This window comes from Salvia hispanica, chromosome 3 (genome assembly GCF_029641045.1).
Source record: "Salvia hispanica isolate PSC_SH4W2 chromosome 3, Shi_PSC_v1, whole genome shotgun sequence".
Taxonomy (NCBI): Eukaryota; Viridiplantae; Streptophyta; class Magnoliopsida; order Lamiales; family Lamiaceae; genus Salvia; species Salvia hispanica.
In genome coordinates this window covers 22,500,323-22,570,914 of record NC_142694.1, presented here as the reverse complement: position 1 = coordinate 22,570,914, position 70,592 = coordinate 22,500,323, and the positions used below count along the sequence as shown (strand labels likewise).

General features: G+C 38.0%; 6 protein-coding genes and 2 pseudogenes across 8 annotated transcripts; 2 read left to right on the top strand and 6 right to left on the bottom strand.

The window, feature by feature from the left end:
• Nucleotides 1–11,676: 11,676 nt before the first annotated feature.
• LOC125213173 (G-type lectin S-receptor-like serine/threonine-protein kinase At4g27290) lies at nt 11,677–14,822 on the bottom strand. The gene is made up of 7 exons (XM_048113566.2): nt 13,431–14,822; nt 13,234–13,365; nt 13,033–13,169; nt 12,748–12,958; nt 12,438–12,675; nt 12,214–12,364; nt 11,677–12,140 (listed from the first exon to the last, which is right to left on the bottom strand). The coding sequence occupies exons 1-7, from the start codon at nt 14,695–14,697 to the stop codon at nt 11,835–11,837; spliced, it is 2,442 nt and encodes an 813-aa protein (XP_047969523.1). The 5' UTR covers nt 14,698–14,822; the 3' UTR covers nt 11,677–11,834.
• Nucleotides 14,823–15,901: 1,079 nt separating this feature from the next.
• Nucleotides 15,902–17,755, bottom strand: LOC125209537 (peptide-N4-(N-acetyl-beta-glucosaminyl)asparagine amidase A pseudogene; annotated as a pseudogene).
• Nucleotides 17,756–17,815: 60 nt separating this feature from the next.
• On the bottom strand, nt 17,816–21,377 carry LOC125213176 (uncharacterized; annotated as a pseudogene). The gene is made up of 8 exons (XR_016136393.1): nt 20,911–21,377; nt 20,231–20,365; nt 19,807–19,995; nt 19,487–19,548; nt 18,957–19,114; nt 18,693–18,841; nt 18,390–18,533; nt 17,816–18,079 (listed from the first exon to the last, which is right to left on the bottom strand). The product of XR_016136393.1 is annotated as an uncharacterized LOC125213176 (transcript).
• Nucleotides 21,378–30,713: 9,336 nt separating this feature from the next.
• On the top strand, nt 30,714–32,253 carry LOC125214229 (multiprotein-bridging factor 1b-like). The gene is made up of 4 exons (XM_048115164.2): nt 30,714–30,937; nt 31,706–31,789; nt 31,863–31,945; nt 32,027–32,253. Exons 1-4 carry the CDS (start codon nt 30,805–30,807, stop codon nt 32,144–32,146), a joined length of 420 nt encoding a protein of 139 aa, XP_047971121.1. The 5' UTR covers nt 30,714–30,804; the 3' UTR covers nt 32,147–32,253.
• Nucleotides 32,254–34,894: 2,641 nt separating this feature from the next.
• Nucleotides 34,895–38,707, top strand: LOC125214228 (uncharacterized). Of its 2 annotated transcripts, none has more exons than XM_048115162.2 (8): nt 34,895–35,050; nt 35,850–35,966; nt 36,061–36,254; nt 36,354–36,459; nt 36,614–36,761; nt 37,077–37,216; nt 37,933–38,099; nt 38,186–38,707. In XM_048115162.2, exons 1-8 carry the CDS (start codon nt 34,987–34,989, stop codon nt 38,480–38,482), a joined length of 1,233 nt encoding a protein of 410 aa, XP_047971119.2. In that variant the 5' UTR covers nt 34,895–34,986; the 3' UTR covers nt 38,483–38,707. The 2 variants fall into 2 exon arrangements, with proteins under 2 accessions (XP_047971119.2, XP_047971120.1); XM_048115163.2 differs by having other exon boundaries at nt 34,914–35,050; nt 35,834–35,966.
• A 3,725-nt stretch (nt 38,708–42,432) lies between these two features.
• Nucleotides 42,433–48,393, bottom strand: LOC125214248 (gamma-glutamyl hydrolase 2-like). The gene is made up of 10 exons (XM_048115183.2): nt 47,871–48,393; nt 47,212–47,298; nt 46,621–46,710; nt 46,109–46,203; nt 45,524–45,584; nt 44,826–44,915; nt 44,649–44,711; nt 44,060–44,148; nt 43,807–43,899; nt 42,433–42,696 (listed from the first exon to the last, which is right to left on the bottom strand). Exons 1-10 carry the CDS (start codon nt 48,237–48,239, stop codon nt 42,663–42,665), a joined length of 1,071 nt encoding a protein of 356 aa, XP_047971140.1. The 5' UTR covers nt 48,240–48,393; the 3' UTR covers nt 42,433–42,662.
• A 5,772-nt stretch (nt 48,394–54,165) lies between these two features.
• LOC125214249 (gamma-glutamyl hydrolase 2-like) lies at nt 54,166–58,360 on the bottom strand. The gene is made up of 10 exons (XM_048115184.2): nt 57,830–58,360; nt 57,250–57,336; nt 56,415–56,504; nt 56,166–56,260; nt 56,005–56,065; nt 55,346–55,435; nt 55,156–55,218; nt 54,910–54,998; nt 54,471–54,563; nt 54,166–54,388 (listed from the first exon to the last, which is right to left on the bottom strand). The coding sequence occupies exons 1-10, from the start codon at nt 58,160–58,162 to the stop codon at nt 54,355–54,357; spliced, it is 1,035 nt and encodes a 344-aa protein (XP_047971141.1). The 5' UTR covers nt 58,163–58,360; the 3' UTR covers nt 54,166–54,354.
• An 8,247-nt stretch (nt 58,361–66,607) lies between these two features.
• Nucleotides 66,608–69,734, bottom strand: LOC125209065 (uncharacterized). The gene is made up of 5 exons (XM_048108657.2): nt 69,447–69,734; nt 68,041–68,952; nt 67,484–67,684; nt 67,045–67,240; nt 66,608–66,939 (listed from the first exon to the last, which is right to left on the bottom strand). Exons 1-5 carry the CDS (start codon nt 69,552–69,554, stop codon nt 66,758–66,760), a joined length of 1,599 nt encoding a protein of 532 aa, XP_047964614.1. The 5' UTR covers nt 69,555–69,734; the 3' UTR covers nt 66,608–66,757.
• Nucleotides 69,735–70,592: the final 858 nt, after the last annotated feature.

The following is a 70,592-nucleotide window of genomic DNA, read 5'->3' as shown; positions in this document are numbered from 1 at the left end:
AAACCATCCCTCTTTGATTGTCTAGATAGTTATCGAGATTATGTAACAATACTTACTCCCTTTGTCCCTTAAATTTTGTCATATTTTTTCATTTTCGTCCGTCCCACAAAATTTGTCACATTTCACTTTTTACGATTTTTGATAGTGGCCTCCATATTCAACTAACTCATTTCAACTCACATTTATTATAAAATTAATATTATATAAAAGTAGGACTCACTCTCTACTAACTTTTTCAACTCACTTTCCATTATATTTCTTAAAACCCGTATCCGGTCAAAGTGTGACAAAATTTAAGGGATGGAGGGTGAAAGTCCAGTGTTATCGATGTGTGTAGTTAAAGTGTTGGTCAAGTTTCTCAGATTCAGAGAATCTGCTAGATCACAAGGTCTAGGAACTCAAAGAATCCTCGAAATCCTCGGTCGTTGGACACACAATCTTTTTCTGTTTCAAAAACCCTCAACCCAAGAGACTAAGAACTAGCATAAGGAAGTAGGGATCGAATCCCACAAAGATGGAAGCGTAAGAAAGCATTTAAGAGATTTTAGAAAAGGGGTTGGCTGCTGTCCCGCAATTTTGGGTTGAGAGATTCCACTAGACTGAAATTGAAATTAACTACCAGCTAGATCTACGAAACTAAAGACTCGCATACATGCGTCATACCCAAAACTTCGCACAACTCAATAGGATAGCAACAATGATTCCTCGACCTAACAGACAGAGATTACCTAACTAGCTAAACATAAATCAAACATGCGGTGGGGACCATCTCCCAAAATTGCAAAGGTACGAATGAAAAAGCTGCAAATAACTAACTACGAATTCAACTAACATCCATCTTCATATCTTCAACCGATTCAAGCATAAACATGAATAAAATAGAGCAACAACCCAGATTAAAACAGAACACGGTGACTCGAACGTCGGAAAACACGATTCACTTGAAAATGCTCAGATCTACGATTGCTAGACGAAGTAAACTAAAAAAAACAATAAACAGAACCTAACAACCATGCAGAATTTAACAGATCTAAACATCGGACGCTTCATCCGCTCCGAATCCAAGCAGTCCACAACAAACCACAGCAAATTCCATCTTTGATCACTCCGATCTAACCAAATTCCTCCGATCAACTACAATCCATCATAATTCAACTCCAACAAAATAGATCAAGTGCAAAAAGCATCCATAGCAAGTAAATTAACACAATCTTCGTCGAAGACGAAATCAATATCGGTATGCAGGAGATGGGTAAGTGGCTGAGCAATCTTCGCGAAGTCCCTTATGAATCTTCTATAAAACCGGCATGCCCTAGGAATCCCCTGAATTCTTTCTGATTCGTCGGGTAAGGTAACTTCGAAATCACATCGACTTTTGTTTTGTCCACCTGTATGCCCCTCTCCGAGACTACATGGCCTAGGATGATTCCCTCTGGCACCATGAAGTGACATTTCTCAAAGTTCAGAACCAAATTCTTTTCCTGACATCTTCTCAACTCGAGGTCTGGGTTGGCTAAACAGGAATCAAAAGATTTCCCATACACGGTGAAGTCGTACATGAAGATCTCAATGCATATCTCCAGTAGATCCGAGAAGATACTCATCATACAATGTTGAAAAGTGCCTGGCGCATTGCACAGACCGAATGACATTCTTCTGTAGTCGTACGTACCAAATGGGCACGTGAACGTAGTCTTCTCCTAGTCTTCGGGATCTACATAGATCTGGAAGTATCCATTATATCCGTTAAGAAAACAAAAATACTGTTTTCCAGCCAGCCTCTCTAGCATCTAATCAATGAAAGGCAATGGGAAATGATCCTTACTAATAACTTCATTCATCTTCCGATAGTCGATACACATTCTCCATCCTGTCACCAGCCGAGTGGGCACCAATTCATTTTTATCATTCTTGACCACTTGTATCCCTGACTTCTTGGGCACCATGTGGACCGGACTGACCCATTCACTATCTGGGATGGAGTGAATAATGCCTAGAGACAGCAGATTAAAAACTTTCTTAAGAACTTCCTCCCTCGTGATCGGATTCAGCTTACGTTGTGGATCCCTATGGGCCTTTGCACCTTCTTCCAATCTGATGTGGTACATGCAAAGATCAGAGATAATTCCTAATAAGTCTGAGAGAGTCCATCCTATGGCTTTCTTGTTCCTTCTGATCACCTCCAGTAGTTCCCTTTCCTGCTCCTCGGTCAAGTTGCTGTTGACGATGACTGGGAACGTCTCATTTTATTCCAGATATGCATACATGAGGCCTGGCGGGAGCGTTTTCAATTCATTCTTAGGTGTACTTTACTACTTGCTTCCTGGGGCAAGGGATTTTTCTCTGTCGCATCAGTCGTCATTCCCTTCTCGGACACAGAAGAATTTTCCACACTAGCCACATGGGCCAATCCCCTCGACCTGGCTGATTCCGGATTCCTACAAAACTCTGAAATAGCATCGGCTAGCTCTTCGTCTGCTAACTCCCTTGTGTGCATTGCCTCGCACCATCCTGCTACCTCTTTGACAATAGAGTGGCTCAACTCTGAATTATCAATCTGCTCCTGCATTAACTCAGTCTCAAGATATTCCTGGACCAGGGGGTTAATAACATCGATAGCATGCAAATTTTCAACATCTAACGGTTTTTTCATAGCTTCATCAATGCTAAATGTATATTTCTCCCCATGATAATCCAGGCATATGGTTCCATCAAAAACATCAATTATTGTCTTAGCGGTGCGTAGAAATGGTCTACCTAAAAGCACGCCGCTAGACTCAACAGATTCATTCTCACTCATTTTAATCACATGAAAATCAGCCGGGTACAAGAAATCATGTACTTTAACTATTACATTCTCCAGCACACCTTCGGGGCAAATGCATGTCCTATCAGCCAATTGGATTACCACCTTCGTGTCAACCATTTTAACTCCTATCAACTTCTTATATGGAAAGCGGTAAAACATTTATCGACGCCCCTAGGTCACACATAGCATGTTCAATTTTTATGTCACCCAGAGAAATGGGTAAAGTGAACATACCTGGGTCAGTGCATTTTGAAGGCATTCTCCTCTTCTGTATCACTGCTGACACGTTCTCTCCAATCACTATCTTTTCATTGGGCTTAGTCTTTCCAGCAATGAATTCCTTGATGAACTTGCTAAAGGTAGGCAGCTTCAGAACCTGCAGCAATGGCAGGTTGATTTCCAACTTGCCAAAAATCTCCATGAAGTTCTCAGTATCATCCTTCTTCTTCTTAGCTTCCCCTCGGTAAGGGAATGACTTCATTCGTTTTAATGCACTGTGGAACCTCCAGCTGAAGGCTCACCAGTTTCCTTCCTTACCTCTTCAATCTCCACCTCTGGTTCTGGGTCTAGGAAAAATGGATCAGCCGCTAGGGGTAGCGGTCTTTCCAGATCACTTTCCTGAAGACCATCCTCGACTCTAATGTTCCTTATCTCCGTACTCCTTCGGTCAGGAACTAAACTCTCCCTCTCCTGGCTTACCACGGGGGGTACATCTTTATCATCCTTCATTACTGGACCTTCATAGCCACGTCCTGATCTCAGAGTAATCTGACTGATATTTGCTCGGTCGGTGGTTTCACCGAGGTTGGTATCCTTCCTTCATTCCCTCGCATTTCGCCCAGGGAGGTTGCGATTTGGGACAATTGTTTTGCCATCATTTCTGTAACCGCTTTGTGTTCCAGCTGGGAATCCTAAAGTTTATGCATCACATCATTGTTGGATTGCATGTTGTTCTACATATGCTGTTGAGAACTGACTAGGTCATGCACCATATCATCGAGATTCCTCTGGGGTAAATAGTTGGGTTGACTGGAACTCGATCCCTGACCATGGTTCAGTCCGCTCCCCTGATTCAGGTGGAAGTTCCCTTGACCTCCTGTGTTGATTTCCTGACCCTTGATTTCCTTGGTGGTTGAGCTGGAAGTGCTGATAATTCCCGGCGGTGTTTCTCTGGTGTGGCGGCACATAAGAGCTCCCTTGGTTGTTCTGGTTCCTATTACCCCAATTAGATTGGTCCCCTTGAGTTCGTTAGCCCCAGTTATTCTGCCCCTCTTGACTCTTCCCTGACCAGTTCGAGTTGTGATACGGCCCTTCTTGATTCCGGTTGGACCAATTCTGTTGGTTCTCAGCTGGACCAGGATTTTGAGGTTGAGGTTGTTGGTTCCCGCCAGTCCATCTGAAGCAGGGGTTGTCCCTCCATGGGGCATCTTTAATATTCCATAGGTTCCAACCTGTATTCTAGTTATTCTTATTCCAATTTCCCATAGCGTTCGCCTGGGCTTGGTATTCTCCATCACCCGACGGACCATAATAGAGTTGGAGTTGATTTTCTTCTTGACCTGGAAACTTCTCATTCTCCTTTGAAACAAGAGGGATTCCTCTTTTCAGTCGCGCTGAGAAGTGCCCTTTCCAATCGATCTATTCTGTCACCCACTCCTTCTCCTTCCTGCTCTTGCACTGCATTTTCGGAGCTTCTTCTAACAAGATTACGCGGGTTATCATAGGCCTTCTATGCATCGATCAATCTCCCCAGGGTTTCTCTTGCTTCACTTGCTTTATTCTTGGTGAAATTTCCTCCACTCGAGGAATTCATCAGATCCTTGGACTCAGGATTGGCTCCCTCATAAAACAGGCAATAGGTTTCAACCTCCATCATTCTGTGGTTGGGGCAAACATCGAGCAATCCCTTGAATCGAGACCAATACTGACTCAAAGACTCATCGTAGTCTTGTTTGCACTCCAAAATCTCCTTCTTAAGGGCATTGATTTTGTTTGAAGGGAAGAAGTAATCTAGGAATTCCAACTTAAAATCCTTCCAGGTACGAATTGAATCCTGTGGCAACCTTAACAGCCATGTGTTGGCTTCTCCCTTCAAGGCGAACGGGATCGCGCGCAGGCGATAGTCTTCCTCCGTCGCATCATTTGGCCTTTTCTGGATGCTGCACAACTTGCTGAATTCGTTCAGGAACTCGTATGGACACTCATTCCTTCACCCTGTAAAAGTAGGTAGAACGCCTAGCACATTCGTCTTTATGTCAATGGACCTCTGACGCTGATTTGAAACAATAGCCGGCTCGTCATCTAGATGTGCAGTGAGCGAACCGATCTCGGGATTAGGATCAACTAGGTTTGCCATGTCACCGACTGCTTCCTCCTCTGTTTCTGAGTACTCTGTTTCTGATGATGACTTAGGGTCTTCTCTGCCTGACGAATTCCAATCTTCGTCACTGTCTGAACCAAACAGAAATGGATTTCATGTCATTAGCCCCGATCTGGTGGTGACCGTAGATGTTGTCTCCTAAATTCGCCACCTGAACTGAACGTTCCCTTACCCAGATGAGTTACTCCAGTTTCCAAACCGTGAGCCTCTGCTCATAAACTGAAAAGGAAAGAAAAACGAAAAATCAAAACCATATATGCCAAAATCTCTAAACACAATCACAAATTATGCCATCCATCCCCGACAACGGCGCCATTTGAAAGTCCAGTTTTATCGATGTGTGTACTTAAAGTGTTGGTCAAGTTTCTCAGATTCAGAGTATCCGCTAGATCACAAGGTCTAGGAACTCAGAGAATCCTCAAAATCCTCGGTTGTTGAACACACAATCTTTTTCTGTTTCAAAAACCCTCAACCCAAGAGACTAAGAACTAGCATAAGGATGTAGGGTTCGAATCCCACAGAGATGAAAGCGTAAGAAAGCATTTAAGAGATTTTGGAAAAGGGGTTGGCTGCTGCCACGCAATTTTGGGTTGAGAAATTGACCAGTAGACTGAAATTGAAATTAACTACCATCTAGATCTAGGAAACGAAAGACTCACATACATGCGTCATACCCATAACTTCGCACAACTCAACAGGATAGCAACAATGATTCCTTGACCTAGCAGACAGATTACGTAATCTAGCTAAACAGAAATCAAACATGCGGTGGGGACCATCTCCCAAAATAGCAAAGGTACGAAGGAAAAAGCTGCAAATAACTAACTACGAATTCAACTAACATCCATCTTCATATCTTCAACCGATTCAAGCATAAACACGAATAAAACAGGGCAACAACCCAGATTAAAACAGAACACGATGACTCGAACGTCGGAAAACACGATTCACTAGAAAATGCTCAGATCTACAATTACTAGACGAAGTAAACTAAAAAAAAACAGTAAACAGAACCCAACAACCATGCAGAATTTAACAGATCTAAACATTGGACGCTTCATCCGCTCCGGATCCAAGCAGTCCACAACAAACAACAACAAATTCCATCTCTGATCACTCCGATCTAACCAAATTCCTCCGATCAACTACAATCCATCACAATTCAACTCCAACAAAATAGATCAAGTGCAAAAAGCATCCATAGCAAGTAAATTAACACAAAACTTGAAATTAACCATCAAAACTCAGAATCAAACACCATCATGACAGAAAATAGAAATTCCATAGATAGATAAGCAAGTTTTAGCAAAATAAACTAGCGCCGAGCTTCGAACAGCGAAGACTCGGAAGAATCCAGGACATAAAAACAAATTGAAAGCAGTAAATTGTTTCTTCGCCCTACGCAAGGACGGTGGAACACAACGATCACTCAAAAACGAACCCCGCACCCCATGAATTTCCGATCACCCCAAGTATGTGTAGAAGTGTGTGAAAGTGAGCTAAGAGCTGAATGATGATGTCTCATGTGTGTTGCGTGCTCTCTATTTATAGATGTGGAGGTGATCTTCTAGAATCTTCGTTTGAATTCTCTTCTTTGCCCTCCATCTAGCGATCTCCTCCGTCTAGCGATTTTCTCCTTTTCTGCTCACTTTCTCGCCAAATTCCTTCACCATGAAATTATCTTCCTTTCTTGCTGGACCTGACGATTTCTTCTACACATCTGGCTTAAAAACTGTGACAGACCCAGAAATTCGTTGAATTTAACCCCATAACCGATGCATGAAATTAGCCTTATCAGAGGGAGTAATTCTTGGTATTATAGTCTCTATGGATACGATCTCTTTACTTAATACTCCCTCTCTATCACTCTAAATGAACCATTTTCTATTTCGGGATGTCTCAGTCTAAATGATATATTTCTAAAAATAGAAACATCATCCTTTATATTTTTTCCCCTCTCTTACTTTATTTTCTCCATTTAAGTATAAAATCTTATATTGAAATATAAATGCTCAATTTAAAGTGGGATTAGGAGAAATATATACTATATTATCTCCATACACGTTCGTATCTAAATAAACGTGGGTCAATGAACCATCAAACTTTAGCCATGAATTTTCATTGATTTTCCACGTATATATAGTTACAGTACAAATTGTAGATGTCCAAAAAATATGATGAAATTTTAATTATTTAGTATTTCTGACTTCTAAGCTAATACTTCCTCCATCCCAATTAAATTGAGTTGTATTCTTTTTTGGAATTTTATAATTAAATTAAATCATTTTTTTTTTTGACAAAAAATAAAATATCCAATCAGTCTTAATTTATTCCATCACCTACTTTACTCTTTCTTTATCTTTCCTATATTATTCATCTCTCATATTTTTCATCACAATTTCTTAATCTCTATGCCCAAAAATTTTGACTCAACTTAGTTGGGATAAAGAGAGTATCAATTTAAAAGTTGCTATTTTCTGTCCCATAAAAATATGGGCAATATAATTCATATAACATAGAAATTAAAACAAATTGGTAAAGTAAGAGAGATAAGAAGAATGGTAATGTTAGTTTACAGGGGAACGGATGCTGTGCTTCCAAACGACGCCGTATAAGAGCTTTTTACAATTCAACTAAATGAACTAATAGAAGTGCTGCTACATTTTTTATTCTGCACAGCAATTTTACTCTCTTTCCCTACTTTCTTTTTTCTTTTCTATACGTCATTAATGAGATTGAATAATTAGGGTTCAACTTTCTGCTCAAAACTTCTTTCTCCCTTCTTTATTTCTATATTCTGCAACGTACATAAGAAATCACTTCTCCATCTCTGTATTCTCTCTATAAAACAACTATAGTCCTCATCTAAAAACTTAAATAATATTACCTTTGATCATTCTCTATCAAAAAAGTATTTTTATTAGCTCCCATGGATTTTTTTTTGTCTGATTATACAGTTGGACGAGAAAATCAGATGCCAAACTTTCAGCCAAATAACACCTATCATTCAATTGCTCTACGAAAACACTTGAGAGAATGGATACGTTTGGGATTTATTTATAAAATAAAATAGTTGCTGTTCAATCAAAATTTAAAATTTGATCTTAGTAACCTCAGAAATTTGATCTTAGTAACTTCAGTTTTACTTCGTATCTTGCTTGATATGTATAAGAAGATCTTAGCATCTAACGAGTTTTGTTTATCTGCTTCCTACTTTGATCTCATTTCTATTAGCAAAAATGATTGGACAAAAATAATCCAAATTATATACTTGTTTAAAAACATGAATACTCCATATGAAAAATTACATTTGAGGCATGATCAGGTGTTTTGAAGAAAAATACATTTGTAGTAGAAAAATTAAACACCTGGACTTATCGGAAAGAGCGAGCTTTTGAAGAAAAAAGAAAAATATGGAGAGTACAGATTAAAGAAGATGAGATGTTTAGCGGTGGAAGAGATAAGATGAAGGTAATTATTCAATCTCATTAATGACGTATAGAAAAGAAAAAAGAAAGTAGGGAAAGAGAGTAAAATTGCTGTGCAGAATAAAAAATGTAGCAGCACTTCTATTAGTTCATTTAGTTGAATTGTAAAAAGCTCTTATACGGCGTCGTTTGGAAGCACAGCATCCTCTGCTGTGTTCTCACCACAGCAGAGGATCCGTTCCCTAGTGGACAGTGAGACCTTTATTATTAGTAGTGTTTGACGGTGGTATAAGTTATATGCGTATAGGTAATAATTGAGATAACTTTCCAAAAGTGGAATGCTCATATTTTTGTGAGGTGGACAAAAATAGAAAGTGCGCATATTTTTATGGACGAAAGGGGTATATATTTTTTTAATTATATTTCTAATTGATGTATTTTTCGATGAAATTCAAAGTTTGTGTAACTTTTAAAACATTATAAATTCGTCCGGTAAACGTATGTAAAACTGGCAGTCAAATGACATAGACATGTCGATCACTATAAGAATGAAGTGTGAGTAATGAGTATTACCTCCATCCACAAAATATAGTCTAATTTTACAATTTTGGGTCATTCATCAAAATTAGACTAATTCTAAATCTGGAAAGTTTCAAACAAATACTAATCATACATATCATTCTAAATGTGGAACCCACAATATTCCACTAACTTTACTTCCACCACCTTTTTCCCTCCCTCCTCGCTCTTACTTTATCAATTGCACATTAAAACTCGTGTCATTTACAATATTTTCTATCTTTTGTGGACGAAGATAGTACTCTCTCCGTCTCATAAAAATATGTGCAATTTCCATTTTCATCTATCCCACAAAAATATGTGTATTCCATATTTGGAAAGTTATTCCAATTTATTATCCCTATACATCAACTTATTTATAAATTATACCAACTTTAAATTCTAGTACTAATAATGTGGTTCTCATATCCACTAATACTCCATCCGTTCCTTGTTAATAGAGGCTTTTCTTTTCGACACGGAATTTAAGAATCGTGTGTTAAGTGGGTAGTGAATAAAGTAAGACGAGATACGCCCCGGCAGTGCTCTCAGATTGGCGTGTCGTCCCCAAAGATAAAACGGCTTCGTCTTGTTCGTTGCAGCACCGCAAACATAACAAGCTCCGGCGAACTGGATGATGGCAAGAGCATAGCTTCAATGGAAGACTATGCAGAGAGAGGGAGAGAGCTATGCAAATGATATGCTTGATGTACTTGTGTATAGGGAATGCAATGGATGCATGCCTATTTATAGACCAAGTCCACTCATGGGCATTGATGAAGTCAAATGCCATTATGTGTGTCATGATGGCTTGACTGTAACCGCCGGGGGTTACTAGTCATTACGGAAGATAGATGGGACTGATGCATCTGAACACACTACACGATGGGGTTCATCGTGAACCTTTTGGTCACACGATGCGTCGGGGTCCATCGGAGACCTTTTGTCACCCGCTATGCGTCGGGGTCCGTCGTGGACCTCTTGGGACCCGCTATATATCGGGGTCCGTCGTGGACCTTTTAGCAACCGTTGTGCACTTGGGTCCACTATAATTATTACACGTAATAATTCATCTTATTAAATCAATGTTTAATAAGGTTCTCTCCACCAATGTGAGATAATTAACTCTTTTAATTAATCCATTGGTTTTATCTCATAGCTTCTTTATAGATCACCACTGTGACAAACTTTAATTCATAATTTCTCACTCACCGGGAATCGATTTAGCGAAAATGAATATACCACGGAAATCTACTCCAAAAGTAGATCGTCGCTATTGCATTTAATTTTACAAAATTAAATGTCTCGTCACATTTATATTGGTCAAAGTCCATTGACCAAACACGATTCCAACATCAACTTCATAATTCAACTTTCCAGCAATATACCCATTTCAGATTTTTGGAAATTGAAGGTAAATCTACCTATTGGAATAAAATGTGAGGACAAATTAGTTTCCACATTAGTACATATCTTTTGCAACAATTTAATCATTCTATATTATTTGAATAAGGCAATGCCTTTGATATATATAAAGTCAAAGTCATAGCTGAACAACATCTTTGACTTATATCCTAACAAGTACTGTACTAGTAAATTAACAGATTTCAGACATAATGGAGTAGCTCTGAAGGCACAAATTTAGAACTCAATGATGAAAGCTCCTTTGTCACGTAACGGATCATAGATGGTTAAATTTATAGACCTAATTAGACGTAAATACAGACGAATTTGGATTTCTCTACTCTTCATTTTAGGTCAAAGCGGGTCATTCATGTTGAACAGAAGAAGCTTAAATGGAATTATTCAGACTTCGTTATACAATGATGAAGGAAGATCAATTCCCACATTATTCTTGGAATAAAAGTGAATACTAAAAGCAAAAACATCATGTAAAACAACGAAAAATCACAAAATGTTAGAGAACGTACCATGCATGTGCCGAGGTCAAGTGGTGGCTCAGCCTTAGGATATAAAAACGAGCGATGTTGATGTGGAGCATGATCCTGCTTGAAAGAGGGACCACACACGCAGCTGGAGAGACTTGGTCATAGGAGATGAAAGGAAGATGATTTGATTTTGTTACGATCACAAGTAATAGAGGATCATTGAAATAATAATGAGTTGAATAGGAAGGGGGAACAGATGTGAAAAGAAGAAGAGGAAACTAACACCCAACCGATTCGACACATAGTTAGTTACGGTGGAATTTACAACTTAATGGAGGGTGAAGGAAGAGCAGCTGAAAGCTCAAGGAAATGGATAGATAGGATCTATTCAAGCTTACATGAATTTGAGAATCCGGTGATTCTCTGTTGAGCGTATCATATCTTACATTGTCATTATTCATCGCAGCTCATCTTCGCAGTTTCTCCCATCATTCAGGAAAAATGATGCATCCGAGCGTGAGTTTATCCTCTTTCACTGCTACCAACTATGGAAATTTCATTCACGAAATGCACCGACAAATTGAGAAACCACAGGCTTATGTCACAATGATATCAATATTATGTGATATGCAAATCAATACTATATTTATTATACAAAACCGAAACTGAAGGTTTGTTCATCATTCTTAAAACATTCTTCCCTGTATTTTTCTCTCTTTTAGTTACGGAACACCAAATAATTAAAACACTATACACAACAGTTTTGACTCCTATCTACCTTGTGTCCAAGTGATTGTAAGTTGATTATGCGAAGCTGTCGGATTAGAGCTGTTGGAGCTGTCATCAATACAAATGTCCCTCTCCGTGAAGAAACCTGGCTGTTTCGCCTGTGGTAGCGCCACTTCATTCCCCAGCATGAACACCACAGACGACATGTTTGGCCTGTCGTCTGGGCTATTCTGCACGCACAGCAGCCCCACATGGATTGCACGTTCCACTTGTCCCAAGTCGAACGCCTCATCCAGACAAGGATCGACAAGTTTTCTCAAACTATCTTCCTTGTAAAGACTCCACGCCTGCACACAGTTTCAGTTGCTTCAGATGATCAATCACTTAAAAGAACAAGAAAAAGTGAAGAGTTCTGCTTACATGTCCAAGAAGATTGAGATTGTGGTCTTTAAGGAGGAATCCTCTGTTTCTGTGGCCGCTAACAAGCTCCAGCACCAGAACACCAAAACTGAAAACATCAGATTTGACTGAAAATAGCCCGTCTATAGCATATTCCGGAGACATGTAGCCGCTGCCACATTGTATGTCACATTAGGATACCTATTTTTAGCAAAGTCAGATTTATTTAAACTTGATTTTCTTACTATGTCCCAACAACTCTGCGCGTTCGAGCTTCTGTTTGGTTTCCTCCGAAGCTCCTAGCTAATCCAAAGTCAGATATCTTGGGAATCATATCAGCATCAAGCAATATGTTGCTAGCTTTGAGGTCGCGGTGGATGATTCTCAGCCTCGAATCTTGATGAAGATAGAGTAGCCCTTTCGCAATTCCGTTGATGATATCGAATCGCTTTTGCCAGTCAAGGAGCCTACTCTTTTCCTTGTCTGTCCAAATACAGACTATTAGAAGAGAGCCAAAGTGAGTTTAAAGTTTATAGTTTGGAAAAAGGGTGTCACCAAATAACGTTAAGTCGAGGCTATGATTAGGCATGTATTCGTAGATCAACATGTATTCCTCTCCTTGAGCACAAAATCCCAGAGTCCTCACTAGATTACGATGCTGGAGTTTGGCTATCAGCATCACTTCATTTCTCAGCTCGTTCACTCCTTGGCTCGACGTCTTTGACAAGCGTTTCACAGCAATTTCTTGCCCGTCTTCCAGCACGCCCTGCACACCATTTTGAAAATGTGAAATGCAATACAAATAAATGTGAAATTGCAAAGAAATTGAAGTATCTTTACCCTATAGACAGGTCCAAATCCGCCCTCACCCAGCTTGTTCGTGTTTGAAAAATTATCAGTAGCTTTCAAAACCGTAGGCAAACTGAAGAATGGCAGCTCCCCTTCTTTCGCATGAGTTGCACTGAACAGCCCTACAACTGCACAACATCAATGTCATATTCAAGCACAATGTTAGCCATATAATTGAACATTTCATTACACCTTCTTGACTCATGCTCGAATTCTTCTTCGCCCTCCGGCCATAAACATAAGCGAGGACTAGGCACACAAAAACCACCGACGTAATACTTGCTATAATTATAGTTCTTGTTCTCCCTCTGTTACTTGCCACATCTTCAATCAAGAAAACCAAACATCATAATCAATCTAATCATCATCATCACAAGTTTCGTACTTACCTACAGACTCTGAAGCAGCCATTCTGATATAAAGATCCTGGCCGGCCGAAGCCATAGCTCTGATGTCGATCAAGTCGCCATGGTAGTACAAACAGCCACTCCCGTCTCCACTGATATTCAGCTGCGTATACGCCATACACGAACAGTCCCTCGCGCAATCTGCTTGACATTCCGCAAGGCTCCTCCTGTCCACATTATAGGTAGTGTTCCGAGCATCAGGCAGCTTGATTGCAGAATACTTCAAAAACTTATCCCCACCACAGCTCAACGCAGTCCTCCTCACGCACCCATCCGACCAGTCCGTTCGCCCCCAGCTCTCCGGATCCCTCGGCACGAACCTGTCGAGGCATCCACATGACGGGGAGGTACCTGCGTTGCAGCTTCCGTGCGGACCACACCTCGCGTAATTGTCACAGTGGTCCACAGGCAAGTTGGTGTAAGATGACCACGAATTTGTCCGATTGTTCCACGTGGAGCGCACTCCTTCGCCATTGGGATTCAGCCTCGATATTGATAAAACAGAGTCCCCGATTATGCCCTCCGTGTAGCGCACCTCGTTGGGGAAAATCTGCAGCGACAAGGTGTAGGTCGGGTCGTTGCTCGTGTCGGGAGCCCCGCTCCACCACAGCCCGTTCCACGGTCCGATCCTGTACTGAATATCATCACCCTTCTTAATCACCATCTGCGGGTATCCGGTGGGCTCAACGTGCGATGAATACTCGCCTTTTGCTGGATCGTCGTCGCTTTTCCATGACGAACTGTAGGTCTCGACGCCGGTGAGATAGTTCCACCCCAGCCGGATTCCGGCCAATAACGTGTCGCAGGGGTAATCGAAGCTCTGCCAGAGGAAGTTATCATCAACGCCTGCATCTTGGACGATCAGGTTCCCGGAGTCGAGCAATCGCGCGGTTGGATTTGTGGCTGGAGTGATAAACGCCGACGACCAGACGGTGCCGTTAGTTCTATTAAGAATAGCAAGGACACCAGGCGCCATCACCGTTAAAACGCCGGATCTGTCTGTGAGCGGAGACTCTCTGTTAGCGACCCACACATATGTTGGAACGGATATTTGGCTGTACCAGATTCCGACGTAGCGATTGGTAGAATTGTTGAGGTTGAAGAAACCGAGCTCGAATACTCCGTTTGCAGAAACGAGTGTTTCTCCATCTCTGATTCTTGCAGAGGTGGCTATGGTGTCGGTAGCAGTTGCAGTAGAGCGGATTAGCAGAAAATAGATGAGTAAAATTTGGTTTCGGAAATCGTCCATGCCTACAGCTGATGTTGTTTTAATCTTTGTGGAATTTGGTATCAACGGAGTATCATATTCATAATTCCAGTCAAAACTGATCGAAATCGAGTCGTCGTTCAAAGTGACGGTGGCGGCCGACTCAAATGTAATGTAACTGTGGCTCTTCGCGCTGTATCAACGATTGTCAAACTTCCTCATTTATTATTACAAATTTTCATCCTTTACATATGCTTGTATTGCGCTACTATTTCCAATCATGTCAACTTAATTTCTTCCGAACTATATCCAATTTTAGTTTTTCTTCAAATTTCATCCACATTAAATTTACTTAATCATGTATCCCCTATCTCCCATTCAAAATAAAATTTTTTCCTTGTTGAGTTATGTCATTAAAAATGAAACGTTTCAAAAAATGGAAATATTATTATTATACTTTTTTCCTTCTCTTACGTTATTCACTCTTCATTTACTCACAAAACAAACTATATAAAATCTCGTGCCAAAAAACAAACGTTTCATATTTAATACTCCGGAGGGATTATAATATTACTATATTTATGTCTAAAAAAATATTAAATTTAATTTGTTATAATTATACTGAACAAAGATATTAGATATTACTATGCAAATTCCTTCATGTGGAAAGGATGTGTCATAAAATATACTCCTTCGGTTCCTTTTAATAGAGATTTTTTTTATCTACACTGAGATTAAGAATAGTGTGTTAAGTAGATAGTGAATAAAGTAAGAAATAATAAATATGAGAAATAGAGAAAATAAAATAAAAGAGATGATTACTTTTTGGCAAAAATATAAATAACTCATTCTTGCAACTTTTTCTTTCCGGGACCAACTGCCATGCCCATGCGGGCAAAAAATATAAATAAGTCAACTAATATGGAACAGAATTAGTATATTATTATAACGATGTTACTTCATCATTTCTTTGCATTTACAGCATTGTACACTGAACGTTACATAATTATACACAAATTATCACAATAACACTTCTACTTATCATATATAGGGAAATATTTAATTGTCTAATATACAATTATCACAATAATACTCCTACTTACTATATCTAAGGAAATGTTTAATCATCTAATATAACCACAACGAATTTAATTTTTTTCAAAAATCATAACCAATCATGCAACACTAGGTTTATTATATTTGATCCACTTGAATACGAGGAATTCCTCTGCAAAACTTGGTTTATTTTATTTATCAAAATATTTAGATGTGTTTGCAGATGGAACTCTCCCTATCATGTAAAATAGTGTAGTTGGCGCTTCTGATCGTCCTAAAATAGCAATAATCATCACCATGATATCTATAATCTTGTTCAGTCTTTCCGAAACCACGCAATGATTTATTCTCCACCACTAAATATCCACCCGCACTCTGCGAATTCTTCAACCTCCCAAACCTACTCCCAAACTCCGACCTCTCCCGCCATTTCTCATCCAAAACCAACTTCACATTACCCTTGAAACTGCTCTCATTCGCCTCCGAGTAGAGGCGCACGCCCATCTTCGACCGCGAAGAACTGCCGGAGAAAACCTCCCCGGATGCCGTCACCGCCTTCACATCCCCCCTCACTTTGATCACCTGTTCCAACACCTGGAAACCCCCACCCTTTCTCAACTCCATTTTATTCTTGTACCTCAGCTCCTGCCTCGAATCCGTCGTGATCACGCCGTAAGACGACTCCACCCGGCCACTCGCCGCCACCGATCTGCTGAATTTCGCACTAAACTTTCCCTCGGAACCAGAAACCCTAGATTTCACTGAGGACGACAGCGGTGAAGAGGACGAGTCAGTGTGTTCCAGCACCTCCCCGCTCGTCCTCTCCCACTCGCTGTCTAGCCATAGATGCAGATTCGCGTCCACAAACCAAACGTTTAAGCCGTTGGTGATGCTGAATCCGAACGAGTGAGGCTTCGAGTCAAGCAATTTCCCGAGAAAGGGAGTGATCTCGACGTCATAAGTCGGTAGATTGAAGGAACCGATTGCGGAAACTGGTCTCCAAAAAAATGGATTGACGCCGCCGGTGTAGATCACAGTGAAAGGCCACACCGCCCCCACCACAGCGTCATCGATCCGCACGACAACCTCGCGGAATGGGCCGTTTCCGGGAATGCCCATGAGGTTGTTAACGGAGATGTATTCGTTCGGGAAGTTTGAATACCAAAACTCATCATTTTCGTGGAAGGAAACATAAACCTCCATCACCGCTCTATAAGCGTTGTTTGGGATTGTTAGCTCTTTTCCTTGTACATCTGTCGAGTTCTGGATCTCGAACCATGCCCCACCGTTGTTCAATGGCGTAGCTCTAGAAATGGGGAGTATCAAATCCGCCGGAGATCCGCCGACATCTCCAGCGGTGGGGTAGAAATGGAAGGTGAGGTTAACATGGTAAATTCCAGTATATGTTGAATCAACGATGTTTCCCATATAAACCGACAAATTATGTTCCTTGAGGAACAAAGAGCGATACCTCGTGACGTCTTTCTTAACGGTCCAGACAATGCCAGCGGGGGTAGGCTCCGCGGTGCAGCTTCGGAGGAGCTCGACGCCACCGAGCCAGATGCCAAAGATTCTGTCGAACTGCCGCCCTCTGCAAGTGGCGGTCCATTCGAGAACAACTTTCCCCAAGTGTCGGCATTTTGGAGTGTAATTCACAAGAATGGGTGGTTTGGAGTAGGTGTTGGCGAATTCTTGATTATGGAGGATAGAGTGAGAGCATGGTTCAGTATTGGGGAGAGGGATTGGCCTTGTGACTTCAAAGTACGTGGTGAGAACCTCAGCGGCAGCATCGGAGGAGGAGTGGGAGCGGAAGGCGGCGGTCTTGTGGAGGTTTGCGGCAGAGGGTGGCGGCTGGAGGAGGAGTGAGAGGGACAAGAGGAGAATCAAGGGTGCCATTTTTCACTCCAATTGTAGCTCACAGTCTACTAATTATTCAAATCTGAATTTCGTAATTATGGTAGCAAATATTTGGAGTTTAATTCGTTAATTTGACTATAATGTATTTGGCCAAACTTCAAAGGAATGTACGAAATCACTGGATTATTTGGCGTTTTACCATAATTATTCAAATTAGTGTCACGCAAAAATTCTTAATCAATCCGTGTAAAAAAAGATGCTATATGATTAGACAAATTTTAAGCATTCTATAAAATTGGAAGAAATTGCTTGATACAAAAGTAGATTAGTGAAGAAATCGATTAAGAACAGATATTTGGCCAGAGTCTCCATTCAAGAAGAAAACTTCCAACGGAACATAAGAAGACGAAGATGTTGTTGCGGAACTGAACCTGTAAGTTGGTTGAAGTATTTTACTGCCTTTAGGGCATGGAATGGTTAGAAGCCGATGACCGGTTCTCATCTGCCACACCTACAAAGAGAAAGTAAGGAACTTCCCATCATTGTATGTTAATCCAAAATAATTACGCAATCAATAAATGCAATAAACTGATACTAGATATACGTTGAAAAAATCCTTAGGTTAGAGAGAATTCAAGACGATGGCAGAGTATGTTGTTGTATTGTTTCATGTTCATGTGTATTACGCAGTTGCTTAGAGGTAAATGCAAGAAACCATCAATTCGTAGTTGAGATAAAAGGTTCATCATCACTAACTGTATCATTTATATCTACAAGGAAAGTCGGGGGACAGAAGGAGATTAGAAAGGTGAGAAATATACCTCAACTATTCCTTTCCGTGGTGCATGGATTGCTAGACAGAGACAATAATCACTTTTTGTATGCTCATAAGAAGCAGGACGTGAGGCAGCTTTTTCTTTACTGGCAAGCATCTCTACAAATAAACAGCTTGCATCACGATATCCCTGGAGAGTAAATTAAAGTTCGATGTATTACATGGTGGTCAAGTATAAAGAGCTTGAAACTGGAAATGGAAATGATAGTCTAGAATTTCAGTTCTCTAAAGCCTGGAATATGGCAGATCTACTGGAAAACGGAATAAGCCAATGTAAACTGTCAGGTACCTTCCATAATCGCACAACAACAAGAGCCTTAGTGTCCAAGAGTAAAATACGCCCCAGTGAATCCGTAATTGCAGCCAAAGAACCACTAGGTGACAGTGTAAGCTTCTCGCCCTTCCTTGGGTGATCCTTCAGACAAGTCAGAGGAGAGGCTGTACCAAAGTGACATTGTCAGAATATATATCCAGCAATCATCTTAGATACCCAGAAACGTAAGTCAAGTTAGTGATTCAGATAGTGGCCAAAATTTACAGGCAATTTTCTCACCTCTGGCAAATGGTTGAGACTTAGGTTTTGGTTTTTTTGAGTTGTTTGGTTCACTATGCCAAATCAATTTCGCGAGTGAAGATATTGTTGAAAATGTGGCAGGCACAACTTTTGACAAGATAGCTCCCACTAGCGATCTGCTCTTGTCAACCGAAAGCCTTCAGCAAAGTAAAATCAACTATGAAAACTATGAACTAAAATCAAGGCAATTTCAACCATTAGGTCGAAAGATGAAAAAAATTAGAATGAATATTTCAAATGAAAGAAATTATGTTATACCCCCTCCATCCCAAGTTAGCTGAGTCATATTCCATTTGAGTTGTCCCAAGTTAGTTGAGTCATTTCTCTTTATAGCAAAAAAAATTTCTAATCACTCTTACTTTATTCTCTCTTCTCTCGCCTACTTTATTCTTCTATTTTATTCTACTTCATTTAACCTACTAAACACAAATTTTCAAATTTCATGCTCGAAAGAAACGTCTCAACTAACGTGGGACGGAGGGACTACTACAATTCAAAACCTAACTAACCTAAACGCTGATATGACAGCATCATCTCCAATGGTGACTGCACAGTAGTAGCGCTGACTTGACTGCCAATAAAATCAGCTGAATTCAAATACCAGAATGAATTCAGAAACATCCCAGAATGTCACGAATAGTATAAAAATCCACAACATTGTGGAAGAAGAACTTCAACCTGGGGAAAGTAGACATTCAAGGAAGAAGCAGAAAACAAGGGACTGGAACTTTTGTTTTCATATGTACTATACATCGAAAGCATAGAATGATATTCGGTGATCAACAGTCTTAATCTATATATTGAGTCTGATGTTTGACTAGGTAACTACCTGGATTTCCATCAATGGCGGGGGCATGACACCAGTTATAGCAGCATCAGCACATACTCCATACTTGCTAACATTCCATAGTTGATACGGAAGGCTTCTAACTGGGTTCCCAGAATTATCCTGAAGCATATTGAAATCCCGATCCCAGCCCTGTGAGCCTGATTCTTGAAACCACTGCTGCAGCAGACTCTGTATTTCATAAAAGCTGAGTAAATAATACAACTTGAACGTATGTTATCTTAGAGTAAAGAGGAGAAAGAAATCGGGATAGTCCCCAGTCTGCAAAGAACAATCTGGCAAACGCTCCGAAAAGGAGAAAATCAGGGAAATCAGATACCAAGCATGGTTCAGAGTATGCGCATGACAAAAATCGTTAACAAAATATTCAATGAGAAAAGTAAAAATAACAACAAATTACAAGTACCTTAATATCAGATCCATCAAAACGAGCAACTACACCAGGCATTACAATGCAAACCTCCTCTGATGATGTATCTTGTGTCAGGTCTTGCTTAATCCCACGGACCCTTATCTTAAGAATCTTTGCCGCGTTCACGATCTGCAAACACCAATAGCCAAAAAATCAAGCAGTTTAAGCTTGGCCCTAGATAGCCATTCATTTCCTAATAAACAGATTACAATGTATATACATCAAGCAGGGCTTTAAAAATTGACAAATCTCAATGATCAAAGTGGTCGTGCAGACAACTAACCGTAAACAACAAAATAACAGCCAAAATCATACTCACTCCAGAGATGACCCACCTTTCTTTTAGTTTGTCCCACCCAAGATGACTCATTCCTATAGAAATCTCTTTATCTCAACTTTATCCCCCCTCCCTTACTTTGTTCTCTATACCTAACCCACAAAATAAAATTGCATAAAATCTCGTGCCGCACAACACTAAACAGCAAACAATGAGATGCAACACAAGTGTGCACTAATTTGACTATGCAGCTACTATATTCCAACAAATCTCAGAAATACATAAACTAGCTCAAACATCGGCCAAAATCGTCGAAAAACGAATAGCTCATCCAATTATCTAAACCGCAAAATAATCAATTCGGTAACTAAGACCAAGTAGAGTCTGTGAATGGCACCTGTCTGTGGATGAGACGACCGTGGATCGAGAAAATCAAAAGATTACCACAAGAGGTGCCGACGGCGAGAACTCTGATGTCGTGGTCGAAGACGAGCCACTCAACGGCGGAGATGTACTCGGCCTCGATCGGGGAGAGCTCTGGTATGATCTTTGAGGCCCGATTTGGGTGGGTATCGGAGCCGCCGTTGATCGATTGAGACCACATTGAGGATGAAGATCGATGAGCGGTTGGCGAGCGCGATCGAATTGGTGTCGAGAGCAACAAGGAGATTGGGGTTTTCCACCAGCCATCCTTGCTTTCCTGCGCCGACAGCTGACAAATCGACGCTAGCTATACTTCCAAGCTCTGTCGTGTGATTGCGGCGTGACATTGCCGGACTTGGATCCTCTGCTGTTCAATTTAACACAGCACACCATACTGTGAAGTCTTGGCATTAAAACATTTTCGTTCTCTTTTTTTCCCTTCTTTAATTTTTTTAGTCTTCAAACCTTTAACCAATCCTATTGTTTTAATCTCTTTCTATTAGCATAGCTTAACATGTATTGTTATCTGACGTATTCTAGTATAATATGTTTATTTTTTATTATATATACATTTTATATTTTTATCTAAAATTTTATCACATTAGATGTTATATTTATGTAAAAACTTAAAATATTAAACAAAAACAAAAAATATATAATATGATATGATAATTAAATTGGGTAAGCCTTTTACTTTATAAATCAAACTAAATTTAAAGTATTTTGAATTTTTATATATAATATTATACTAATAACTAAAAACTTAATTAAACTAAAGAAAAAGGAAAAGAAAATTGCAGACGGTTCATTCACAAGATTATGCGTTTCAACCATAACACCATTTGCTGTGTTTTTCTTCCACCATAGGCATCCCGACATTGTCGGAAATTGACGTCGATATTTTTTTGACAACAACTCACGCAAAAAATTAAATTAAATTAAATAATATCAGTTCGTGTTATTCTATAAATTAATTTTTATATTTGAAAATAAATATTGGTCGTTTTTTAGTAGGGCTAATAATTTTTGACGCAACACGATAATCTGACACGAATCGACACATAATTATTGAGTTTGGTGCAAAGCTTATTGAGTCTATGAATCCGTTAAAAACCCGATAATATCAGACTGGGTTCGGGTTGGATGTGATAACTCATTAAAAAATACTCCCTCCATCTCATTTAAGATGACACACTTTCCTTTTTAGTTTGTCTCAAATAAGAATGATACATTTTGAAGCTGGCTCCTTTCGTGCGCTCTCTTTTCTCTCTCTGCTATATCGTTGTGGAATGCTCAAGTTGGATCATCAACCTGATCAAGCCAGCTTATTTCTGCCTGCTACCTGCAAAAGTGCGGGTGAGTGGATCCGGTAAAAGCTCAGGCTGATCAACTCGACTAACTCCGACTAGAGTGAGGTGAAGGGAAGAGCGGAAAGGAACGTGTTCAAAAACCTTAACCCATTAATACTATTAACTAGTATATGGAATTAAGGATCAATCCCACAGAGATGAGGCGTTGGACATTTGTTTGCATGACAACTTGGGTTGCTTGGCTGCTGTCATGCTTTCTAGAAGGGTGAGTTAAGTTTAACTACTTGACTTGGAAAGATAAACTAAATTGAACAACTTAACTAGACTACTTGATCGGTTGGACTGACATTTCTATAAATAGACAAACAGAATAAACGAGGACTGTCAGTCCCCTGCAAAAAGCACTGTAAAGTAAAAAATTTCTAACAACTTTATCTTCTTCAACAAATCAACATAGAAAACAATACAGAGAACAGATCTGGAAAGCTAAAGAAGACGAAACATCAGAAAACACATAAAACATAATCTATTCCTAAGATCTAAGCTACGACCACGTAAAAACAAGAACTACACCAAACTCATGCAAGAAACGAAACAGAAACTACTAGATCTAGAAATATTAACACGACTAAAACATAAAACAGCAGATCTAAACAAATCAAAACAGGACAAGACACTTCTAAGCTAAGACACAAAATATAAAAGCGAAAATGAACACAGATCTAAAACATCATGCATAAAACAGGACACAAAGATGGAAAATGAAAACATAACTTCGGATTTAACTAAAACAGAACATTAAAGAGTCGATTACATCAAAAGAAAATAGGAAACGAACACGGAAAGCAGTAAATTGTTTCATCACCCCTTCTCGAGGTGGAATACATACCCGAAACTGAAATCTTGCAGCAAATTTGTAATGCCCCAAAGCCCACCTTAGACGGAAAAGTGAATTTCGGTGCTATAAATCGCTAGAATTAGGATTTTCGGCGAATAATTTGAAATAATTAACAAAATAAATTTTGACAATTTGATAAATTATGGAATAATGAAATACTAGTCTTAAATAAGTGTAAGAAAAGATATGCGAGCAAAGAATTGAGTTTTAAAGAGTTTTAGTACATTCTTGAGAAAAATCTTCGATTAGAGATTTCGATGATATAACAGTCCAAAAATTCGTAAATTTAAATTAGTTAAATGCTATAGAAGTCTAGAATTAAATTAGAAGCATTACTGCAACACCCCAAAAATGGCCCTAGACGGGATTTTCTATACGATTTTCCGGCGTGTCCAATCGTATTATCGAGACATTACTAAGGTATGGCTCATATTCTAGCCTGTTCTTATGAAATGAAAGTTGATAAATACATTGGTATATAAGGCAGGTTTCAATTTCATAGATTAGAGGAATAAATAAATTCTTGAAATAGTTTATAAGCATGCAATTTCAGGATGATATTAAGCATGCTTGAATTAATAGATTTAAGCTATAAAAACTCTAAATGGTGTTGTATGTCTTAGCCGATAGTTTGTATGGATAAGGGTTAAGAGTTTTGAATTTTACTAAATAAATTCGAATAAGTGATTAGGAGATTATCTAATGATTAATTATGATTTTGTTAGATTATAACAGTCCTTTGGTATATTTTAGCAAAATTTATTGGAATATTGAAATTGTAGGGTTCTTATGATTAATGGTTGAATATGGTAATGCATATTGAATAAATGTGATCATAAGAACGAATTAATCGTAGTAATGAGAGTATGAGACTTAAATTAATGACTGAAGCATAATCTAAGATTTCGTAAAATGATTCACTTGAAGGGGAAATTAAATTTATATAGCAAGTGAATTATTAAATGGTTTGATCATTAAAATATGAACTAGAACAAGTAAGTATGTTAGTGCAAATTATTGGTAATTATTTTAAATGAGATTAGCAATTTCAATACAGTAATTGTATGAATGTGTGCTATCTGTGACTAGTAACGTAAAGGGTTACAGTGGGTTTATTGAATTTATTTGGATAAAAAAATAACATGACAATACTTATAATGAAAAATGTATCTGATTCTGTATTTGATGTTACCCCGGTGTGGGTTATTGTCACCCTAGTGTGGGTTATCGACACCCTATATGGGTTATTGTCACCCCGGTGAGGGTTATCGGCACCTTATATGGGTTATTGTCACCCCTATGTGGGTTATTGACATCCTCGTGTGGGTTATCGTTAGTAGATTGTTTAAGTATTTATGATTTAAGATCGAGTAATATGGTTGTTGACGATAAATGTGATCGTTCATGATATTGAAGTTATTGATGTTAGAAACTACTATTGATGTTGCTATGAATATTTGTCAATATTACAAAAAAAATTTGAGGCTCTATGTTGTAACATATAAATATAAATTAAAGAAAATAACGGATCGAACTGTGATTATTAAATATTTATGAAAATCTGTATGGGGTATTACAAAACTAACATCAAAACCAAACTACCAGCTGACTATAACAGGACCAAGCGTGTGTGTGCGAGAATTCAAGAACAAGGAAGGAAATGAGCTCTGGTTTCAGCCCTAGAAGAGAGCTGAGACCCTTAACTACTCTAAGAAAGCTGTTGAGAACCCTCGTAAACTACTAAGCGAAAAAATAAAATGGGGGAACTCCCTTTTCTTCGTGTGTTGGACTTCCTTTATATAGGGAGGCGTAGGGCTCTGATCCCTAGGGTACCACCTCTCTGAAATGTCAATGTTGCCCTTCACACATGTAGGTGGGGTCTCTTGCTTTCTCTTCCAATGCAAAACTCTAGCTGGCTCTGACTCGATTTATTTAAACACGAGAATTACTCGCAAGTGTACGGGGTTAGTGTAGCAATAAACAAGTAAGAGTATCGTATCCACGTAGACAAATTGTGCAACTTAATTACCACAAACCGATTTTAACTACTATCTAGAGAATCCGGAAAGGTTGGTTTTGATTTTGAAAAACAAATAAACAAAAGCAAGGTAAAAGCACGCAACAAAGAGAAGTTCCAAATAAGAGGACACGGTAGAGCCTTGGATCCAACTACAATGACACGATGCGAACAATTCAACAACTTCGATTACCCAATTAAAGTCTCTAGGATTACTAGGAAAACCGCTAGTCTAGGCTAAGCCCTCTCTCGAGTGCACTCAACCAGTTGATTAATCATTAATATTGAAGTCTCCTTCTAATACTTCACAATTAACTCCTTAAAACAAAAGGCTCAAGCCCTCACTCTAGAATTCCTTCTCTCGAATGCAAATTATCTGGGTGTTGTTCATTCTTTTATCAATCCTAATTAGGTATCTCTCGATTACTCAAAACTAGGTCAACAAACCCAATTGGTAGCTAAACAATTGAATTGAAAAAGCACAAGAATGAGACAAAGAAATCACAAGAGCAAAGGTAATCAAAAGTCCTTGAATTAATCAAAAGCGTTCATTATAGTTTTCACCAAAACTCTACAAAAGATTTAGCTACTCATATTCAATGCAAATTCACAAGAGAAATTCATAGAAAGTGAATTGAACATAGGAAAACTAATAAAGATACTCCCAAAGGTGAATTCAATGGACAAATCGTCTTCGTCTTCAAACTTGTTGATGAATTAAAATCTTCGTCACTTCAATTTGCTCTCAAAATGTGGAAACCGCTTCTAGGCATGTGGAAAGTGTGCTGAAGTCGAACCCTAGGTCCTATTTATACCCGGGGCAAAAAATAGAATAAAATCAACGCCTAAGCATATCGCCCGGCCGGGCGAATTTAAGTGAAGAAACGCCCGACCGGGCGTTTTTCTTGAATCTCGACTTTATACAAAATGCCCGGGGACAGTGGGAATGCCCGGCCTGGAGGCGCAAGTGCCCGGTCTTCTATGTAGAAACGCCCGACTGGCGGTAGTGAAACGCCCAACCTTCGGTTTTGGTACCATTTTCGTCCGTTTTCACCTGTTGTGACTACAAAAACTCGACAAACTCATCAAAACACTAAAATAGGGGATCATAGATGAAAACTCAAGTAATGTGCTATAAAACACTCAACTATGCACTTTCAAACATCCAAAACACAAGCTAAACTACGAGTTTATCAGGCTCCGTTAGAATTTGACTTGATCTGCTCAATGCAGCAGATTTCTCCTTCTTTTCTTGATTTGTGCTTCCGCCCAACTGATTTGTTCCATATTCCAAAAATGGTGGATTTCACACACACCTGGCTCAAATGGTTGTTAGTTCATGGATTTGGATGCAGTTTTACTATGGAACACATGCATGAAACGAGTCTCATCACATTTCTATTTCTGCAAACTTTCTCTCTCCAATTAATACATTCAACTATTTTTTTTCTCTCTCCAATTAAATATTCAACTCTCTTCCTCTCTTCATTTAATACTTAAAATCACATTTTCTCTCTCCAATTAAACACATTAACCTATCACTCCTTAAATTCCATGTCGACTAAGAAATGCTTCATCTTAGCCGGGACGGAGGGAGTAATATTATTATTTTTATTATTATTTAAAAAATAGTAAATGTCAATTTTGATCATATGACCAAAATACAAATTTGGTTCAAAACATTCACATTTTGAAAAACAGGTTCATATCAAATGAAATCCTTGTTGAAGTGGTCCTTTTTGCATAGTTCCGTCTAAAACTATGGTCAACGCTAACTGCACAAAAAAGAGTAAATGTCAATTTTGGTCCAAAACATTCATTTTCTGAAAAATAAGTCCATAACAAATGAAAATGTCGCCGAAGTAATCCTTTTTTGACGACTCCGTCAAAAAACTAACGGTCAACGCTAACTGCATAGTGGCATGACCGTTATTTTTTGACAGAATCGTTAAAAGAGGACCACTCCGACAAGGATTTTATTTGTTATGGACTTGTTTTTTTAAAAAAAGTGAATGTTTTGGACCAAATTCATATTTTGATCATATGTTTAGGATCAAATCGACATTTACTCTTTAATTTTAACTTTTATTTACTAATTTCTAGTAAAGCAGGTTTAAATTGTATTAAACAGATTTTTATCATGTAAATTAGGTTTAAAAATAAGGTTTAATCGTGTAATATTATGTTATAATAGTATAATATTAAGTTCGAGTCGTTATCATGTCGTTACGGGTTCGTATTGGGTTAGTGTTTGAAAGTAGTAGGTCAGGTTCTTGTTCCGATTTACAGTTTCCTTAACAGGCCGGGTTCGAAGGGTAGTTATCAGGTTCACCCAATAACGACCCAAACTGCACGATTTGCCACCTCTATTTTCTGTTTTCATTATACTCCCTCCGTCCCCCAAAATTGACAAAGTTGCATATTGCACGGGTTTTAATGTTGAATTGGGGACAGAGGGAATATGGCACGGCCAAAAATGGAAAAACTAGTCTATTTTGGGAAGCTGGGTGTATTATCCAATCACACTTTTCATTCTATTTTGTTACACTTAACTATTTCACCTAAATTCACATGTCATTTAGGAATATGGTCACTTACGTAAATACTCCCTTTGTCCATGATTAAATGTCTCATAGCTGATCGGCACAAATTTTAAAAAATTGTTTGACTTTATAAAGTAAAGTGGGTAGAATAAATTAGTGGAATGTGAGACCTGCTTTTATATATTAGTTTTATAATAAAATGTGACTGGAATGAGTTGTGGAATTTATGATCCACTTACCAAATATAGTAAAAGAGAAATGAAACATTTATTGGCGGACGGAAGAAAAGAAAAATGAGACATTTAATGGCTTATGGATGAAGTAGAATTTAGGGAATACTCCATCCGTCTTATGGAAGATGATCTATTCCTTGAGCAACAGGAGATTTTATATAATTTTAGTTTGTTTGTTAAGTAGAAAAAATAAAGTAAGAGGGAGAGAATAAAGTAGAGATAAATATTTTTGGTGATAAGTCATCTCAGTTGAGACAAACTAAAAACAAAAGTGAGTCAACTTTAATGTAACGAAGGAAGTACTACATTTCAATGTTACTAGTATTTTTTTAGAGTGGACTACAAATATGATTCTAGGACTTTAGCATTTGCATGTATGTAGTTGCTTTAAAATTATCATTTGTGATTTTTGACAATGTCGGATTTGGGGATGTCCAGGGGAGTTGACTGACCCTTCCCCCCGCCAATAGTACCATTGGAGTTAGGGCTCTAACCTGCCATCAACCACTGCAACGGCTCCGATTCGACCGCCATAGTCACAACTAGTCTGTTTCCTAACAAAGAAAACGAAGAGCGCTGGAGTTGTGAACTGTGAAGTGTAAAAAAGAAGTGTTGTGTAGCCATTGGTCCTTTTCCCTCTGTTCGCTAATAAGAGTTCTATTTGATTTCGGCACGAGTTTTAAGAAATGTAAAGAGAAGTGGGTTGGATAAGTTAGTGAAACATAAATCTCACTTAGTTTAATAATAAAATGTGAGTGTGGGGACTACTTACTATTCATGGTAAACATGAAATAAGACCCAATGAAAACGGACGAAAATGACAAAATAAGACTCTTAATATTTTACCCCCTCCGTCCCTGAAAATTTGTCACTTATTTCCATTTTCGTTCGTCCCTAAAATTTTATCACCTTTCACTTTTACTATTTTTAGTAGTATACCTCACATTCCACTAACTCATTCTTACTCACATTAATTAAAGTATTGTTAGAGGCGAATGAGTCTCACCTCAAAAGACTTTTAAAATTAGAAAATGCATAGGGACAGACTAAAAAGGAAAGAGTGCATATTCTTATGGACGGGGGGAGTATAAAATTTATACTCCCTCTGTCCCAACTAAGTTGAGTTGTATTCCTTTTTGGGATGTCCCATCTAAGTTAAGTCATTTCCTTTTTTTTACAAAAAAAACAAAAAACACCCAATCACTGTTACTTTATTCCATCACCTACTTTACACTCTCTTTATCTTTCCTTCTTTATTCCCCACACCTGCTTTCAACACTACTTTCTGTTCCATGTTAATAGAGTCATTTTTCTATTTTAGGAAGTTCCAAATTAATTGAGTCATCTCTATTTTTGGCAAACAGTAACTCCACCTTTTACTTTATTCTCTCTTCATCTCTCTTACTTTACTCTCACTTACTTTTTCACAATCCATTTAACACACTATTCTTAAACTCTGTGCCGAAAAGAAATGTCTCTATTAAAAAGGAATAGAAGGAGTATTTATTAATTTCCGTGACCAATAATTTTGACTTAACTTAATTGGGATAGAAGGAGTATATAAAAATAGTATTCAAAAGTTATTAATTTTTTCAACCTACTTTGTATTATTACGATTGTTAAAATTTGTACTAGATCAAATGGTGATAAATTATAAGGGTCGGAGGGAGCAGCTTGTAGTTTTACTCATTAGTCGGCCCATTTACCATTATTTTTCTGTTTCTAGATTCTCTATAAGTTAAGCTTGCATATGCATGCATAACATATTTAATTATTTATTCCCCAAATTCCAATTCTACTTTGCATTGGTGGTATAATTTTTAGGCGTGACATTCCGGTTTTAAATTTTTGAATCTGGCCATTATTTTATCAGGCATTTATATTATCTTACAATCATATTTATTGATATTATTTTATATTTAATTGCATTAATTTCCTCATTTTGCTATTTGATGGTTAGTTGAACGATATCTAAGTGGTAAGTACATAGCAAGAAGGAAATAGTTGCTCCTATGTGTAATGAAATGATTTTATGTTGTTTCAAGATATTTATGCCCATACTATTCAACCGACGAGTGCAATAAAGAATTGTTCTACTTAAAATATAATGTGGAGTAGTATATCTTTTTAACAATAATTATTTAAAATATATTTTTACTATTAATTTTTACTATATCCGAATCCTCGAATTCAAATTTTTGGATCCGTGACTGATTCTTGAACTTTGATATATGTATGTTTTTTGTTCTTTTGCAATTTTTTTACTTCCTTCGTCTTATAGAAATAGGTATTTAGGGTTGGTACGAGTTTTAATATATAAATTGATAAAATAAAATAGAAGGAAAAAAAATAGTTGAAATTGTGTATTTGATGATAAGACCCATAAATGACAGTAAAATAAAAGAGAAAAAGAAAAAAAATTATAAAAGAATATAGACTATTTTTGTAAGACTAATAAAAGAAAAATATGATATACTTCTGTATAACGGAAAGAGTATTTTTTATTGAAATGCTTCAAATGATGAAAGAATTTATATTTTATCAACTCATCTATGTTTGAACATTGATTTCTCAATCGATATTTTTATATTTCTTAAAGTCATTCATTCCTAAACGTCTTTCATAATAGAAAAATATGGAAGAAAGGATGCCGCTAGTCTTTTAATAATACAAATAAAATAAAAGAGAAAAAAAAGAATAGACGAGAAGGTTCTGGATACTACGTGCATCGCAAGTAAAATTTTATCTATAAGTACTTGGGAGTTGATTCATTTGAGAGCAATACAGATAAAATTAGTTTACTCAGACGATCCTTCTAGACCATCATCAACGTTCATCATATTTTGTACTTCTCTCCCTATCCAAAAATGGCAGGAATTATTCAAGATTGGGAGCCTGTGGTGCTTCGCAAGAAGGCTCCTACCTCCGCCGCCCGCAAGGATGAGAAAGCCGTCAACGCCGCTCGCCGTCTCGGAGCCGAAATCGAAACTGTCAGGAAAGGTGCGCCTTTTTCTTTTCCTATGTTTAATTCATTTCTTGGCTTTAGCTTATCTGTATTCGTTGATGCGTGTGTTTCTGTTTTTTTTTTTTAATTGAGATAGAAGGTGTTGTTCATATCTCATTTTCTCTCTCTGATCTAGTACCAGTCTCGAATAAGATGAATCATCTCTTAGTCGCCCCGAGATTTTAGAAGTAAAAAGAGTTATTTGACAAAAAATGTGGCTTATGTATTAATTGAGAAAGTCGTCTTGGTCGAGAATTTTTTATCGAACCAATTCTCTAATCGCTATACAATACTCCCTCCATCCTGTTTTAATAGTCCCATTGACTTTTCTGCCATCTTTTTGTAAAAATGATAAAAAAATAGTTAAAGAGGAGAAATGGTAAATTAAGAGAGAATAATATAGAGAAGATATATTATTGTCTTTCTTACTTTATCATTTCTCCACTTTAACTATTTTTTATCATTTTTATAAAACGATGGCAAGTGGGACGGGACGGAGGGAGTACTAAATACTCCATCTATCTTAAACAATTCATGATTATGTCCTTAAATACTGTCCCTACTGATGGCAAGGTAATTAAAAATGAAATCAAGGAAATGTAAATATGTGAAAAAAGTTAAACCCATTGGCCACTGAATGGTGAAAGGCTATGTTGTGATTATGTTTAAAGCAAGTAAATGGATTGTGTTGATTGGATATCTGAGTCAAGTAAAAATATCCTTAAAATATGGATGTTGATTATAACTGAAATTTGATGCTTCAGCTGCTGCGGGAACAAACAAGGCTGCCAAAAGCACTGTAACACTCAACACCAGGAAGTTGGATGAGGACACAGAGAATCTAGCTCGTGAGTTCAAATTGCCATTCTGCTCTAGAATTTTAATGGAATTGACTAAAGATTTGTTTGTTGACTGGTGCAGATGAGAAGGTTCCGAGCGAGTTGAAAAGGGCTATCATGCAGGGTCGAATGCAGAAGAAGCTAACACAAGCTCAATTGGGTCAGGTTAGTTTCCGATTCCACTAATTAATTCACCAAATTTTGTTACTAATAACCCAAACTAATTCGTTTTTTGGGATTGTGCAGATGATCAATGAAAAGCCTCAAGTAATTCAAGAGTACGAGTCGGGTAAAGCAATTCCCAACCAGCAGATCATAGCTAAGCTGGAGAGAGCACTCGGAGTCAAATTGCGTGGCAAGAAATAAATTTATTTGTTTATCAATTAATCAACCAACTACCTATCTTATGGTTTGTATGTATGAATATTATGCTAATTGCGTTCATGATAATCTTCAAACCTTCTCTTGGTAAACTATGCCATCAATCGGAACCCAAATTTTTGAACTATTTTCCAGATATGGCAAATAAGTTAGTGCTATGTTGGGGATTCTGGAATTACAAGAGATAACAGTCCGTCGTAATACAACCAAAAGAAATACAGAAGAATAGAATTGCAACAAAATAACAACTGTTGAAATTGAAACAATAAACCGTGAAAAAGTTGTTTCGCCAAGTCGAAGAGTTCTCTTTTTGCAAGATGAGATGTGCTTCGGTAGTGCTTTCGGATTAGCGTTTTGTCCCCAAAGATAAAATGACCATGGTAAAGTAGCACCGCTCTCAACATAGTCCCGTGAACTGGATGGAGGAAAGGACAGAACTTTCGATAGAAAAATAATGCTGAGAGGAATAGAGCTTATGATGCTTACTAGTGTTCGATCAGATCACCTGGATTTTGGACTCCAGGTCAAGGCCCAAGAACTCAAAGACCAATTGCCAAGTCCACAGATGCGACGCGGCTCGGCTCGGCACGGCACGGCACGGCACGGGGCGTGCGGCATGCGCGCGTCTGGGCTTTTAAGTGTAGTAGATCACTTAATTTATACACCTAAAAAGGAGGCTCTCACTTTCAATGTGAGACAACTAACACTAATTGATTGTTCCCTACATTCAAGACTCTAAGCTTAGATAAAGCTCAATCGTGCCCAATTTTAATTCACTCTTTCTCACACATCGGGAATTGGATTTGAGAAAGTGAATATACTACGATCATCTACGCGGAACGTAGACCGACGCTGTAGCATTTAATTTCAAAGAATTAAATGACTACTCACATTTATTATTTGGTCAAAGTCCATTCACTGGGTACATTTAATCTATGATTCCAACAATCCCCACATGAGTGGAAATTGCCAAATGCATATGCATGCAGACACAAGTTCAACCATCGGGAGGTATATAAGCATAAGGATAAGTAGTTTTTAACTTTGAACCTTCCATAGTCAACGCCATCGGATACACAGGCGGCCTAGTAGCGCGATGCTTTGAACTAGTCCTCCACGGCGTGCACCGAGACAATGGTGTTAACACTTAAACACCCCAACCTCATCCCTTGGGCACCACTTTGGATTCATAAGTGTGTAATTTGAAGCGGCTACACTTCACACTTACATAGGTAATTCCTATTCCGAGTATCTTGCCCTACTCGGTCTCTTTGAGAACTCAATCTCCTTGAGATCCTTAGGAGTCATTAAAAGTCATAGACTTAGCCTCGCCACTGGCAAGTTTTCACCACTCTATTGTTCTTTAGGGAATAGATGTAGATGCGTGTTTCACACGAACTCTCATAACTTAGTTTTCCCATTGAACTAAGTTCTTGGAATCTCCGGTCATCATGGTTGGATTACCACTATGACAATTGTTTAGTTTGTGGATTTCAAACTCATTCCCTCTAGCAACTTATTCATTTAATCACGGTTTAACCCTTTGGTTAGCGGATCCGCTAGATTATCTATTGACTTCACATAGTCAATTGTAATCACATCTGTGGTGAACAAATGTCTCACGGTATTATGTTGTCGACGAATATGTCGATACTTACCGTTATAAAAGCTATCACAGTGAATCAACACTAAAGGCACTGACTTAGACCAACCTGGAATATCTTCAAGGAAGTTCTTAAGCCACTTCGCTTCTTCCCCAACTTTATCTAGAGCTATGAATTTCGATTCCATGGTTGATCGAGCTATACATGTATGTTTCATGGATTTCCACGAGATAGCGCCACCCCCAAAGGTAAAAACATATCCATTTTTTGAAAGTTAGTCTTTATTGTCGGACATATGAATAGAGCTGGAGGACCGCTATTATCTCTTAATGACGAGATGTAACAAAAATATATATATGTGCGTTAGGCTCCTTTGCACCCTAAGTGTCATATTTCCTTCTTAATCTCAGCCCTTGGATCCTTGAATTGGATGGCTGTGATCAATGCATTATTAGTCTATAATGTTGCATTATTAGCCGCTGTGCATTATTAGAATGAAAATATGCATTATTAGTCTATAATGTTGCATTATTAGCCGCTGTGCATTATTAGAATGAAAATGCGCATTATTAAATGACACGTGACATTAATCTAACCGTCAGATGACAAAATCGTGGGGCTAGGATTAAGAAGGAAAAAGGACAAAAGATATGAAAAGGATTTGAATACATCCATATATATATATATATAAGAGATAATGATGGTGAATGACCATAAAATAAGATAAATTGCTAGGGTGTGTGATCAATACTAACTAAGTTACGATAATGACTAATAACTAATATCAATTTTATATGTTAAAAGTATCAACACAAAGACATAAATTTATCAACCTTCTTCTGTTGATATACTTATGTCTTTGTGTTGATATTTAAATTTACATATTGTATTAATATAATTATGTCTTTGTGTTGATAATTTTAATACACAGAATTGAAAGTTATTAGTTATTATTAGTTGCAGTACAAAGACGCAAACCCAGGGATTAAATGTAATGGTTAAAAGAAGCAAGAGTTTTACTGCATAAACTAAGCGCACATTTCAGATACATAGATTTTACTTTACGCTTATATCTGACGTGGATACTTGTTCAAATATAATTGGTCCCAACACATATTTAATGACCGCTTACTTCCCTAATTTCAAATTCCCTTTTTATTCCCGGAAATGGATTAAAATTAACAACTGAAAAACACTATAGTGAAGAAGGTGCAGACAACCATGGAGAAGAGTAAAGACGGCTCAAAATTAAACATTGCAATCATCCATCCTGATCTTGGCATAGGTATGCTCGTACTGTATCTAATCCACACATATCAGCAAACTGATTTCCGAATCATTATTTCTCGATGAATTTCGTTTGTTAGGTTATCTCGAATGATTCTTTTATTTGAATTCTCTGTAATTTTCATTTGTTTCGTTTCGTTTCGTTTCTTTTGTGCTATCTAAGAGATGTCTTAGTTAAGCTTGCTGATGAACCTGTGTGGTTATTGTGATTGAATTGTGTATATAACATGGGTTTGGGTTTCAATATGAGGTTTAGGCATTTAAACTGAGATCAGCTTAAATGTTCAATTGCATACAACAGAAGGTTTCAATATTAGGTTTGGGCATTTAAACTTAGGTCGCTTAAATGTTCAATTACATACAGCAGATGGATACAGTTGTTTGATGGAGATAATGAATATTTGTCGAAAGAAGAGGATATAATAGAATCTTGCATAAATGAATTGTTTGTTTCTCCTATGAGCAATACAGCTGCATACATATCTTTTAATTCCCTGGAGTGATATAGTAGGAGTATATAACATTTTATTATGCAAAAAGCCATCTATGCTTTAAGGTTCAAATAGTATCCTCTTCAGTTTGTATAGATATTGTTAAATAGCATTTCTTTTGTATTTGGGATGCACTGTTCTTAGAATTATTTCTATGTTGCTCAAAAGCTTTATTCTGAATAGCCTGTCAGTTTGTACCTAGTACTCACAACATGATTTTTGGGACAATTTTGAGTATTTCTTATCCTGACTTTATTCTATATTGATTCTTTCATCTAATAATGCCTTAGCTTCCCACAATGTTAGGTGGAGCGGAGAGGTTAATTGTAGATGCTGCTGTAGAACTCTCATCTAAAGGTCACAATGTTCATGTATTTACATCACATCACGACAAAACACGATGCTTTGAGGAAACAGTTTCTGGTGTGTACACCTTTTCTTTGTTCTCTTGAATGCATGTGTGCATTCTTTTATATGGAATTTTATGTTTCTCTAATCATAATTGTAACCTGGGCAGGTATCTTTCCAGTTACTGTGTATGGCGCTTTTCTTCCCCGACATATTTTTTATTGTCTCCATGCAGTTTGTGCTTATCTGCGGTGTATCTTTGTTGCTCTTTGTGTGTTATTTTTATATCCTTCGTTTGACATTATACTGGTGGATCAAGTCTCCGTTGTCATCCCATTGATGAAATTGAAAAAGCTATCAAAGGTTAAAGACCACTTAAAATGACTTATTGCGTTAATTTGATCATAATCAGTTCATTGCAATTTACATGTTCTGCACTTTCCTTCTCTTTTTTTTGTCCAGGTAGTATTTTATTGCCATTTTCCAGACCTATTACTGGCACAACACACAACAATTCTTAGGAGAATATATCGAAAACCTATAGATTTTCTAGAAGAAATGACAACAGGTATCTATAAGATTTTGTTTACTTTTATGCTTAATGTTTTAACGTCATTGCAAATTTGCAAGCATATTCATTTTATAGTAGACTAGTAGTATTAAATAGAACTTCGTGCAATTTTCTTTTAATTTGGGCACTACGTCTGCCTGGTCTGTTGTAGGTATGGCTGATTTAATTCTTGTAAACAGCAAATTCACTGCATCTACATTTGCGAAGACATTCAAGCAATTAAGTTCACGAGGGGTTAGACCTGCCGTGCTTTATCCAGCTGTTAACGTGGATCAGTTTGAGGAACCTAGTGCTACTAAGTAACAGAATTACCTAATCTTTTTGGTATCTTTAAATTATATAGTAATTGTTACAATTATTGTCATATTAAACTTTTTAATATATCTCATTTCCCAAGCACAAAACACACAAGAAGAAAACTGAATGTATTTATCTGTATAGTATGTATATATTTATTTGGATATGTCACCATTATATTTTAGTCCATATGACTAAATCCTCTATCGTTAATTACAGATTGGCATTTCTTTCTATCAATCGGTTTGAAAGGAAAATGCATATATAACACCATTATGTTTTAGTCCATATGATTAATCCTCCATCGTTTATTACAGATTGACATTTCTTTCTATCAATCGGTTTGAAAGGAAAAAGCATATCGAACTAGCTATATCTGCTTTTGCAATGCTCTACAACAGCCAACAAGAGTTCGTACGAGGTGATAAGAGAGAGGAGCTTTCTTTGGTTATTGTAGGTAAGGTTCATCTTTTATCTTCTGTATTTTTATCAGAGAGATCTAACTGGTGACTTCTCCCTTATTTCACGGTTCCTTTGTTAGTCAAGAAATACACATGCAAGTATCTTTCAGTGGGCATGGCAAATTATATGAAACCCAATGGAATTTGCTTTGTGTGAATTGAGTTATTATAATGACTGTATCAAAAAGGGTCATCATATAATGCCTCCAATTATTTTATATATTATATCTTGTGTAAGAAGATCTTGCTTCTGTCCTGTGTGTACCATTTAAGTTGTTTCAACTTTTGGTGTTGTTAGCGAAGATTCATATTTACCGACTTCTAAAGCTGTTGGCAGCGACATCTGATTAATGTATAACTAGATCATGATAAGTTTCAAATCTATCATCTGATATTTGAATGTTGTGTTAATAAAATGCATCGTAGATAGCGAGCTAAGAATCATTAAACATGTAGTAGTATCTTTATCGATGCATTTGACAGATACTTAGTCCTGAAATTGAAAGTAGTGAGCTTAGAATTATTGAACAGTTATTTCAATCCATTTATAGAAACTTAGTCCTGAAATCGAATACTCACTTTTCTATTACTCAAGTACCGTGTGTTTCCCATATTAGTTTTGATCATCTTAAAACATGATAGATTCTAAATGAATTCGTGATTCTATAGCTGGTGTTGGAGTCTTAGTCTCTTACAAACTTGCATCTGTCAGGTGGCTTTGATAAAAGGCTGAGGGAGAATGTCGAGTATTTGGATGAACTGAAAAACTTGGCAGAAAGGGAAGGTGTCTCCAACCGTGTGCAATTCATCACGTCTTGTTCTACACCAAAAAGAAACACTCTTCTTTCACAGTGCCTCTGTGTGCTCTACACACCCAAGGTCTGCAATATCAAACATCCTTCCGAATTGGTTGATTGATTGGCTATATTCTAAACTCTTCCTAATATATGACATTCGCTAAGCAGGACGAGCATTTTGGCATTGTCCCGATAGAAGCCATGGCTGCCCACAAACCAGTAGTCGCGTGCAATAGTGGGGGTCCAGTGGAGTCAATAAAGAACGGAGTGACAGGATACCTCTGTGAGCCTACCCCTAAAGACTTCTCGGCTGCCATGTCTAATTTTGTTAGTGATCCTCAGTTGTCGACAGCCATGGGCATGGAGGCGCGGCAGCATGTCGTGGAGTTGTTCTCTACCAAGACGTTTGGTAACCACCTGAATGCCTATGTTGTTGATACTGTTCTTCGTAGAAAGGATCAGTGAAGTGAAGTGAAGTGAAGTGGAGAAGATATCAACGATGAAGATTGATTTTCCAATGCTCCTGTACAACAACTCTAGCTTCTTCGAATCCATACATACGTTTTGCCTTTTCTTAAACACATTTTCTCCTGTATTTTGAAATTACTTTACACAGAATTATACTTCTCTGTATTTTATAAGATCACTCTCTCTCCACACACACAGAATTATACGTTTTGGCCTTGTTAATTTCTTATTGCGATTAACTAATTCTAATAGAAGATTACTAATTTCTGATTGGATTTAATTAATTTAAGATTAAGTGCCGTGCAGCTCACTTTTTTTTATTTAGAACAGCAAACTAAAGCTAGAAATGTGGTGTACACGTAGGTGTGTTGGAACCGAAGCAATTCAGTTGATCAATCTGTACATATATAGGAGGGGGAGTTGTATGACTATTTACAGAAATGAAATGCCACGTTGGATGTTTCGCCCTTGGGGAAAATATTAACATTTAATATGGAATCTTATTTTTTATTTTTTGGAAGCTTATGTTAAGTCTCCTTTTGCAGATTTTTGGACTTACAAAGGGTGCGTGAGATTGTTTTACAGGAATTTGGGGTTTTAAAAAAAATCTTTTTTGGGTTGCAGGCCTATTTTAGTTTCCTATTTGTCAACTAATATTACATATCAGACATCATATTTGTAGTATCTATAATGGATGAGATATATCTAATAGATTACAATATTTGAAAAATCAAAACATTTCAGATCACAAGACTTCCATCCATCCAGCTATTCTATGTGACATCCATTCTTTTTGCTGTTCATGTTTTTAATGTTTTCAAATGAATAATTTGTTAGAATTCCTATGAACATGAGTATTTACATTCCTCGGGTTTTTGGTAAAGACTACGAGCTTATGTTTTAATTCATGCAATTGAACTTTTTCACCTAACTCTTGTAATTGTTTTGCTTGTTCTTGTGCTTTTATTGTTCTTGTGCCTGATCAACACGAGAACTATGCTCGTTTAGCTTGATTAATCGAGAGATAGCTACTTTTACGTGGTTAAGGGAGCGAATACAACACATAGATTTATCTACACTCGAGAGAGGGGACCGTTTGTGAGGGCTTGAGTCTTAAGAGCTTAAAGATTTAGAATCTAATCTATTGGAAAGAGATTTTGATAGTTAGAATCTAATCTACTGGATAGGTGCACTCGAGAAAGGGCTTATCCTAGGGTCGCAACTTTCTTAACAATCCTAGAGACATAGCAGTGCGAACCGGCACTACTGTTGTACTCGCCGGAAGCGCCGATCTTCGTCCGCTTCGGCCAGCCCGCTTCAACCCCCGCACTAAATTTTTGGGAATTCTTCACCACGAGAAAGACCTCCCAATGCTCGAATTCACAGAACTTCAACGACCTGTCGGGGTACTGCTGCATGGCACGGATCTTCACATCCTCCTCGGTCATACCACTGGTTGCCTGGCGGAGATTGTTTTGGTAGAGGCCGGCAAAACGACTAAGCTTAGGCCTCAACCGCTCCCACTGTTTCCGGCATTGCTCGGGAACGTGAGGCTTCCCATCAGCCGGTTTCCGTTTGAGGTAGCCTTGACTAATATGAAACCACATTCTATCGATGTGTTGGTTATTCCCGACATAGGGATCCTTGACTACACCGACCCAAGCCTTCCCAAGCGCGGTGTTTTCCACCACGGACCAGATAGTCCTCCTTCCCGTCTCCTCTTCGTCCTCCTCGGCCCCCATACGTGAGGAAGAGGCCCGACCTTTCCCCTTGCCCTTGCCCTTGCCCCCTGCCGCTGTCCCTGCCTCGGGCTTCATTCCCGGCATCATACCACCCATCCAATTGTACATGTTGCAGGACGGGGACATTTGGGGATTCATCCCCGCCATTTGGGGAACCATCCCCGCATTCCTGCTCATGTTTCCCTCCCCTCGAGGGCATCGACACATTTTCTTTTGAGGAGTTGGGGCTATCTCCGGTCAGGGAGACTCCAACTGAGACAGGGACAGCGGCACTCCAACTGAGACAGGGACAGCGGCAGGGGGCAAGGGCAAAGGGAAGGGTAAGGGAAAAGGGCGGGCCTCTTCCTCGCGTATGGGGGCCGAGGAGGACGAAGAGGAGACGGGAAGGAGGACCGTCTGGTCCGTGGCGGAAAACGTCGTGCTTGCGAAGGCCTGGGTCGGTGTAATCAAGGATCCCTATGTTGGGAATAACCAGCACATCGATAGAATGTGGTTTCGCATTAGTCAAGGCTACCTCAAACGGAAACCGGCTGATGGGAAGCCTCATGGTCCCGAGCAATACCGGAAACAGTGGGAGCGGTTGAGGCCTAAGCTTAGTCTCTTTACCGGCCTCTACCAAAACAATCTCCGCCAGGCAACCAGCAGTATGACCGAGGAGGATGTGAAGATCCGTGCCATGCAGCAGTGCCCTGACAAGTCGTTGAAGTTCCGTGAATTCGAGCATTGAGAGGTCTTTCTCGTGGTGAAGAATTCCCAAAAATTTAGTGCGGAGATTGAAGAAGGCTGGCCGAAGCGGACGAAGATCAGCACTTCCGGTGAGTACAACAGCAGTGCCGGTTCGCACGAGCTCCCGAAGCCGAGGCAGTGATCCCGACCCCTCCATCGTCTTCCCGCCGCCATCGTCGTCTGATTGGGCAAAAGACTGCGTAGCGGATGGCAAGGGGAAGCGCCAGCGGGTCCGACGAGGTCCACTCGGAGGCCTCTCCAGAGTACAACAATCTCGCCCGTGCGCAGCAAATGGCTAACCTGGTACAGTCCATGCATAGGTGTTATAACACGACCGATCCTAGCTACAAGAGGATGTTGAAGGATGCCATCGACACAATCCGGCGCGATTTGGGGATGCCACCCATTGGATATGATGGCGCCGAGATTGGCGGTGGGGATGACGGCAGCGGCATTGGCGGTAGGAACGACGACAGCGGCACCGGCAACGGGGGCGACGCGGAGGACGAGGAGTGAGCCGGGGGTCACATTTGTTGATGCTTGGGTTGTTTTTTTGAATTTTCCCCGTCCGTATTCGTGTCAAAATTTTAATTCCGTAAACATAAATTGAATATTTGTGAATTTGTGAATTTTTTTAATTACGGGAAGTCCGCGCGGGAAGGGTGATGGGTAGGGCGGATTGTGTAGTGGGAAGTCCTTATGACGTGGCTGGAGGGTAGGAAGTCCTTATGACGTGGCATGAGGTGTATTTGGGAAGGGCGACGGGAAGGACGTGCGGGAAGTCCTCCCACTGGAGATGCTCTTAATACTTCTATATGTTTGAGTTAGTAATTCCACACATTCCACTGATAGTTGTAGTGAATTAACATAATATATACTACTTCCCATGTCCCATAATAGATGTCACACTTTTCTTTTTAGTTTGTCCCACAAAAAATGTCACATTTCCTTCTATAGAAAAAAAAGCTCCATCTGACATTAATATAAATATACTATTTTCTCTCTCCATCTAACACACAAAACAACATCTCTTAAAATCTCATGTCATTCTCCAAGTGTGCCATCTATTATGGGATGGAAGGAGTATTTGCATGCATAAAAAAATTTTGATCAAACTAGCGGATCAAATGCATTGCATTTCATTTTTCTGTCAACTTCACAACTTATTTCCCCATCTACTTTATTCTTATTGTTTGAGAAAAGGACTGAAAATGTGGCTAAAATAATGGAGGATGTGATCAAAGGAATCGAAGCATCCGAAAGTAGAACATGATTTTTATTGGCTGTGTACCATTATTCAATAATCAATCTAAACCCCACCCACACGCTCACTTCAATAATCAATCTACTGTCAATTTCTAGATTGAAAAATTGCAATTTGGTATATAATACAATGAACATCATCATATCAATTCATTTTCCATATTACTGTGATACTAGTTTCATTTATAATAACTATAAGCCAGACAAAATCAACCATTTAGTTCTTAAATCCTAAAGGGGGAGGAATTTATTTGGATCTCCCAATTATGTAAATAGCACTCGTACATACATAAATAACAACGTAAATAGCATGAAAGTCCAATATTACATGATCGAGTGGATATAATTGTTTTATTGTGTATTTAATATTTGGACTTAATTTAACAGGGCGATATGTACACGTCACGTATAATATCCACAAACTTGATGATCCAATCCATCCGCTACTAGCTGAAAATATATACCTCATCAAACCCTCGCCTGCAAAATCCCAAACCAACACAACCAAGTTACTCCGTCCGTCCCAGCTTTCTAATTCGGCACGAAATTTTATAAAATATTGTTTTGTGAATAAAGTGGAGAAAGTAAAATAAGAGAGACGGAAAAAGTAGAGATGGTGATGTTTCTATATTTAAAAATGTATCATTTAGAGTGAGACATCCAAAAACAGAAAATGTATCACTTAGAGTGGGACAAAAAGAGTATTTACTTAGTACTCCCTCCGTCCCTGATTGTCACATTTCTTTTCTTCACTCGTTTTGTATTAATAATAAATAGTTAAAGTGGAGGGAGGATGTTAAAGTAGAGGAAGGATAAAGTAAGAGAGAGAATAATATACCGAGAATTCTTAAGTAAATTATTTTCTCTTACTCTACACTCTTCCCACTCTAACTATTACTCTCTCCATCAACAAGAAATAGAGCATGACACGAGTTTTAATGTAGAATTGATAAAGTAAGAGAAGGAAAAAAAGTAAGAGAGAAGGAAAAAAAATATGTGAGAAGTAGTGCTAGTGGAATGATTTGTAGGGTTATTATTTGTTGAAAACTTTCGATAAATGAATGTGCTCTATTTTTTGTGGATGACCAAAAATGATAATTGAGCTCTATTTTTTGTAGACGGAGGGAGTATTACTTTTACAAAATGAGTGCGGAAAAGAAGTGTGACCATGTTTTAAGGATGGATTGAGTATTTATTATATCCACTTCACATAAATCGTATCCTGAAATCAAAAGTTGCAAAGTATGAAAATAAACTTTTGTTTGTTTTAGAGATAATTGCTTGAGAGAGAAAGATATTACAACTATACAATAGACACTATTCTTGGATATAATTCGTAGTGAAACGTGAAGAAATCAATGTGATAGTAATAAATACTAAAAGAATTGGAATTTTTCACTCGTATGACATACTACAAATCTAGGGACTGAATTCACTAGTCAGAGTGATGATTCTACCAAAAATTTTCATGATCTATGAATTGAAAACAGTTCCTAGTTCATATTTTAGAATTAGTTTTTTATATCTAATCCAATACATATGTATACATAGAGAGAGAGAGAGAGAGAGAGAGAGAGTAGAGAGAGATACCCAGATTTTCCACAATAAGTGGGAGTGTAATTGTATATGAGATTGTCAAGAACTTCCTGGGAGGAAGGCCTGTTTAAGGACATTCTGGCCTCCCTGAGAGATGGGAGAAACAATTAATAGGGGAGATATTCAATTTGTTGATGCAAACAACCAACACATACAGACTAACATGTTAGACAAAATGGCATCTTTGAAATCAATCTGGTGTCGAATTGTTGACTAAATACTACTTCGTAGGGCTGAATTTTTTTACCTTACAAGAAAGTTAGCAATTTGTTGAGAGACTTGAATTGCATCTTCTGAGTGTGGGATCCCTGATAAGCCCCATTCGAAAGCATTTTTCTGGACCAGATATGGCGAATGTGACATTTCAAACCAAACATGTTCACTTCAATAAATACACATAGCAAAATGTATTTTCTTAGCTACAACATAGATGATTGCAAAAGAATAAACCTGTCGACAATGAAGGACAAGAACTATAGTTCTCTTACCTAGGATGTTTCATAATACTATATTGATGAATATCTTTCAAATTTCCATGAAAGTGTAAACATTTTCTAGGTTGAAATTATCATGCAAAAGATGGGAAAATTGAAATGGGACTTCAGAAAAAAAATGAGGTCAATAAATGTGCTAAGAATACACGGGACATTCATGTCAAAATAAACTTCTTGAGGAATTTCTGAAACAGTAGATGCTATTGATCCTTGTATGATCTCCAGGCTTCTAAATTAAGTACAGTGATTTGCTTTGAAATGAGGATATATTGGAAACGGCCCACCATGATATAAAAGACTATGCAGTAGTGTTGAAAAGCTTGAATATTCAATAGATAATACCTCTGGGTGAAATTGCACACCAGTCACTGGATATCTCCGTGCCTGCACTGTTGACACATAGACCTAACAGAAATTGATTAAATTGGAACTGATCAGAAATGAAGCTCAGATGTCAAGAAAAGCACAATATGGAGGTATAAGAATGGACCACAAGGTGTACTTTGCAATTGTATGTACCTTCCCATCTTCATCTGCACTAGTTGCTAAGATCTTGAAGAAGCTAGACAATTTCTTGTTCTTTTGGAATTTTTCGGGTGATATCCCAAACTGCGTCACGGATTAATTGAAATGATTATACAAACAAAAGCGATGCGAAAAAAAATCACTGGTCCAAACCATCTCAGACACGCTGGATAGAAGATGTCACTATACATCCTACTCTCATGAAGTATTCATTCATGGCAATGAAAAAAATAATCAACAACTAGTGAAAGCCTGAGTTGATTAGAAGATTTTCTTAAGGAAAAAACATTATGTTAATATATATTCACTGATTTCAAGCCACAAATTTAAGCTGAAGCTAATAGTATTCATTTTGATAGCATTGAGTTCTATATCTAGCTAATAAATACTAGGTTTGACTCTTCTATTTCCTAGATAACCTTGAACAACTGTGATTCTTCACTATACATCAATATTGCATTCAGAGAATATGCCTTATTTTACTTGTTTCCAGCAAGAACAAAAAGATGGTATAAGAAGGAAAGAAGCCCTAAACAAGAAAAAGGAAAGGGATGCAGAAAGATGAGAAGAAGATTACAAGGCACATCTGCTGGTCACTTAAGATTTTGCACATGTAATTGGTTAAAACAAGACAACTTCATGTTACGAAACTATCATCATAAGATTCATAACACAGACTAAAAGGGGCCTACCTTATGATGTTGCATCACTAGACATTCTGTACTGAGCTTCTTTAACAAAGCCGGAGAGAACCTGTGAATGATCCTCAATTAGTTATGCTGATGTGTGTTTGCAAACTATGATACATACGAAGAGTTTCAAAGTCAACAAATTACCTCTTAATATGAACAATTAGGAAACTTATTTTTATCAGATGATAAATCAATAAGAGTGAAGGTATAGTGATGTAGGTTACCAATCATTTCCAATCTTGAAACCAAGATCAGGTTTTTACAATGTGGTTCACAGAAAACTTGAAACTAATGTATAAGATGTTTTATAAAATCATTTAAGCAACAATTTTCATTATATATTTTACAAAATCATCTAAGCAACAACTTCAACTATTATTGCAAACTCTCATTTTACTCAGAGTTAAAAGTACTGCCGCAAAATTTGATTAACATGAAGCATAGAGTTCAATATTGTAGTATATGAACCACATCTCGTTAGACCTGTCATATTTCTCAGACCGTCACCAATTCTTCCAATATACTAAGACAATAGAAAGAAATGATTCAAACAAACTGAAAAAGTATTTCAAGTTCTGATTTTACCTATGAAATACAGTTCCATTTATGTTTATGTTCTCCACGAATTGCAATGTCGAAGATTGATCTACTGCATTAAATCTTTCGAGGATCATGTTATCCTGTAGTGAAAATTGAAATCTGAAACACATTAACAAACTGAAGCTAATTAAACTAGTGAACAGTAAAGAGGTCCAGAATGTAAACTAGAAGTCTAGAAGAAGAAATAGCACAGCTAAAAGAAGCTCGGAGCCACTGCATCTTCATAACAAATAAACCTATGAGCCTCAAAAGGAGGCACAGAAAGTAGGATCTGCAAAATTATTTAATTTAAAAGAAAAATCTGCATTATCTTCCCTAATCAATAATTTTTTTTACATTATAATTACCAAAATGGCGAGAGGAAAGGCCAGGGATTTAAGTATTACAACTTTACCATAAATCTCTTATATTTCACTTACGAGTGCAGAATATATCTTTCATATTCGTAACAGCTTCAACAAATGTTTATATGTATGAGTATTTCCCAATAAACTTACCTCACTCACAATCCTGATCACCAGTTCAAACCCTAAGCAGATTGCAAGCAGGGGGAAATGGTCTCCAGCATCATTCTTTCTCAAGACTTCCTGTACAAGACAGATGAAAATCGGTCAAGAACAACAGATGCTTTTTCGTCTCCAGAATTTAACCAAATTTGATTTACAGGAGAAAAAAGAGCCAGATCCATATGAGTAAGTGTACACCATCAACTAAAGAATCACAAGATTTCTTAGGTAGCAGCCATTCTGAAAAATAAGAAAAAATGTCAAATTCAAGCTTTTAAATGTGAGGCAACTTATTCAGGCTGATCTCGACCTAACAATTAAGTCAATATACATCCATAAAAATATTTGGGAGTTCTTTAATTGTAAAATAATCAAAATCGTGTGGAGGTGGCAAGCTGTGTATTTTATCATAAGAATGGGCTTCTAAGCTACTTGCCTACTTCAACATCATCAATAAAACTTATTATCACAAACTGAGGCAACGTGAAACTATATTCCACCACTGCCATCTCCTTTACCATACATTCCTGGAAAGGAGAGTTGTTCATGCAACCAATATTAAACAACTGAGATGGCATGTACCTTAAATATTGATTCAACAGCCTCAATGTAAACACCTCGTTTGGCCCGGCCTCCTGTGAAGATCACTCCATTAACCAAACTCAGTTTCTGCAGCATAGCAAAGTTAGCATTAAGGTTATTCATGTAAACTAATCCACTCGAGTAACTGATCATCCTCGGTACAGAAAATTGTCGACTCATCTACATTATGAAAGTCTAAAACGAATATTCTATCAGTACCAAATGAATCGGTCACCTTGTACACATCACATTGGAACACCTTTGAGGACAAAGGCTATCCTCATCCTGGTGGATTCAACACATCTCATCAGAACACAATGCTGAGAATCACCAATAGACACAAGATAGAAAGGCTAATTGGATATGCAAGCTAGTCTGAAACATTAGCAACCATGAGCATAAGACCAAACTTTATCTCAGACGTCTCTATTTTAGCTTGATTAGAACCATCTCAGTATGTTCATATTTCTCATTCTCATATAAAATGTGAATCCAAAAGGATGAGGTTGAGAGAGAGAAACAAAATTCCACAGATTTACGAATTCAGCATCGTATTAATTTTGCGAGTAAAATCTGATCACAAATTGTAACTCATTTTCTCTCTCCATCTCCCAGTCACAGAAAATCAACAAGTGGAAAAGTGAAGGAGACGAGCTTACTCGTTGAAGAACCTCCCAAGGTTCATTATAGATGAGAGGAATAACTCTAGCACCCGCAGATTCAACGAATTTGGAATACGAGGCCGCAATGTATGAAACATTAGGAGAGTTGTTGAGGCGACCGGAGGCGCCATCGCCGGGATGAGTGAGGATTCCTATGACCGGCCGTGAATAGAGAGTGCGGGAGACAGGAACAGTAGCGGAAGCATCATCATCCATTTGCCGCGCGGGAGTGGATTGAGCTAGGGCGGAGGCGCTGAGGTCGTTGCAGATAGGTACGAGGTGGGGAATCCGGCGGTAGTTCAGCATAGCAGAGGGAGGAGTATCGGTGGTAGATTCTGGAGAGGAGGTAGACGGCGGGGGAGCCATGTTGATAATGATATCGACAGTGTTTGGTGGTGATTTTGTAAGCGCACGGCGTTGCACACTAATCTCACCGCCGAACTACACGCGTTCGCATCTCGTTCAGTCAGTGGCGCGTTTCGTACACTCTTTGTGTGTGCGACTTGACTAAATTCCACAATAAATTCTCTATTGTTTATTGTTGCATCTTTCACCATCTTTTTATTTTTAAATAGATAATTGTAAATTTAGTTTGCCACATAATACTATTTTTTTCTGTCTCAATTAATTGAGGTATATCTTTTGAAAAATTTAATAAATTATGTTAAACTAAAATAAAATGAAGTAAAGTAAAAGTTAAAGAGAGAAAATAAAATGATGCATCTTAATTGGGGTACAAAGAATATAAATAAAAGGATTTTGCAGTTTTATATTCCCTCTGGCCAACCATAAGCGAATCAACTTCCATTTTAAGCAAAAAAATTTATTTCTTACATAGTATTTCCTTTGTTCTATAGTTATGGTAATTTTGTCATTTTGATATATTTTATAGTGAAGTCATTTCTCTTTTCAATAAAAGTCAATACATTTCTTCTCATTTATTTTACTCTTACTTTATTCTCTCTTCATCTCTCTAACTTTTTCGTTTTATACTTTATTCTTTCTTTACTTAACTCACTTAAAATAATTTTTCGTAATCTCCGTATCGAAAATAAATGTCTTCACTACTATGGAACGAATAAGTACTTTATTTTTTCCACCTACTTTATTCTTTTTACTCTACTTTTTCCCTCTCTCATATTTTCCACTCTTCACTTTAACTTTTCAAATACCAATTTCTTAATTCTTGTGCCAAAAAAGTGGCTCGTTTATGACAGACGGAAAGAGTATTTTTTGTTATTAAAAATGTCACAAAGCACTATTTTTGTGAATATTTACTCCTTATTATCTGTCTCCACAACCATCACAACAATACATCTCTCCATCTTTTGCTTAGAATATCCACAGAGCGACGAAGAGAAACTGGTTATGTGCCTATGAGACAAGTCCGGGGGAAGACGCTTTGTGAGCAAAGAAGGGAGAGGAGGCAGGTTGTCTTCTTGCCCCTCCACGTAGTGGCGCCATCTTATTAGTCAGCAAAATTATCATTTCTTACCACTAATGTGAACATATACCATTAGGATTTTATTAGAATCCTCGTAAAATTACATTTAATTATAAATATATATTTTATAAAAAATAATTTAATTGAGAGAGTCATGTGAAATTTAAAGTTTAAGATAACTTTTAGGAGAAATTGATTATGCAATGTTGAATAAGTGAATTTTCCTGTCCTTTTAATTACGCAGTTACTTAAATACCCTTTCACAATTCAAAAATGATAAACTTTACTAATAATGCTAGTTTTTCTAGAATGAATCTGGACCACACATTTCAGATTGTGCCAAATTTTAGTATTCCCTCCGTCCCAAGGTATTAGACCAATTTTCCTTTTTGGGATGTCCCAACATATTAGGCTCATTTCATTTTTTAGCAAAAAACATCTATCTTATTTTATTCTCCATCTACTTTTTTCTCTCTTCTCTCCCCTACTTTTTCCCTTTCTCATACTTTACTCTCTCCATTTTAACTATTTAAATATCAATTCCTTAAATCATGTGCCCAAAAGAAGTGAGTCTAATACTCCGGGACGGAGGGAGTAACTTATTACTACTTCTGTTCAAAAAAAATAGATAAAGTTGTAAATGATACGACTTTTAATGTTGAATTGATAAAGTAAGTGTGTGTGTGTGTGAGAGAGAGAGAGTTAGTGTTAATAGCTTGTGGCTCTAGGTTCTTAGAGCATCCACAATAGCGGCTAGCCGATTCGCGGCGCTAGCCGGTCGGCTAGCCGAACTATTGGAATCGGCCAGCGCAAAATCGGCGAAGAAATCGGCGTGGGCTAGCCGATTTGAGGGCGCTGGCCGCCATTGTGGCGTGTCGATCGGCCAACGCTATTTTTTATTTTTTATTTTTTAATTTTTGAAAAACTATATAAACGTGATTTTAGTTTCATTTTATCCGGTTGCATTTTTTTTAAATAGGCATACAGACGACGGGTTAGGCCCAATACAAAATTAAGACCTAAAACAGAAACATGTCATAGTGTCGGGTCAGGGGCCTCTCTGCGCCCCCGGACCCCCATGGCAAGGGGTGGCCGCCCCCCTTGACCCCCTGACTCGCTGACCGGCAAACTATAACGAATTCAAGGCATACTAACATTTTTTAATGTATTTTTTTAATAAATTAGTAAGGAGTAGAGTGGGGCGGTGGCTCGTGTGTGGAAGCCCGAATTTTTTTTTATTATGTAATTTTTTTGATTTTTTATTATGTAATTTTTTTGATTTTTAGTTAATGTACTTTTTTTATTTAAATAAAATTAACGAATTTTTCCCGTATATGTGTCGTAAATTTAATTCCGTAATTTAATCGTAAATTTTATTCCGTAAATGTAGTTGTTTTTGAATTATTTTTATTGCGGCTGGCCTAAGGCTAACCTATTTGAGTAAAATGTTGATGTGGCAGGTGGATTTTTAGTGTTGATGACGTGGCAAGGAGAGAGAGTGGCTGGCCTATGGCTGGCCTATTCTTATTGTGGATGCTCTTAGTAGTGTTTAAGAGCATCCTCATTCGTGTTCTTCCGCAAGGACAAGCTCAAGGGTCCTATTCAATTTAAATACTTCAATTACTAAAAATATTTCTACATTATAAAAATACATTAAAAATTAAAAATTACATAATTAAAATCCTAAAAATTAAAAAATACATAATTAAATTCACAAAATTAAAAAGACTCACTACTCGTTGCCGAATTTCGCTCAAATGTGACTGATTAGATCTTTTTGTATCTCAATGTGGGCTCTTGTATCGCGCATTGTGTGTCTTCTTTCGATCCTCTCGTTCACCCGTCGTATGCACACCTCGGCGTGGGGGAGACCTCGCAGTTGAGCTTCCGGCTTCATCCTCGTCGTAAAAGTTAGCCTCCATCGGTCCTTCGTCAGCTATAATCATGTTGTGCAAGATAATACACGTGTACATGATGTCGGCGATATTCTTAACGTATCACAGCCGAGACGGGGCCTTCACAATGTTGAATCGGCCTTGAAAGAACCCAAAAGCTCTTTCGACATCTTTCCGAGTAGACTCTTGACGCTCGCAAAAAGAATCTGTCTCGGGTCTTGCGGATTGTTGAACGTCTTCACGAAAGTCGACCACCTTGAGTAGATACCATCGGCGAGATAGTAACCCATGTGGTATGCATTTCCATTGACGGTGAAGTCGATCGCAAGTGCTACACCATTCAAAACATCATCGAAGAGTGGTGAAGAATAGAACACGTTCAAGTCGTTGTTGGATCCGGCAACACCGAAATATGCATGTCAAATCCATAGGCGGTAGTCGACGACCGCTTCAAGGATAAGCGTTGGGCTGCTGCCTTTGTGGCCGCATAAGTATTGCGCCCTCCAAGCAATCAGGCAATTCTTCCACTTCCAATGCATGCAGTCAATGCTGCCTAGCATATCGGGAAAACCGTGGACTGTTTCGTGAAGATGAAGCAACCGTTGACAATCTTCAGTGGTGGGTGCCCGAAGGAATTCCTCGCTGAAAGCAGAACGAACGCCGTTGCAAAATTTTTTGAGGCATAGGATTCCTGTTGACACACCCAAATGCAAATACTCATTGAAGAGGTCAGCCGTTTGCCCAGTAGCAAGTTGCCGGATGGCACAAGTACACTTTTGCAACGCCGAGAGACTTTGCCGACCGATTGCGTCTACATCGTGTTGAAAGTATTCAACACGGGCGGACAATGTGTTGACAATACGCATAAACAACCGTTTTGACATGCGAAAACGGCGCCGAAAGTAATCTTGTGGAAACCGAGGCTGGTCGGAAAAATAGTCAGCAACGAGCCTTTCGTGGGCTCCCTCTCGGTCACGATGGATGTAGCGGCGGCGAGTTGATCTAGTTGGCCGAGGAGGAGGGGCGGGGGTATTGGCGGCGACATAGGCTTCATAGGCGGCACGATATTGTTCCTGGTATTCTTGTTCTTTGCGCACCGCTTCCGCAATGAGATCGGTGAAATCTATTTTTGAAATTTTTTAGAGAGGGTCTGAGTGAGATAGGAAGATGTAGATGATTAGTATGGAAAAATATGAATGAGAGATAATTTGATGTGAAAAGTGGATGATGAATGTGTGTATTTATAGATGATTTTGGGATAAAAAAAATTCAAAAAATTCCAAAAAAAGTCCATAAACGGCTCTTTTTTTTGGGAATCCAATTTTTTTTTTAATATTAATTTCAAATTTTTTTTTAAAAAGGAAAAAATAAAATTTGCCAACGGATATACCATTGGCCAATCGCATTGCACCACGTAAGGCTGCTCAGCGGCATGGTCGTGCTCTTATTTAAGAACAGCGCCGCGCCGCTGGCACGGACGAACGAGCTGCAACGGCGGACGGTGGTGTCCTTGCCAGCGGCACGGACGGACGAGCATGCCGCTGCGGATGCTCTAAAACTTTCTACTTATAGAATTGGCCTAATTTTGGTAGATGATTTAAAATGGTAAAACTAGACAATTTTTTATTAGAAACTTGATTAACCGTTGTCAATATCTGTTTTCATTTTTTAATCTTGTCGTTTTGTGCAAACCTCACGAGTCACCACTATAGAGAGCCTGATGACAAATTTTATACTACCTTTATCCTATAAAAATAAGTCATTATTTCCTTTTTTTGTTCGTTTTATAAAAAAAGTTCATATTTATTTCTTGTAATTTTTTCTCATTTTCTTTTACTTTATTATTTATGAGTTCCCACCATCCAACACATAATTTCAACTGTTTTTTCTCATTATTTCTTACCTTATTAATTATATATTAAAATTCATGTTAATTTTAAATGACTTATTTATATGGGATGGGTAATAAATGACTTTTCTTAATCAAAATGATTCGCAAAGTCTCTAGACTAGGCGCCGTTCTTCGTTACTTTGTTCAACAATGATGAAATCTGACAAAAACTCCATTTCTTATTTGGATCATCGAATGAGTAAAGTCTGGATTCTTGTCTTCTTTTATACATTCAGAAGAAGAGAAAAAAAAAGTTTATGATTAAACCAAGATTTTTTGTACAAGGATATTAGTCTTAAAACTTATAAACTTTGGACAAATTATGTTATTTCCCATAAACTTTGAAAGTAATAATCAAACACAAAATTTAAGATTAATGTCACCTCGACAGATCACGCTTCAAACCTGATAGATTTACAAGACATATTTTATCCTATTAAACGCATATTATTCAAGTCAAATTTAAGAATTAGAGCATCGAAAGAAGATTATTTCATTTATAATTCAAACCAAGCCAAATAGATTACACGGTTAGCCACGTGCCCACGTTAGATCAAAGTCTGTTTTTATGTTTGGATCATATTGGAAAAATTGTACACTTCCAAAGTTATGATAAAAAAGATGGGATATGAGAAGATATGTAAAACAAGATAAGAAATACGGGCTTCATGTCAAGATATGCAAAGATATATTTTTTTTCCGTTGTTGTTTGATAGAAAAGAAATGATCTAAATTTGTATTGTATATTAAATAACATGGCTTAACTTGACAAATTGGTGAGATACATAAACAAGGTTAATGTTATAATTTTGATAAGATTAGATAGGGCCCTGGTCTTATATTGGGCTTTAAGTTAAGCTTAACTATGATATCAAACAATTAGAAATGTCCATATATAATTCTTTATCTTGGTATTATTAACTTATCAAACATGCCCTTAATGTTAGTGAGAAATACCAAAATTCATTCAATGTTTCTAAGACCAATATACCTTTTATTTATAAGTACAAGAAAATCATTTCTTGGAAAAATGATGCCATTTTGGAATGTGGAGTTGCCCTCTTAAATGTAAATAAGCTAAACGCAGTTTTACTTGATTCTGAATCTGTACAAATTGAGAAATAGATTATGACTGTTGGTTTTATCTCAGACAAGAGACAACAATAAGACATACATTTAAGGCAATGACATTTACAATGGTGATAAGAAATTGCAATCATGGATGCCTCAATACTTACATTCGGACCAGAATTAGCTGAAAATGTAGACCTCGTCAAACCCCTTCCTGCAAAGCATCAAAACATGAGCGAGATGGAGAGGGAGAGGGAGAGGGAGAGGAAGAGGGAGAGGGGGAGTGAGAGAGTTACCCAGCCTTTCCACAATATGTAGGACTGTAATTATAGATGAGGTTGTCGAGAACTTCCTGGGAAGGCGGTCTATGCGTAGACAATCTAGCCTCCCTGAGAAATTTTCATAGTAAAAGAAAAAATAAACAGTTAAAACAGGTGCAGCTTCCTTCCATTGATCAATCACTATGATGATATCTAGATAAAGCATGGATGCAAGACAAATTGGATTAAACTATTAAGAATTATTGTAGAACTTGATCCTTGATGTAGGCGATATATTCAAAAACAGCTACTTAAATATAAGCAGCTCGAGTCCATTGGAGGACTTAATAAGACTATGGTACAATGAGTGAAAGATGTCAAAATTAACAAATTTAGCACGCACATGTTCACATGAACTTAAAACAGAGACTTATTACCCATGCTTGCAATAAATTTGGCTATATAATATTGTTACCTTATAAAAAAATTGGCCACGTTTTGAGTGACTTGAATTGCATCTTCTGAGTGTGGAATACTTGATGAGGCCCACTCAAAAGCATTTTTCTGCATTGGGATGTTAAAAATGAAGCATTTGCATTTCAAATCAAAGACTTTAACTGAGTTTAAAGTGTCTGACTCTCTGTAAAAGCCAATGGATCAGTTACTAGCAATTACTAGCTTATTGACTTAGGCCAATTACTAAAATCAAATCCAAAGATACCTCCGGGTGCCACTGAAGAGCTGTCACTGGATATCTGTGTGCTTGGGCTGTTGAGACATAGACCTGATACAATTCAGCAGATGCCAACCAGAAGTTGAGGTAATGTCGAGGAATGTAGTATAAATAAATCTAGAGGTAACACAAATTTGGAGTTAATGTGAATAGCCTACAGGATGGCCTTATTAGATACCTTATCATCACTATCTGCAGTAGTTGTTAAAATCTCAAAGAAGCTAGAAAGACTCTCAGTCTTCTGGAGTTTTTCAGGTGATATGCCAAACTGTTCCAAGATAAATGAAAGGGTAATATAAAGAATCGGATGCTAATAAATATTCACGGGATATTTATCATGCCACCAAATATGATTTGATCAAAATTTGAACACAAAACACAGTATGGTTCTAAATTAGCATTAATATTGCCTGGATACGTATCCCCAGAACTGAAATGCCAAAGCAATCAATTGACCCAAGGTAGGGAAGAATTATAGGTTTTTCATAAGATACAATGGTTCAGTATTTGTTTTATTCCTTGTTTCCCTCAAGCACGAACCACACCGAGGCCAATACTCTTATGGCAAACAACTTGAGAGACAAGCAAGAAAATTGAGAAGTTGCAGCAGCTCATTGAAATGCTGAAGTAAATACCTAGCATTTTTCTTCTAACACATTGTTTACATTATCATGGAGTTTCTGAGGAAGCCTATAATTTAACACTATTTCATGAACTAGTGCTTCAGGGAACATCTTAGAGCAGTTTACTTACAGTTATGACCACATAGCTATGACATCCTGGAAGACACATGGACATTGAACCTTCCCCATGTTACACAGAGGAATAAGCACTGACCTTATGATTTTGCATCACGATGCACTCCGTACTCAGCTTATTCAGCAGAACTGGAGGAAATCTATCAAAGATATGAACATAACCTTGATTAATGATACCAATGTTTAATAGAATTTTTTTTAAAAAGTGAAAATTAAACTTTACATTAACTTCAATTATACCGTTGAAACACAGTTCCACTAATATCTATGTTTTCCACAAATTGGAGCGTTGAAGCTTGATCTGATGCACTAAATCTCTCAAGGATGTTGTTGTCCTGCACCGATGTGGAGGATAGGAGGGAATTTCAGTTCCACAATCTAACTGTGTGTGGGGGGGGGGGGGGGGTTCCATTACGGGTTCTCAAGCTTAATATCCTTTTCTTCATTTATTTCAGGTGGAGAGAGAATAAGTAAAGTTGGCAGCATTACCTTACTCACTATCATGGTTAAAAGCTCAAAACCTAAGCAGATAGCAAGCAAAGGGAAACGATCTCCAGCATCATTCTTTCTCAGGACATCCTGCAGAAACAGATACATAAAGATTATAATAGAGAGATGCCATTTGTCTCCACTATCTTGTTTTCCGGAATACTTCCGTCACCAGGCAGATCTTAATACAATAGAGAAGACGTCCTTCTTACATGTGTGTGGTTATTTCATCCACTAGAGCATCATTTAGTTTTGACTTACCATGCAAAAGCATAGCCAGTTGGATTATTGGTACTCACCATGAAAGCCGAAACATGTCGGTTAAGTCAATCTTTCATATTAGCAACAAATCTAAGTCTATATCATTAAGAAAGTGTCTAGTTTTGGGGTGAAGCCATAGATAGATAAAAATAGCATAGGGTAATCAGCACATGCTCTCATGGAATGAATAATTTTTAGCTTGTTTGATTGCCTAATCCTTCAAATAACCAATCATGTATTTTGTAAATCTACCTTATGACCCGACATATACACTCATAAAGAAACAACACTTACAATGGGAAAACAAAGTTCAGCTGCATTTGCAATTGAATATTGCTAAAGAAAAATCTAGTGCAAATCTTCAATTGCTAAAAGTAAAAAAATTCTAAGGTGGCTTGCCCTTTATTTCATTTTTTTTTTCTTTTTCTTAGAAGTAAACTTACTCCTGAATCAGTGAACATAACTTAGAATCAACATAAGCTGAGGAAGCTAGATATAAAATGAAGGGCGGTTTCAATAGAATAACTAGAAATGGAATAAGATCTCAGTTTCAGTCGTGGAGATCATCAGGTACCTTAAATATCGATGTGACAACCTCAAAGTAGAGACCAGTTTTGGATGACCCTCCAGTGAAGATGACTCCATTAACCAAACTGAGTTTCTGAAACATTTATTAGTACATAGTTAAGATTGCTATTGTTCATGGGACATGAATGATGAATCCATGATTCCCTTAGAAACAACGAAACTTTATCAGAAATAGAAGCAGACAACGTACAATTCAGCATTGTTGAAACGAAGAAAAACGTAATAAACACTGACAGAACTCATCACCACATCCACATTGACTAGCTTATTCATATTTTGCTAAGTCGAAAATGATTATGTTATCCTTAATCATTTGTTAATCAGTAGCCTCCTAATGCGTACATGATCAAAGAATTAGCTGAGGCATTAACTACATCACTGATCAATAAAATATAAAAAAATCAAATCGACTAAATCCGCCGAAATTAACTTCACATTTCTACAATTCACACGAGCTTAGCCACAAACAACAACAATGATGAATTAAAAAAAAAACTAATCGGATCCAAAACATAACGTCGAAATCAGCAAATAGAAAACTTAAAGAAAAAGGAAGTGATGATTACTTTGTACAGAACCTCCGGAGGTTCATTGTAGATGAGGGGAACGACTCTGGCGCCAGCAGATTCAACGAATTTCACATAAGAAGCAGCTATGTAAGATGCATTAGTGGCATTGCTGAGGTGGCCGGAGCAGCCATCTCCAGGGTGGCTGACGATCCCGATGACCGGTCGGAAATTGAGATTGGGGTCTAGCGCGGGGCATCGTTGACCAGAAACGGCGGCGTGGCTGTGAGTGGGCAGGAGGAGGAGTGCGTCAGTGGAGTGAGCGTTGACGGAGGCGGTGAGCTCATTGGAGAGAACTAGGAGGAGAGAAATCCAGGTAACATATAGTAGCATGATGGAAGAGGAGGGCGGCGATTAGCTGCGGAGGAGGAGACGGAGGTGTCGAGAGAGATGATGGAGCAATAGATGTAAACAACTGATTTTGACGTTGAAGAGATATTTAGTGAGAAATCTGCAACAAGAAGCAAGCGCAAAATTTTCCCCTAGTTCACTCAATTTTCCACAACGTCGCCAACGTTGCCATCCGATCTAATTATCTCCTAATACACACTCACAAACATAATAAATAATAATTGGGTCCATCACTTATGTTTGTGAGTGTGTATTTGTTAGTGTGTGTTAGAAGATGGATCAGAATTTGCCGTAGGTGATCCTCTCCCCGATTGTTATCTATATTTGCAGCAATTTTTTTGGTCCCATTCCTAAATTTTATTTTAATCATAATTACGCAATAAAATTTGTCATATTTTCAGCTATAATTCAATTAATTTTTATATTATTTTTAAATTTATCTGATTCGATTGACTTTTAAAATATCACACTAAAAATATTTTAAGTAAAAAAACAGTATAAAGCTAAGTTATGGACTCATGATATATTCAGTGTTCTTCGTCTGCCATCGTCTATTTCCAAATCTTCATCATCAACTTGTTCACCATCGTCATTGATGCAAAAACAACCATGGCTCTAAATTGAACGGGGAAGCATAAGTAAGCCTATGTGAGCTAGCTCATAGTTCTTCCATAAGTGCTCTTTGAGACAAATGATTGCTTGTATAATATTCATCCTTCAACGACTAGAGAAGGCCATTCGCCACATTCTTTGGAGCGGCAATATTACAACGTTGCGATCCAATTTGACTTGAGTTATCTTGATTGGTGACTTGAGTTATCTTGATTGGAGCACTTATCGCTTAGCTTTTACCTTTCGTCTTCCTCTTGGCAGCCTTGTGGCCTATGGAACAAGTGGGAAAATTTATCCTCCCTATGGAAAATAGATGGGTGATTTTGTTGCTAGCGGCTAGTGTTTCAATCATACTATCTTCTAGTCTCCTATTTATAGAGTCATGATAACGGGCTAGGTTAGAGACATGTTGATGTTGGACTAGGCTTAACCCATTGGACTTTTACTCATTAAATTCAAACCCTTAATTTAATCTAATCTCAATGGAATATGATCTTGTCTACCATATACAAAAAGCAGCTCAAAACATGCTTTACAGCAGTGACGAAGCCAGAAGTTTTAAGATGGGGGACCCTATGGAATTGATCCCTAGACACTTACACAAGAGACACAACTTGCTACCGACTACGCGATCTTCCTTATATATAGTCTTTAGTTTACATATATAATATATAGTAAATGGAAAATTTGATGGGGGTTCAGGGGCCCCTGGCCCCAACGTGGCTTCACCACTGCTTTACAGTATACAACTTTAATGTGTTACAAATTTAAAAAATAAAGTACATTTTCAAAAATTTCAACTTTGAGGAAAGGGTTTCAAGTGTCGTATGTGATACGCTCGAATTTTGCACTATTTTAAGGCCGTTATTTGGTCCGTTTTTTATGTCAAAGTCACTCTACACGTCCATTATTTGCATATTTTGTCTATTTTGGTATTTTGACTTGTTTTGTGAGAAATGTGCATAATTGAGCCGAAAAAGGGAGCCAAAACGCAAAGTCTGAAAATCTGGAGTCAGACGGCGACCGCCGCGAATGTGTGCGGCGACCGCCGGCGCCCGGCGGGCAGATCAATGTAGCGGTCCACCTCGAAAAAATACGCTTGGAAGAGAAGTCTCGCCTGGCGACCGCCGGAAGTCGTGCGGCGGTCCGCCGCCGAAGAGACAGACTCTCTGGACTCTAACGCAGCGACCGCCGGCCAAGATGCGGCGGCTTGCCGGAGAAAGGCGGCGAATCCGAGATGCCCTAGATTTGCTCCAAGATTTACCATATTTTGAAGATCTTTTTCTTCTACAACAAGGATTGGCTTTCCCCTATAAATAAGACCTCAAGCTTCATGAAAAAGAGAGAGCTTCTACTTGCAAAATAATTCATAGAGATCAAGAGCTAGAGTACTTCACTTGTGCAAGGAGTTGGAGAAGGATTTCAAGAACATCAAGAACGACAAAGATTCAACCTACAAGTTTTATTTGCTTTAGTTTTATGTTCAAATTGGCTTCCCTTTAATCTATGTGTTTAGCTTATTTCATTATGTGTAACTAAACTCATAGGATTCTAGGGATGTGTTAGTAACGACTTTGGTTGTACAATTCTTTTTTCTATTTAATATTCATTTTGTTTTTACTTTGTTTCTTCCTTAAGTTAGTCTTGATGCTGCATGATTGAGTGACACAATTGTGTATGATTTAATATAACTTGCTTCATAACTGTGGCAGAGTTCTAGCGAGTTAGATCCACTTAGTAGACACTACAGTTAGCTTCCCTTAAAACGGCACTGTTAATTGAGAGTGAGGACTTTTCAAGGGTCTTAGGAGCTTTATGGAGTTACGTGTTAGGATTGACAACCCTAATCTTGTAATTAACGTTTGCATCGCATGAGCATAAGCTTGGTGACTCGTCCTATCAAAGTAATAATTGTGTCAGGGTATTGTAGTTTGGAATTTGTATAACCATAACTGTGAACGCACATCCCTGAAATTCTCTTATCTCTATCAATTGTCTCTGTGTTTTGCTTACATTTAGTTGTTATCTATTTTCAAATATTTTCTGTTTTCAAAAGCTTTCAAAAACCTTCTGTTCTTCCAAATAGTAATTGAGTCTTAGTAGAGGATAGACACTTTGTGTTTGCCTTCCCCGTGTTCGATATCCCGGTACTGACCTTTGGCTATACTATATATACTTTGTATACTTGCAGGTTTATTTAGTGCTAAAAAAGAGTGCATCAGTATGTCTCATGTTACTCTCGTTTATATAGAGTTATGATTGTTCAGACTCTCAAAAATTAATTTGAGCTCCAGTTTAATTCAATCCCGAAGAATATTATTTTGGACCATTGTAGAAATTAGTATTAGTTGCCCGTCAAATCCAAAATTATACTCCCTCTCCCAAGTTACTTGAGTCGTATTCCTTTTTGGATTGTCCAAAGTTACTTGAGTCATTTCTCTTTTTAGCTAAAAAAATACATCTAATCACACCTACCTTATTCGTTCTTTTACTTTACTTTATCTTATCTCTCTTACTTTATTCTCTCTTCTATTTTATTTTACTTTGTTTAACTCACTAAACACAACTTTCTTAAATCTTGTGCCGCAAACGCCTCAAGTAACGTGGGACAGAGGGAGTAAGTAATATGAGCTTCATCTTTAATTTAATTGTTTTCTACGTTTAAGATATAAATTTTCATTAATCACTTTAAGCCTGCTACTGATTTTAATTAATTAACATCTTATACCGGAGTGATCTAGTTCAAAGCATCATTCATGGAATAAATTCCACCTCACCGAGATTCTGAATTATAAATCTTTTTTGAATACATGATTTTCCGATCCTCGTAATATGGTCATGCCTTGTACCTCATGTGGTGTGAGTGTGAATCCGACTGTGATGCAGCAAAAATTAAGATATAAAATAACATAAACGTGCACACCAATTTCAAATAAATTTTGAGAGATGGCACAGAGTCAACCTTGACAAATCATCATTACATTCTGTTTATAATCGCCACTTGAGTTGAATCCCACACCGCTACGATTAAGTATAAAAAATAGTGAATGATGACATCTTTCAAGTGTTGATCTTCGACAAAATATGGGTGTGTATCAAGGATTTCCCGCCTCATGATTTCTTCAACATGTGTGAGGTAACCGGTTTAAAATCCATTGTCAGACTTCCAACGGTTCAGAGCTAGTAGGAGTACTTCCTCCTCATGCTGTGACCAAGAGTGTCGCGACATGTCACCCTTTGCACTTACAACACACATGGTTTAAGCCGAAACAAAAGAAATTTTCTTGGGAGATAAGACACAAATTATACGGGAATGCAAGAGGTCTTCTTTATCTTGTCAGGGCTATTCTCTTCAATAATTCTTCGAGAGACGAAGTCAAACACAGTTTCCTCAATGCAATTTGATTGGTTTACTCTATTTTCCGAGAATATCACAAAGGTCTTATTAAACATTTACATGAACGAAAGGAAAATATAGCAAATTATCAACCCACAATCCTAGGTGACTAATACAAGATTAGGTTGACATATATTTGTACAAAATATAATTACATGACAATTGCTTCAAAATCATATTAAGAGATGGTGAGTCTCGTGTCAGAGCAATTACGCAATAACTGAATGCAACATCAATCAATTGTGAACGTATCCCTGACCTACATAATTAAGCGATTATGAGAATTATAAAGACGACCTAAAATTGTCTCAACAAGCGTCACCACAAAGTTGAGTCTTTTTTCTAATAAAAAATAAAATATTTAATCGCTCTTACTTTATTGTATCGTCTACCTCACTCTCTCTTATTTCTCATAGTACTTTTTTCTTCCATGATAAGAGTTAAATTTGGTCAATTTTCTGAAAAATGGATTGGGGAACATGGCATTTGGATTCGTGATTTTCTGATGCCCCTGGAAATTGCGATAAATCTCCAACCATTCATTCATTCTTGCTTTGGGTTTTGTTATAAGACTCTTATTTCCCAAAATGTCAAATTTTGGTTTATCACAATTCGCAGTTGCAAAAGAAGTATTCCTTTCATCCCAAGTTACTTGAGTCATATTCTATATTTTGTTATCTCAAGTTACTTAATTCATTTCTTTTATAGCTAAAAAAACATTTAATATCAATTATTTTATTCTCACTTTTACTTAACTCTCTCTTATCTCTCGTACTTTATTCACTCTCATATATTATTTCTCTTCCTTTAACCACCAAACACAACTTTAAATCTTGTACAAAAAAACGCCTTAAGTAACAAGAGATAGATGGAGTGCTCCTCAACAACAACATTTCTACTTTATTCTCTCTTTCTTTATTTTTTTTATTTAACTCACAAAATAATACTATAAATTATACGCTGAAACACAAATATTTTATACTTCATCTATCCTATTAAAATGAAACGTTTTCCTTTCTGGGTTGTCCCATTAAAAATGAAAATACCACTATCTTTACTTTTCATCTCTCTTACTTTATTACTCTTTATTAACTCATAATACCACACTACATAAAATCTCATTCTGTAAAACAAATGTTTCGTATTTAATAAGTGGAGAGAGAATTTATTGAGAGAGAATAAATAAATAGTTTAGATGAAACTATGTCTAATATTATGAAAAGGGTCTTGTTTTCAAAGGTATATCTTTTTGGTTGTAAATGAATATGGTTATATCTATTTATCAATGTTTTTGGTGTTGAGACCAAATGTTTGATGATAGGGATGCAAACCGGTGTATAGGATGGATTTCATCGAGGGTTCCATATCAGCAGCTTCAGGCAGTGCATGCTCACCTTACCAACAAAGTTCATCCTACAATCCCATCCCTACAGATGGCAACTCTCTCATTCCAAGGCTCCGAAATCTCTCTTCATTGGACCCGTCATCCAAGTTCATGTACCACAACTTGCACGGGGGTGGCTCCATCAGCGCTCCCGTGACCCCCCCCACCTCAAGCTCCCCAACCAATGGAACCCCACGGCCTGCCACAGATTGGTGCAGTTCGTACGCTCGTCTGGAGATCCCGTTGCTTCCATTGTCTACGCCGCCCAGCCCCGGACACCAGATGTGGTACCATGGGACTCATGCTAGCCAGAGCGGGACGACTTCTCCAAAGTTCGGTCTTGTTTCCTCAAACCCGTTTGGGTTCACCGTGGAGGCCCTGACACGGAATGGATCTCTCATGTGCACACCAGGCTGGAGCAGAGCATGCTCCCCTGCTGTCACGGGTGCTGCTGATATCATCATGGATCGGGTAATCCCGAACGCGTTTGTGTTTGGGAGCAGCAGCACGACAGATCTTGTGAAGCCTGTTAGGGTTGGTATACTGAAAAGCATGTTTCGAGCAAGTTTCGCGCGAATAGAATCTTGCTTGTATAAGTAAAACTCTACAATCCACTTTTAACCCGATTCAGTATTATTCGAGCAGTCTCGCACGAATAGAATCACTATTATTATTACATTGTGTTTGCTTGTGCATTTATAAGATGTTTTATAAACATTTAAATGTATAAGGGCATGTTCAAGTTCCTTGATATAGTAAGAAATGGACTCAAATCTGACCCTTTATGGGCGTTCAAGGAGCAAGCTTCAAATGTGGAGGGCCCTAGTTATATCTCTGGGCCCGCACTGTTCCTTGTTGTTATGTGCAGAAATGAATTCTCGGTAATTTGGTGGTATTTGAAACTTGCCCCAAAGTCTACACCCAGAAATGGAGATGAATTGGCAGCTTTACCCCTCCCAAATTCTTTCTCCCCCCAAAAATCACAAACTCAAGCTGCAAAGGAATAAACTACAACATCCCTAATTTTCCGCATCTCTACTACCCACTCGATTCGTCGCCGTTCACGGTTCGCAGTGTTGAAATCGCTTTTGCCACCATGTGTTTAGGTATGTGCTTCTTGCGTAACGCACAGTAGAAGGTGAATGTTCGTGCGGTGATCGGAGGGATTGCTGATCCGATCATGGGCGCCGCAGCTGGAGATACTCTGACGTCGATCAATAGACACGTTCGTGAGCCACTGCGGGTGGAATTCGGTGGCGGAGAAAGATGGGGGTGTGCGTGGAGGTGGCGAGGGGAGTTAAGAGCAGAGTTAGAGAGAGGAGGTGGGGTATACAATTGAGGCGGTTATGGGAGCGGCGGAGATTGGAGAGTTGATCAAAGCTGCGTTGACAGCACGGAGGAGAGTGGGCGGAAAGGGTCTTCGCTTCCAGCGGTGGATGATTTCATGGTGGCGCTTCTCTCTCTTTGAGACAAATCTTAACCAATAATAATTTGTGGGTATTTTGGTCATATTAGTTTTTAGAACTCTGATAAAAAAATGACAAAAAATTCCAAATTGCATAGTTCAAGTTTTGTATAAGGAACAATGAACAACAGAAATGGATGGGATAACTGTGGACCCTACACGCCCAAATCTTAATCAGTTTTAATTCTTCCCTACCCATACCAAACAACTTGAACAGCCCCTAAGAAGCAAACAAAGTCTAAGTCTTTTGCTTAGTAGACTGGTTGTGGGCGACGTCCACTTTAAGTTAACACGGTCAGTTCTATCCAATGCTTTGCAAAAGAAAAAGAAGAATTTCACAACCTAGATAGGCTTAGACTACGTATCGTGAAAGGTTGCAATGTCAGTCCGCATATTTCTAAACTTTACTGAAATAAGATGACATTGGTGTGGTATAGCACTGAACGGATCTAACAGCAAGACGTGTCTTTATGCTATTTACTGAAAGACTAAGTCTTGATAAAATACTATTTCTTAATCTACATATGTTAACATTGAGCATACGGTATTGATTATGCACTACTTTGACTTATCAAATGGTGCAGGTTTTTCGCAACTCAATAATCCTAATATATTGGGTAGTGGTGATTAATGTCTAGCGGTGCTAGGATTGCTATTATGTTGAAACGTGCTCGAGGTGAGCTCGTTTGATAATGTCCTCAAGAGGAGCTCGAACAAGGTTTTATTATTCAGAAAACTGGTCAGTTGGAGTTTTATCGCTCTATGAATAATAATTAAGTGCTTCTTGCTAAGTCTACTCTTGGAATTAATAAGATGTTAATTAATTAAGTCCATGGCAAACATTAATTAATTAATGGACATTTATATTTAAGCGCGGAAAATAAATAATTAACAAGCAATGAAAACTCGGATTACTTATAACTTCGGATTTGGATGGGGAGAGGTTTTTCTTTTATTTTCTCCTCCGTGAGATTTTCAGCTCCTCCTCTGTGAGGAATAATCTGTCTTCTTTATTCAAGTCCTAGTATTTTGATACGATCAGCCCACCCTGATATCGAGATACAGTTCGTGAACCAGTCAGAGTATTGAAGATCTTCACGTGGAGAAGGCGCGAGCAATCGACGATTCTTTGGAGAATCAAATCGGTAACTCTAAACCGTAGAAATAATGTTTTAGGATTTACCTTTTGCTCAAATTATTTGTGTTCTAGCATGCAATTATCTGTTTAACATGAAGATTGCAGGGCGGATGAACTCGAGTTCACACTTGGGAGCTCGAAAGCCAGGTTGATCACCATGACTCGCTTGTCAAAAGAATGGTGGCATTATCACATGCATATGAATTATGCGTCAAGTGGAAGCAAACAGTAGTTATGTGGAGGGAGGATAATTACACAAGTATCATAGTTTGCATAGAAATTTTATTCTGCTAAATGCTATCTACATATCATGAATAGTCAATTTATCTTGATGCTTATTCGCTGTGACAAAATTAAATATACTTCAAATATCAAGATATTCCTATTCATCTTAGGTTCACCAATATGAAAATTGAATGTAAGCAAAAATCTTGAAAGTTTGAATAATGTAAATACTTGTATTGAGCAATTTTACCTGTACAAGTCGATTAATGAATATGAAAGATTCACATAAAAATAGCAATGATATATACATATGCACTTAGATGGGATGAGAACTGAATATAGTTGGGTAGGTCACTTTAATTGAGCTTGTCATAAAGTTCTGATAATGCCTGATATAATGTGGAAGCAGCCGGAGGCCGTGGCATCAAACCACAAAGAATCTCTGATGCTGAGATTGATGGGTTACCGTAAAACTTACAATTTTCTTGATTTCGTGTTCTAACCACATTCCCTCCAAGAGAGCAACCAACATATGCACCTGCAATGCAACAATTTACCATGCAGACAATAATATGTCATGAGCTTTAAAGGAGAAAGGAACTTTTATAAAATGCCCAACTGCAAAGGGCACGAAAGCGACTACCTTTACTGCAGCTGTATGTATAGCAAGCAGCAAAACCACCATCACCTGCTCGTACATCAGCTTCAGCAGCCCTTCCAACAATGCCAACGGCAGCACTTACTCCTGCCCCGACAGACAAATGGGTATTCCCGCTAAATGTCTTGACAGCAGAATTTGTTCTCAACACAATAATATAATCAGTCACTTCCCCACCAGCCTGTAAAACCAAATGAACCATAAGATACTCAATGCTTTTGCTTCTCTGGGCTTCCCTCTCTCTCTCAAATCCAAACATTTGTGCAAACTCAAGAAAGATCGAAGAGAAAAAGCGTAACAGTAAAAGTAAACATATTTTTATTAAAATAGGAATAATGAGCAAAAAATTTCAAGACAAAGTATATGTTATGAGAACCGGAGTAAAGTTGGCAATAAAAAAAAGGAAGTTCGCTCATTCACTCACCTGTGCGCCCCAGCCCATGCCAAAGCATGCGATTGCAGATGGTGGAGACCAAGATCCATCTTCTCTTCGTGCAACCACTAATCCTGTGCCTACATTGTAGGTCACCATTAAGCCAACTCTTGCAACAGTTAAGATAGCAAGGCCCTTGGCTTGCTTCAGGATTGCACCAGGTATGGACTTTTCAGGTGTAACAAATCCAACCTGCAGTGAATAGAATAAGTCCCAGCATAAGGACACTTCATTCAACCTCGTAAAATGAAATAATTAACTTCAACCACATGAGCACTTGACTCAGGGTTCACACTCACGAACAGCGGCACAGGCTTCTCACACTGTCCTTCAAATTCCAATACCAGTTTAAAATCTTTGTATGATAAGTACTTATTTATATGTGCAATTCTCTCTCATTATTTTTTTGTTTTTGTTTTTAACACAAGTTTTGCTAATGCGGAAAAATGAAATAGGTGACACAACTACATTCAGTGGAAGTGAATGTGCGTATATATATAAATATAGAGGAGGGGGGGGGGGGACAGAGAGAGAGAGAGAGAGCATACCTTAGTATAACCTTGCAGGGTGTTTGCTGCTTTGTATATTTCATGCTCCATAGACTGGCCCCATGGAAAGTTGAGCCAAGATCTTAATGTGCTTAGATCTGTCAGATCATGGGTAGGTGATTGTGCTGCGCGACTTACTCGGTTCATCAAACATGGTTGGACACACTCAAGTCGTACACAACAAACATCACAGACTCGTTGAGGGTCACTTGTCAGGAACTTTGAAGGCATCAAGCTTCGACCTCTGGAGCAACTGTTGCAGAAAATCCCCCCACAAAATCTGCAATGGTGTCTTGAGTACATGATAGGGTGAAAACGAACATTGCACAGCATGCACGTAGAAGCTGCACTATCAGGCAACCACTTCGGTGGCACTGCTTCCAGGATGTCCTTCATTTTGCCGAAGTTAGCCTCTGTGAGAGATTGTGCCATCTCTTGCCACGCTTTGTCTAAAACATGGCTCGTCACCCAAGATATTCCATATCCTTGAATATCACCAGAAGTAAGAGATTTGACTTTGCCTCCGGTTGCCAGCAACATGTCGAGAACCACATCCCACATGGTCATCTGCTTATCTTCTCCAATAAACTCATTCCAACCCGAATCACCTTCAGGCATGTAACCTCCATTTGAATAGAGACCCCTCTTCCATTCTGCTTGTTTACATTCTGGCAAAGGTGGAATAGATACCGGCATCCAAACACCCGTTTCTTCAAAATGTGGAGTGTCATAATAGAAATATTTATCAAGCTTTTGACTTCCATCATCTAGGTCCATTTTCCATCTATCATCCACCTCAGTCGGCATCATTTTAACCTCTTTATTGAGGTGAAGATTCATGGACTTACACACATCATTTCTTTCTAACACCGTGTTACAGTCTCCTACATGTGTATGATAATTTCCAGAAGCCTGGATATTGAGAAGGGTTCAATAATATCAAAATTCACAAGAGCAGAATCGCACGCTCACTTAAATTGTTTCATGAATATGGGGCGGGCTATACAAGTTTATCAACGAAATAAGCATATTACATCCAACCAAAAGGCATAAAGAGAATTTGACTAGAGCTATGATGCAGCATCATGTAAGAAGTACTTTTACAGAACTTAATAATCAATTAGATGTAGCTTCTCTTTCATCTTGTAACAGAAGCAATTTTACTGAAGTTAACAGATTTACAATTCTCAATCAATTATTTCATGATCGCCTCTCCCTCTACAAATAAATCTCACATGAACCAATTTTCAAATTTGATGCAGCTTGTCCATATTTAATGCAAGTTCAGATCTATGGTACAGACAATAACCTAATCAATCTCAAAATAACTATGTACAGGCGCATCAAGTCATCTAAATAGACAAATTGATCATCAAGAAAAAAGAAAGTATAAGAAGCTTGTTTACCGTGGGGGGGCAAATTTTGGAGTCGTAATCGTGGAGTTCAAACAACACTTCGGAGTCCGAAGGTAAGGCCTTTTGGTCCTCTGTCGTGATTAATCCATCTCCAGACATTAGGGTTTGCAGATGGAAAAACACCAATTCGTGAAGGAAATGGTGTTTCGTTTAATTCGCGCCTCCCTTAAAGCTTTTATTCTGAACTAATCCAGAGATTTATCCAAATTAATCGATACTATTATTCTTAGCAGATTTATCGTAACTAATTTTCTTAATTTTACTTTTGTTGTTGCGGGTAGATATGCAATTGTTCGAGAGTGGAACCCCATTATTTGACTGCTTTTTCCAAATATTGATCATTTTGTTGTGATTTTGATAGGGTTTTTTCGAGCTATTAAGTCTATGGTATTCCTCTCATTTCTTATGGCTTCTTTGGGGAGTTGTCATCAATGTCGAATCATTCTTAAGTAGGGGTGGCAAATCGTGCGTGTCGGGTCGTTATCGTGTCGACACGATAACGACACGAACACGATAACAACAAACACTAACACGACCCGTTAAGAAAACCTCAAACACGAACACGAACACGACCCGCTACCCTCAGACACGAACACGACACGAACCCATTAACGACACGAACCGTTTCGGGTCAACACGACACGAACCCATTAATGACACGAAAATAAGTATTGAAAAATGAAAATAATAATAATAATACTATTAAAATATTATGTGTTAATAAGAATAATAGTATTAAAATATTATGTGTTAACGGATAACACGAACACGACACGAACACGCATTGTTAACGGATAGCACGAACCCGACACGAACACGACACGAAATTTTCGTGTTCTTAATGGGTCGACCCGATAAGGACACGAACACGATAAGGTCTGACCCAAACCCATTAATTTCGTGCCGGTTCGTGTCGTGTTATCGTGTCGTGTCAAAAATTGTCAGCCCTATTCTTAAGGACCGAACTAGAGATCAAATTAGGGTCCTTCATCTTCTAAATCTTGTGGTTAGGATTAATTTACCATTATTTTATTATTTTATTTTAAAAAACCTTGCTGAGGGTATTTTAGAAAATCAATTTATTAACTCTCATAAAATACGTGTTTCATCTTTCTCAAATCTTCGATCGCGGATTTC

What these genes read in the sequence shown, in the direction of transcription:
- LOC125214249 (XM_048115184.2), bottom strand. Translation starts at nt 58,162, where the DNA reads ATGCTACTATATGTTACCTGGATTTCTCTCCTCCTAGTTCTCTCCAAT. An exon ending in CTCCGGAGGTTCTGTACAAA is followed by an intron (nt 57,337 to 57,829) that starts GTAATCATCACT and finishes TAAATGTTTCAG; the next exon opens with AAACTCAGTTTGGTTAATGG. An exon ending in GTGGCCAATTTTTTTATAAG is followed by an intron (nt 54,564 to 54,909) that starts GTAACAATATTA and finishes AAAATTTCTCAG; the next exon opens with GGAGGCTAGATTGTCTACGC.
- LOC125214248 (XM_048115183.2), bottom strand. Translation starts at nt 48,239, where the DNA reads ATGGCTCCCCCGCCGTCTACCTCCTCTCCAGAATCTACCACCGATACT. An exon ending in TAGTGATGCAACATCATAAG is followed by an intron (nt 44,916 to 45,523) that starts GTAGGCCCCTTT and finishes TCCGTGACGCAG; the next exon opens with TTTGGGATATCACCCGAAAA. An exon ending in ACTTATTGTGGAAAATCTGG is followed by an intron (nt 42,697 to 43,806) that starts GTATCTCTCTCT and finishes GGGATTTTGCAG; the next exon opens with GCGAGGGTTTGATGAGGTAT.
- LOC125214229 (XM_048115164.2), top strand. Translation starts at nt 30,805, where the DNA reads ATGGCAGGAATTATTCAAGATTGGGAGCCTGTGGTGCTTCGCAAGAAG. An exon ending in GGACACAGAGAATCTAGCTC is followed by an intron (nt 31,790 to 31,862) that starts GTGAGTTCAAAT and finishes TGACTGGTGCAG; the next exon opens with ATGAGAAGGTTCCGAGCGAG. An exon ending in CACAAGCTCAATTGGGTCAG is followed by an intron (nt 31,946 to 32,026) that starts GTTAGTTTCCGA and finishes GGGATTGTGCAG; the next exon opens with ATGATCAATGAAAAGCCTCA.
- LOC125213173 (XM_048113566.2), bottom strand. Translation starts at nt 14,697, where the DNA reads ATGGACGATTTCCGAAACCAAATTTTACTCATCTATTTTCTGCTAATC. An exon ending in GGCTGCTTCAGAGTCTGTAG is followed by an intron (nt 13,366 to 13,430) that starts GTAAGTACGAAA and finishes TCTTGATTGAAG; the next exon opens with ATGTGGCAAGTAACAGAGGG. An exon ending in GATTTGGACCTGTCTATAGG is followed by an intron (nt 12,959 to 13,032) that starts GTAAAGATACTT and finishes AATGGTGTGCAG; the next exon opens with GGCGTGCTGGAAGACGGGCA.
- LOC125209065 (XM_048108657.2), bottom strand. Translation starts at nt 69,554, where the DNA reads ATGTCTGGAGATGGATTAATCACGACAGAGGACCAAAAGGCCTTACCT. An exon ending in GCATGGGCTGGGGCGCACAG is followed by an intron (nt 67,241 to 67,483) that starts GTGAGTGAATGA and finishes TTGGTTTTACAG; the next exon opens with GCTGGTGGGGAAGTGACTGA. An exon ending in TACATACAGCTGCAGTAAAG is followed by an intron (nt 66,940 to 67,044) that starts GTAGTCGCTTTC and finishes GTTGCATTGCAG; the next exon opens with GTGCATATGTTGGTTGCTCT.
- LOC125214228 (XM_048115162.2), top strand. Translation starts at nt 34,987, where the DNA reads ATGGAGAAGAGTAAAGACGGCTCAAAATTAAACATTGCAATCATCCAT. An exon ending in CCATCCTGATCTTGGCATAG is followed by an intron (nt 35,051 to 35,849) that starts GTATGCTCGTAC and finishes CCACAATGTTAG; the next exon opens with GTGGAGCGGAGAGGTTAATT. An exon ending in CTTTGAGGAAACAGTTTCTG is followed by an intron (nt 35,967 to 36,060) that starts GTGTGTACACCT and finishes TAACCTGGGCAG; the next exon opens with GTATCTTTCCAGTTACTGTG.